Below are 72,089 nucleotides of genomic sequence, written 5' to 3'. Positions count from 1 at the left end.
AGATGATGAGATTCAAGCCAATGATGAGAATGTAAATGATGAAGTGAGGATCAATATTAATGATAACATGGAGGAGACTCAAAATAATGTGAACCCGTCTAGGGAACACGTGATAGACATACCGAAAATGGTAGTGCCTAAAGCCAAGGCCCCTTTGTCAAGGCCTCCTCCACCGTATCATCAAAGGCTTGCAAAGTAAAATAATGAAAATCAATTCAAGAAGCTTATTGAGATGATGAAAAGTTTGTCAATCAATGTGCCCTTGGTGGAAGCTCTCGAACAAATGTCGGGATATGCCAAGTTCATGAAGGACTTGGTAACTAAGAAGAGATCTATGAATTGTGAGACCATCAAAATGACTCATCAAGTGAGTGCCATTGTGCACTTGATGACTCCAAAGCTTGAAGATCTCGGTGCCTTTACAATTCCATGCACTATTGGTAGCGCGATTTTTGCTAAAGCCTTGTGTGATTTGGGAGCAAGTATTAATTTGATGCCATATTCCGTGTTCAAGACACTAGGTATTGGGCAACCAAGAGCTACTTCCATGATATTACAAATGGCGGATCGGACAATGAAAATGCCGCTTGGTATTATTGATGATGTTCTAGTCCGGGTCGACAAGTTTATTTTGCCTGCTGATTTTGTGATTCTCGACTGCGAAGTCGACTATAAGGTGCCTATAATATTGGGGAGACCTTTCCTAGCAATAGGGAAGGCATTGGTTGATGTGAAAGCAGGGGAGATCACCTTCCGAGTGGGCGATGAAATAGTTGTATTCCACGTGTGCAAATCAATGAGGCAACCAAATAGCAATGAAGTTTGCTCTTTTATGGATCTTGTGACGGAGGTGATAGTTGATGACACGAGTGCCATGATCAATGTGGAAGACCCTTTGGAAGTTGTGTTGTTAAACCATGAGGATGATGAAAAATAAGGCTTGGTTGAATGTGCAAATGCGTTGCAAGGAATGGGATCCTACTCATATGGGCCCCATAAACTTTCCTTGGACTTGGAAAACCGGAAGACTCCACCAACAAATCCCTTAATCGAGGAGCCACCAACATTGGAGTTGAAGTCTTTACCTTCACACCTCAGGTATGAATTCTTAGGCCCTTCTTCCACATTACCTGTTATTCTTTCTGCTTGCCTAACTAACGTGCAAATTGAATCCACCCTTGCGGTGCTTCAAAGAAGGAAAAAGGCAATTGTATGGACTTTGGCTGACATTCGGGGTATAAGCCCCGCCTTTTGGATGCATAAAATTATACTAGAGGATGATGCCAAACCCTCCGTGGAACATCAAAGGAGGTTGAACGAGGCTATGCAAGAGGTCGTCAAGAAGGAAATTATCAAGTGGCTTGATACAGGGGTTGTGTACCCTATTTCAGATATTTCATAGACTTCACCGGTACAATGTGTGCCGAAGAAGGGGGTATGACTGTGGTCACAAATGAGAAAAATGAGTTGATCCCCACTCGTACTGTCACCTGATGGAGGGTATGTATGGACTACAGAAAGCTGAACAAAGTGACCCGCAAAGACCATTTTCCATTGCCCTTTCTTGATCAAATGTTGGAATGACTTGCCGGTCGTGCCTACTATTGCTTTTTGGATGGGTACTCAGGGTACAACCAGATTCTTATTGCACCGGAAGACCAAGAGAAAACCACCTTCACATGTCCGTATGGCACATTTGCATTCTCACAGATGCCGTTTGATTTGTGTAATGCACCGGCTACCTTTCAACGGTGTATGATGGCAATATTTACGGATATGGTGGAGGACTTCCTCGAAGTGTTCATGAATGTTTTTAGTGTTGTGGGGGACTCATTTGAAGAATGCTTGGATAATCTTGACAAAGTGTTGGCCCGATGTGAAGAGACCAACCTAGTGCTTAATTGGGAAAAATGCCACTTTATGGTCAAGGAGGGCATTGTCCTCAGCCATAAGATCTCAAAGAATGGTATTGAAGTGGACAAAGCGAAGATTGAAGTTATTTCAAAACTCCCTCCTCCTACTTCTGTCAAGGGAGTTAGGAGCGCACGCGGGGTTCTACCGAAGGTTCATCAAGGATTTCTCAAAAGTGGTGAACCCCTTGTGCAAGCTGCTAGAAAAGGATGCAAAGTTTGTGTTCAATGAAGATTACATGAAAGCGTTTGAGCTTATCAAGTATAAATTGACAACCACTCCCATCATTACCGCACCCAATTAGAGCTTACCAATTGAGCTCATGTGCGATGCTAGTGACGTTGTTGTAGGAGCGATTTTGGGGCAAAGGTTCAACAAGATATTTCATCTGGTCTATTATGCAAGCAAAACAATGAATGACGCCCAAGTCAATTATACGGTGACCGAGAAAGAGTTATTAGCCATTGTCTTCGCCATGGAAAAGTTTAGGCCATATCGCATAGGTGCCAAAGTGATTGTGCACACCGATCATGCGGCACTCCGTTACTTGATGACCAAAAAGGACTCGAAGTCTAGGTTGATGAGATGGGTTCTTATGCTTCAAGAGTTTGACCTTGAAATCATTGATAGAAAAGGAAGTTATAATCAAGTGGCGGACCACATGTCCCGCTTAGAAGAGGAGGGGAGACCCCACAATGGCCTCGAAATTAATGATTCGTTCCCGGATGAACAACTTCTCTCCGTGTCTTTGAATGGTATGCCTTGGTTTGCTGATGTGGCTAACTTTCTTGTGACCGGCATTGTCCCGAGTGGGCCTTTTCTAACCAAATGAAGAAACTCAAACGGGACAACTTGGATTATTATTGGGACGAGCCCTATCTTTTCAAGATTTGCAATGATGGTGTAATCCGGAGATGTTTCCTGAAGAGGAACAAATGAATATTCTTGATGCTTGCCATTCCTTGCTCTACGGTGGTCATCATGGTAGGGCGAGAACTGCTTCAAAGGTTCTTAGTTGGGGATTTTATTGGCCTACCCTGTATAAATATGCAAGCGAGCTTGTTAAGAGGTGTGATGAATGCCAAAGAGCTGGTGGAATTTCCAAGAAATATGAAATGCCTCTCACTACTATTCTTGAGATCGATATTTTTGACGTGTGGGGCATAGACTTCATGGGGCCTTTTGTGAGTTCGTGTGGTAACACTTATATTTTGGTGGCTGTTGATTATGTTTCCAAGTGGGTTGAAGCCGTGGCTTTGCCCAACAACGAGGCACGAAGTGTGGTGGCATTCTTAAAGAAAAATATCTTTACATGGTTTGGCACTCCTCGGGCAATCATTAGTGATGGGGCTTCTCATTTCTGCAACAAGGCCTTCGACACTTTACTTTCCAAGTATGGTGTCAATCATAAGGTGTCAACCCCTTATCATCCCCAGGCTAGTGGACAAGTTGAGGTCTCCAACAGGGAGATAAAGAGCGTATTATCAAAAACTGACAATGCAAACTGGACGAATTGGTCAAGGAAACTTGACGATGCTTTGTGGACTTATAGAACTGCGTACAAGACTCCAATTGGTATGTCTTCGTACCGGTTGGTATTTGGGAAAGCATGGCATATTTCAGTTGAGTTAGGGCACAAGGCCATGTGGGCGCTCAAGAAGTTAAACCTTGAATGGGATGTAGCAGCCAATCTTCGGGTAGAGCAACTCAATGAACTTGATGAATTCCGGTTTCATTCCTATTCCGGCTCGTCCTTGTATAATAACAAGATGAAGTACTTGCATGACAAATATGCCCAGAATAAAGAATTCAAGGAGGGTGACTTGGTTCTTCTATTCAACTCTCGGTTACGACTGTTTTCGGGAAAGTTCAAGTCAAAATGGAGTGGCCCTTTTGAGGTAGTGCACGTGACTCTGTTTGGTGCTCTTGACTTGAAAAACAAAAATGGTGAAATCTTCAGAGTTAATGGGCACCGAGTGAAGCATTACCTCGGCAAGTTTGATGACAACCATGTGGTGGCCTTGATCAATTTCCAATAATGTTGGTAACATGCGTCGTGCCGTGACGTAAAATCAGGCGCTTCTTGGGAGGCAACCCATGTGTTTTTTTTTTTGATTTTCTTCTTAGATCATGCTTTATTTTGAACTAACTGGTTGTGAGCTTTGTGTAAGAATTGTTTGTGCAGTACATGACTGTTGCTGGAAAAAATTGCCTAAGTGTGGGGAATTACGCGGACCGCGCTCAAAATTTTGCGGTCAGCGAGAGCTTTTCATAGGGGCGCAAATTGTCAGCGGACGCGGACTTGAAAAGTCCAAAATATCAACTCTCTGAAGTTGTATTCACGTCCGCGTTCATAATTTCGTAGTCCGCATTGATCTTACGTGGCCACACCTTTTTAATCCACTCTCAGCGGACCTGTTTCTGAAAAGGCTCTTCGAAAGGTAAAAAGTGCGGACCGCGGTGGAATTCCGTGGACTGCGCTCAGGTAAGTCGGTGGGACCTCTAGTGTTGGTATAAATAGGAAGTCCTTAGCACTTTTATACTTTTCGAGCCTCACACTCTCACCGAAATAGACCACTGTTCATCTTCCCATTCTTACACTTTCAATTTCATATCTCATTAATCAAGAAGCAATTTCCTACTACAAATCCACATCTGGTATGCTCAAATCTTTACATTAATCTCATCTTTTGATTTTCTTTTCTTCTAGTTGTACTTTTTCTTTTTTAGGATTTAACACATGTCATGATTTTAAAATGATGCTTGATTGATGCTAAAATTGTATGTGGGTAATGTTAATGCTTAATGGGGATTGAGTTGATCACTATGCCTGTTAATTGCCTAAATATTTGCGTTAAGTGAAACCTTAAGTCTTAAATAATTCATCAGTGCTAGTACGATTTGAATTTTGTGGACCGCGGTCCAAATTACGCGGTCCATGTTCATGCTTTTGTGTGAATTGGGTAGGCTTATATATTGGCAGACGCGGTGATTTTTTTGCGGTCAGCGATTGACTTTACGCGGCCGCGTCCATAATTTCACGGACCGCATTCATGAGCTTCAGAGAATTAACAAATTGATTCCGCGGCTGCATTCATTTTTACACGGTCCGCGTCTGTTGTTTCACGGCCGCACCCATTATTTCGCGGTCAGCAAAAACCAATATTCAGAGAGTTGGTAGTCTGGTCCCAACTCTTTCCCGGCCACGCTCCTTTTTACGCGGACAGCGGACCCCTGCTTTGAGAAACTCCGTGATCATTTCATCTGCTTGCCTTTGCTAATTCATTGAACCACAATACTAATGAGCTTTCACTGATTGTGTATGCAGATAATGGTGCAATCTCGTAGTAGTCCTGAGAAATCACAAGGGAGGGGAGAATCCTCCCGAGGCCGGGACAAAGGGAAATAGACTGCACCCTTAGCACCTAAATGGGTCATTAGCAAGAAGCAAACCCTCTGAAGACCCATTCCCGACTCTTCTGAGACTAGTGAATATGTCCCCTCCCGGGAGATTTCTGAAGGGGAAGCTGCACAACCCTAACAAGAGGATCAATCACAGCCCTACCACCTCGTCAATGAATCTACCTCCTTGTCTGGGTTGTTTGATGGCTTAGGAGGAGGTAGTGAGACGTCGACACCACCTGCCCCACCTGCTGCAACTCCGGCCTCAACATCGGCTCCAATTAATATTGATGATGAAGAGGATGTCCCGGATGACGGGAGAGGTGGTGATACCCGGGTTGGAGGTTTGGTGAGATCAAGAAAGCCCGTAGTATGGCAAGATAGATTTGTCAGTGAGAAAGCCCACCATAAGTTCCGGGAATGATGGCCACAAAGGTCGCTCACCCTCGAGAGGGATCTCATAGAAAGAGATCTTCTACCCCACAACCCCAATTTGAAGAAGAAATTTGATGAAAGAGTGGGGTGGAAATTCTTCACTAGAAAGCTACCGGAGGCCAATGAGTACTTAGTCAAAGAATTCTACGCCAATGTCACCCACATCAAAAAGGGCACCTATGTGACTAAGGTACGGAACCGGAAGATCAGATTTGACGGCAAGACACTGAACACATATGCCGGGTTCAATGATGTGGACGAATACATGTACTTGGAGAAGGTGGCATTAGATGAAGCAGCCCGTCCATGGTTAGCAGAGGTGATAGCCATACCAGGGACAACACCGGCTTGGCTTACACCGGGAGTCTCAATTGCCAGAAACACCCTTAGCTTTGAAGCCAAAGGGTGGTGAACCTTCGTCTGCAGGCGCCTTGATCCGTGCCAGCATGACAGTGACATTCCACTCTCCCGGGAAATCCTCATAGCGTCTATCATGGTGGGGTACCCGATAAATATGGGAAACATCATGGCCAGAAACATCACCAAAGCTATCGGGAAGGAAGAAACATCATACCCGTTCCCCAACTTCCTCACCGTGTATCTAGAGGACCAAGATGTAGAAGGTAGGGATTTTGACATCAAGGTGAAGCCAAACAGGCCCTTCTCTTGGTACAGCCTTCAGGGAGCAGACACTCCCAAGTCCAAAGGCAAAGCCACTACCTCCGCTGGCCAGTCTGAAGAGCCAAGGGTAGTGGCTACTGGGTCCGAGCCTTCCACAACCAAAGGTTCATCTGCTGCTATGCCACCTCCTTCCTCTGGGCCATCTGTCTCTGCCCCACTATTTGTGCCTTCCTCCTCAGCTTACCCTCAGACTGCACTGCGGGTTAGTTAGACTTTATCCAGCATCAACAACTGGATGCAGGTAGCTACATCAAAGCTATCTGCCTTATCCAGTGCAGTCGCAACACAGGTAGCTCCAACACAGCTTCAGATGCCTCCGTCAATGGAGGATTTATTGAAGAAGATCCTTGACAACCAAAAGAAAATTTTGGAGACTCTGAGCACTCATGAGAAGGTAATCAAGGAGATGGGAAAATAGGTCAAGAAGGTGAAGAAGAATCAAGAGCTGTTAAAGAAGGAGGTAGAGAAGTTCACTTCTACCAGAGATATTCCACTGGACCTGCTTATGGAGGAGACTGCCCCTGCAGCACAGGCATCAGAGCAGGAGGCTGACAGAGAGCCGGTGAGAGGATTTGTGGTGCCCCAGTCAGAAGACCTGGAGATACAGTTGGAGGACCCGTAGGGAGTTGATGACCCCAGGCAGACAGAGGCCACATAGGGAGTTTTCTTTACTCTTTATCCCTTCCCTAATCTTATTTTTGCTTTTAGTATTGAGGACAATGCTATCTTTTATTTGGGGGGGGGGGGGGAGGGGGTCTTATTTTGATTTGATGACTGGCATGTAATAATTATGATACTAATTTCCTTTATTTTTACTTATCGTTATTTCACTTTCGTTATTTTTCACTTTTGGTATGTATAAAACATTACCATTCCATGTATATATTCATCCCCATTTTGTGTATATTTGTTTCATTCCCCTATTGTACATATTCATTTTACTTTTCGTATTTTACTTTATAACTTCTTTTGTAATTTTCCTTAATAGCTTAGCTTCTTATTTCCTTTAGTAGCTTTTTTTGAGTTTGTAGCCTCTTTTTACATTTCTGCGTGATCAATAAGCCTTTGATTTTCTAAATGTCACGGTTCTTTCCAAAGGTGGAGGTTGTATGAACTGGGTAGCTCCTCCCAACGATGGATGGCGTGACAACCTTCTTAAGGGATTGAGTCTGGTTTTCTTTCTATTTTGATATATAGTAGTAATGAATAAAAGTGTCTCAAGTAGGCTTCACTTGGCACTAACATATTTACCTTCGACCTCATGGTTAGAAATAAGTTGATTGACAAAGAATAGCTCTAGTTGTGACCTTTAGACTCTTGATTTGACTAAAACTATCATCAAGTGGTTTCTTTGAGCCATCTGTTATCTTCAATCTTAGCTAGGGTTGTTGTGGTCCCTCGACTATGTTCTCTTTAACAATCCATTAGCTTGAGAGAGAGGTGAGGTATTGAATTGCAAGTCCAAGCCTCATGCCAATAAGTCTAGAACTTGCCCTGAATGTTTGTCTAGGAGAATTCTAAGTGTAGCTTGACTTGAGAAGTGATTGTAGGCTCTCCTTGATCCCATTTGAACTGTGAAGGCTTCTGTAGCCTACCAATATGATATCCCTAGTCAACCCCTTTGAGCCTAAGCCTTTTTCATTCAATAGCCATATTACAAGCCTTCATCCGGTTTATAATGACCCCCTCTTGGCACCCAATCTTTCCTTAGCATTCATGATGAGCAATTAGCAAAAACATAAGTTTGGGGGAGAGACGAGGAATTTCAAAGTGATGAAAGGTACAAAGAACAAAAAGAATTGATGAAAAGGAAAGGCAAAGAAAAGGATGAAGAGTTAAAAAGAAATATGTCAAAAAGAAAGAAAAGGTTGAAGGAATTCAAAGAAAACAATGTTGAAAGGCATGGAATGATGAGAAAAGGAGAAAAATGATTGTCATGAACAAGAAAGAGTGACAATGTGTCTGTCTAGTTCCCCTGAGGAAGAAGAAAATGACTCAAAGAGTCAAGAAAGTATGAACCGAAATGAGAAAATGGAGTGCTTAAGGAAAGATGAAACCATCATAGTTCATTATGTCCTACCTTGATACAAAAAGCCTCCATTACATCCCACTAAAACCTTATATGATTTCAAGTTGAGTGAGCTTACATTAGTGGTGATTTACATAAGGGGCAAGCTTATGGTACTTAGAGCCGGACTTGTGGCATTCTTTTGAGAGTGATGGGCGCACTTCTTTACAATCCTTGTTTTGAGTGTCACATTCTATAAAGTGAGATTTGCTCATAGATAGTAGAGGAGGAGGAGGAGTTTGGGATTCACAATGACCTACGTGAGAGAGCGAGCTTCCTTGATGAATTGAGTCAACTCTTGATGCTTTTGTGTCACATTAGAACTATAGAACTCAAAAAGTCATAGCATGATGTTGTTGATAATGCATTTGTGTTGAAGGTAATTGTTAGTCCCAATTGATGCTTGATGAAGTCACCTTAGGAAAGCTAAAATTTTCCTTTTTTTTTTTCTTGTGGAGGTGGGAATTACCTTGTTTGCTTGAGGAGAAGCAGAAGCTTAAGTTTGTGGGAGTTGATAACTAGGGGTTTTAGCCTATTATGTGCTCTCTTTTGCTTAGGTTTTGGGTCAAAAATACGTAAAGGTATTCCCGAAAACTAACTTAATGTACTTGCTTGCAGAGTTTGGTCAAAATGAGGCAAAGAAGCCATAATCAACTCATGAAGGAGTCAAATCTGCACGAATCCAAGGCTGAGACTCGAGCGCTGAGAGCGGCAGAAAAGCGCGGCCACGTAAGGACCACCGCTGAGGCGGCCACTATTACACGGTCCGCAAAAGTAGATTCAGAGAAGCTGCTTTGAGTACTAAAATCACTGTTGACCGCGTTGGAAAGGCGCGGCCGCGAAGGGAATTCCACTAGGAGCGCATCTTGAGGTTCAGAGACCCTGCAAGTCAGGCTTAACTGAAGAACGCAGTCTGCGACCAAATTACGCAGCCATGATGGAAGCACATGCGGACGCGGTTGAAATTATGTGGTTCGCAAAACTAAGCCCAATCCAAGCCCAGTATTGAAGAAACGCAAACCGCGCACAGTATTAGGCGGCCGCGAAAGCTCAAGCGCGTACGCGGTCAAAATTACGCATCCGCGAATCCTCTGCAGGGGCATTTTTGTTCGGAAATTTCAGCCTAGTATAAATAGATCCTTTTATTAATTTTAGGAAAAGTTTTTGTTTAGGAGAGCACGTGAACGGCTGCTTTTTTCCTTTTTGGGCAATTTTAGAGTAGATTTACCTTCAAACTTTAGATTTTCATCTTGTACTTTAATATTATGGCTTATATTTCATTTTTATCCTTGATTTCTATTGTTATTATGAGCAGCTAGACCCCATAGCTAGGGTTGTGATCCAACCCTAGTGTGGGGTATTTAATGGGTCTTGAATTTTAGGGTTTAATTGTTTATGGGTTAGTGATATTTAGCCTAATTCATGCTAAAATTGTAGAATTAATGGTTGTAAACACTGACTCATGCCTTTATGACTTAGGCTCTTCTTGAGAAAGAGGGACTAAGTCTAGGAAAATTAGGCTAACAAGGAATTGGGGTGAACTCAAGAGATTGATAGCCCCAATTAAAGGGTTAAACCTAGAGATAGTAATACCCGACTTGAGCCAATTTCACTTGTATTGTATAAACATCCATTTGGGCTTGAGAAAGCCAAATCGGGCAAAGTCACTCAAACTACCGAGAGGTATGGAGTGAGCACTTATGTGTGATGGTTATATCACGACCCCAATCATAACAAGCTTGTTCTAGATTCTTGATACCCATTAGATACTCACCTAGGCGGAAGTCACTTCCCTAATGCCTTTTAACACTTGAAAACTTTCACAAAAAATATTGTACTTAGCTTACACTTAGCATACAATAGTATAGAATTAGAATAGAATCAATCGCAACAATGTTTGGAAGTGCAATTAGGAACAACACGCACATCTAGATTAGTTAGATATCCAACTCCAAACCACATTAACTCCCTGTGGAAATCGATCCCGACCTCATTGGGTAAAACTGTATCGACCATCCTCGGTACTCTATAGTGGTGTAGGTTTGGCCTCGATCAATCACCTATTGAATTGGTGAGAATCGATATAACCTCAAGTGTGAAATATTACAGTATCATATTCAGAATAGCAATCTTGCACCTATCATGTCAAAAACCTTATTTCTCATATTGATAAGAAACCAACTTTGCTAATCTCTAGTTCTTTTCTGTCAATTGTCAATTGCTTTACTTTAGTAGTTAATCGTAGTTCATAATCATGCCAATCAAATTTTGATTATCCTGAATATTAGTTAAACCATGAATTACTAGAGCATTCTTTAAATCCAATCCATGTGGAGACGGTAATCATACTATACTATCTTTGGCTAGCGAGCATCCATTTGTATTGTGTTTTGTGCTCGTCATGATGTTATGCAACACGAATTTAAGGCTATGTCCATTTTTTGTGTGGGCCCATAAAGAATGACCTAATGAACCATAGTCATTGATTCGCCATGACTGTTCCTCATTTTTAGACATTTTAGGGCCATACAACAGGAATTCAGTACGATTTTTAATTTTTTGTGTGCTAATATCCACGCAATATTCATGAATTTGGGCGACCGACCCCGAATAGCCCAAAATTTTATGGGCCCTTAATGAATTACCTAGTGAATCTTAGTCATTGCCTCGCCATGCCCGTTCCTCATATTTTGACGTTTTAGGGCAATAAAATAGGAATTTGACACGATTTTCGATTTTTCATGTGCTAATATCCACACCATTTTTATAAATTCGGACGACCGATCCTGAAATGCCTAGAATTTTGTGGGCCCATTAGAAACGACCTAATGAACCATAGTAATTGCTTCGCCATGAGCGTTCCTCATTTTTTGTGTGTTTTAGGGCCATAAAATAACAATTCAACATGATTTCTGATTTTTTTTTTTTGCTTGGTAATATCCATGCCATCTTCATGAATTCGGGTGACAGACCCCAAAATGCAAAATTTCTTTTCAGGCTCATCAGAAATGACCTAATGAACCATAGTTATTGCCTTGCCATGAACATTCCTTGTTTTTTGGTGTTTTAGGGTCATAAAACAGGAATTCAACACGATTTCTGATTTTTTATATGCTAATATCCATGCCATCTTCATGTATTTGGGCGACCTGTCCCGAATCGCCTAAAATTTTGTGGGCCTATCGAAAAAGACCTAATATACCATAGTCATTGCCTCGCCATAATTGTTCCTCATTTTTTTGGCTTTTTAGAGCCATAAAACAGGAATTCAGCACAGTTTCGGATTTTACGTGTGCTAATGTCCACGCCAACTTCATGAATTCAGGTGACCGGCCTCATGCCACGACCCCAAAATCCCTCCGTAGGATGTCGTGATGGCACCTAGTCTCTAAGACTAGGTAAGCCGATTACTGTAACAATTGAGCTAGTTATTAACAATGATAATTTGAAACTGAGTTTAATATGAATACCGATACAAGAGCGAAATGAGCCTACGCGGTAATAATCATAACAACCTCCCAAGACTGGTAATACAGAGTCACGAACTCTAGTTAAGTACATGGGAAGATCTCAAAGATCGAAATAAAATACTATTCAAGTGACAAACTGACAGTACAATATAAGGAAAGGACTCCAGGGGACTGCGATGACCAAGCAACTCTACCTTGAATCCTGTGATCAACAAACTAACTCTGCCTGAGTCTGATATCTCCAATACCTGGTTCTGCACAAAAATATGCAGAAGTGTAGTATGAGTATACCATGGTCGGTACCCAATAAGTATCAAGACTAATCTCAGTAGAATAGTAACGAGGTACAAGTCAAGGCACTCACTAGACAAAATAACATGTGCAGTATAGAAGTATAAAGCTAATAATAGAAAGCAAAAATCAGTAAATGACAACTAAATCAACATGTGATATAAATAGTAAGGCAATAAGAATACTGTGAAGTATCATTGAAACCAATTAAGGAACGCAAAGGACAACCAGTTAAATCAAGTCGTTCTAACATAAGTTTCACAACGAAATCACTCCATGATACGTCATCTACTAGTCACAAGTCACAGGTCTCAACCCACCATCATACACTCACAACACCTCGTGCCCACATCTCGAATTACAACCGCACAAACAACTCACATGTCAATATGTCAATATCTCAATCCGCTCGGCATGATCACATGCTCACAATCACAATCCGTCTGGCATGGTCACAGGCTCACAATCACAATCCGCCCGACATGGTCACAGGCTCAATGGAAATATGAAACGGATGGGCATGATCAATAAATAAGAACACATGGGCATGATCAATAAATGTCAAGTTTCATACTCCTGAGCTAGTATAAGTGGCATGCTATGGCGTATACTTGTACGAGTGTACTACTGTAGCCCAAATCAACAAGTAATATCAAAGACACCGAGTAGCTCATCAAAGCAACCAAACAAGTCACGTAAGGTGTATGACATACACAAGGAAAAGCACACCATCACACGAAAATCACCAACACAATGTCCCCAAGCCATCACACATCATCCCTGACATTGCCACCCTTATCTCTCTGATAGCCACCTGTATCACTCTGTATAATAGCCACTCTTATCACTCTGCCAGGACAATAACATTTTCCACCTTTATATCTCTGATAGCCACCCTTATCACTCTGCCTAGAAAATAACATTTGCCACCCTTATCTCTCCAATAGCCACCCGTATCACTCCGCCCTGACAATATCACTAGCCACCTGTATCACTCTGACAACCACCCGTATCACTCTGTACATTCAACAACAGTGAGATTCCACCCTTATCTCCTTCATAACAACGATGAAATGCCACCATTATACTCTACATAACAACAACCAAACCACACAACAATTCACAAATGCTAACATCACAACAACACGATGTATTAACTCGTAACACAAGTTCCCATAGGTCACAACCTTTCCAAAGATCCAACAATATTAATATTTCCACAACAAATAGCCCACGACTCCAAACACAATGTGTATAAAGTCTCAATAACAACAAAACGAATGGTAAAGTAACTCACAAGGAACAACACCCCCTTTAAATACAACTTCAATTAAATAGGTTAATGACTTTCGATAACCTCAATTCTAATTAATTGTTTAAAGATAATCTCACTAGTAAAAGTATTTCCATGAAAAGGCAAACTTCGTATTTTAGTGTATGAATTAGGCTAACAATAAAAAAGATGGAACGAACTAGTACTATGTATAAATGTATGAGAATAACCCGGCAACAAGGGAAATCATGTAACAATAACTCAATAATAAAAGAAATCACATAATGGTAAGAGTGGTAACGACTTCAAATAAAGTATATAAGAGCAAACTCAACAAGTAAAGGATGTTACATATAACAACTTAAAATAAAGCATGCGATAGTAAACATGACGAATAAAAGATATAACAGGTGCTAACAATTCCAAATAAAGTCAAATCCTGATCAAACCTCTTAACCTTCCAAACCTTCAACTTTTTAATTTTCACCAAAATGCATCAAATCAACCTATGGACTTCCAAATTCAAATCTGGACACACGCCTAAGTCAAAAATTACCATACAGAGCTATTGAAATCATCAAAACACTATTTCAAAGCCGTCTACACAAAAGTCAAACTCCAGTCAACTATTTTCACTTAATCTTCTAAAATAAGAATTGTTCTTCCAAATCAATCCCGAATCATCTTAAAATCGAACTCGACCACACACGCAAGTCATAATATATGATACGAAACTGCTCGAGACCTTAAGAGACCGAACGAAATGCTAATATTCAAAACGATCGGTCAGGTCGTTACACCCCAATCGCCTAAAATTTTGTAGGCCCATCAAAAACGGTCTAATGAAGGATAGTCATTTTCTCGCCATGATCGTTCCTCATGTTTTGACGTTTTAGAGCTATAAAATAGGAATTCAACACGAGATTCGATTTTTCGTGTGCTAATGTCCACGCCATATTCATGAATTCGGGCAATCGATATCAAATCGACTAAAATTTAGTAGGCCTATCAGAAAAGACATAATAAAATATAGTCATTTGCTCGCCATGATCGTTCTTCGTTTTTAGTATTTTAGGGCCATAAAATAGGAATTCAGCACGATTTTTGATTTTTGTGTGCTAATATCCACGTCATCTTCATGAATTCGGGCGACCGGCCCTGAATCGCTAAAAATTTTTGGGCCCATCATAAACGGCCTAATGAACCATAGTAATTTTTTCGTCATGACCATTCCTATTTTGGTGGCGTTTTGGATCCATAAAATAGAAATTCAATACGATTTTAATTTTTTTGTGATCTAATATCCACGCCATCTTCATGAATTCAGGCGACCGGTCATGAATTGCTTATAATTTTGTGGGCCAATCATAAACAACCTAATGAACCATAGTCATCGCCATGACCTTTTCTCATTTATTTGGCATTTTAGGGCCATACAACGAGAATTAAACATGATTTCTAATTTTTTTGTGTGCTAATGTCCACGCCATCTTCATGAACTCGGGCGACCTGCCTCAAACACCTAAAATAGTTGTGGGCCTATTAGAAATAATTTAATGAATCATAGTCATTGTCTCGCCATGATCACTCCTCAGTTTTTGACATTTTAAGGCTATAAAATAGGAATTCAACACCATTTTTGTTTTTTCGTGTGCTAATGTCTGTGCCATCTTCATGAATTCGGACGACCTATCCCGAATAGCCTAAAATTTTATTTGCCCATTAAAAATGATCTAATGTACCACAATCATTTCTCGCCATGACCGTTTTTCATTTTTGGCGTCTTAGAGCCATAAAATAGGAATTCGGCACCATTTTCGATTTTTCGTGTGCTAATGTTCACGCCATCTTCATGAATTCGGACGACCAACCCTAAATTGCCTAAAAATTTGTGGGCCCATCAGAAACAACCTAATGAACCATAGTCATAGCCTCGCCATGACCGTTCCTCGTGTTTTTCCATTTTTTTGTGTGCTAATGTTCACACAATCTTCATGAATTCAGACGACCTGTCCTGAATTACCTAATATTTTATGGGCCCATCAGAAACTGCCTAATTAACCATACTCAGTATCTCGCCATGATGGTTTTTATTTTTTTGGTATTTTTGGGCCATAAAATAGGAATTCAGCTTAATTTCCGATTTTTCGTGTGCTAATGACCACGACATTTTCATGAAATCGGGCAACTGGCTCCGAATCAACTAAAATTTTACGGGCCCATAAATAATAACCTAATAAATCATAGTCAGTGCCTCGCTATGACTGTTCCTCATTTTTTCCCCTTTTAGGTCCATAAAAAAAGAATTCAACACGATTTTTAATTTTTCGTATTCCAAAAGTTCACGCCATCTTCATGAATTCAGATGGCCTCTCCCGAATCGCTTAAATTTTTGAGCGCCCATCAAAAATGACCTAATTAACCATAGCCATTACCTCGCCATGACTGTTCCTCATTTTTTGGCGTTTTGAGCGGTAAAACAGGAATTCAGCATGATTTCTGATTTTTCGTGTGCTAGTGACCCCGCCATTTTCATAAAATCGAGCAACTGGCCTCGAATAGCCTAAAATTTTATGGGCCCATCAGAAATGACCTAATAAATTATAATCATTGCCTCTCCATGACCGTTCCTCATTTTTTGGCGTCTTAGGGCCATAAAACAAGAATTGAGCACAATTTTTGATTTTTTGTATGCTAATAACAACGCCATCTTCATGAATTCGGGAGACCGGCCCCGACTCGCCTAGCAATTTTGTGGGCCATCAGAAAAGACTTTATGAACCATAGTCATTGCCTCGGCATGACCGTTCCTTATTTTTTTGCATTTTAGGGCTATAAAACAGGAATTCGACACGAATTCTGATTTTTCGTGTGCTAATGTCTTCGCCATCTTCATGAATTCAGTCGACTGACCCTGAATCTTCTAAACTTTTGTGAGCATATCAAAAATAATCTAATGAACCAAAGTCATTATCTCGTCATGACTGTTTCTCGTTTTTTGGCATTTTAGTGTCATAAAACAGGAATTCAGCATGATTTTCGATTTTTCATGTGCTAATGCCCATGCTATCTTCATGAATTCGTGCAACCGACTCCGAATCGTCTACAAATTTATGAGCCCATCAAAAACGACCTAATGAACCATAGTTATTGGCTCGCCATGACCGATCCTTATTTTTTTGCATTTTAGGGCTATAAAACATGAATTCAGCACGATTTCCGATTTTTAGGGCGACCAAGCTATGGTTTTGGGTCGCCACTAAAAGGTCCAGGAAAATTTTCTTAATTTTTTCCCCCACTTATTTGTGGCAAGTTTTTTACTACCAAATGTTCATTTTTCTGGCGAATACCCCGAGTCATCATAAATAACATTCAATTATGAAAGTATTCAATTAGTTATTTTATGCAATTGAAGAAGTGAGCTTTTTTATTATTATTAAATCTTTTTAAAATAACAAGACATTAATTATATTAGATAATTAAACTAATAACTCATGCAAATGTCTTAGATTGAAATTTAGGATTAATAAATTTTTATTAATTCATTCATTTTAGTAGCAGTAGATTATAGGTCGGTAAAATATATAAGGTAAAAATTTCTCCTCAACAAATCTTTATACTCTCTCTATATTTTAAGATTTATTGACAAACAATAATTTATAGTTGCGAGTCAAATTAAGCATCATATTTGATAAATATAAACGAAAAGACCATCTTAAAATTGATTGTTCTACATGCAGGAAATATTCTACTAAAAGATGAATACCTTAAACGAATATAATTATTTTCTCATGCCATGTAGAATTTCATCCCGTCATATATATCTTTCTAAATGATGCCATATTTTCTTAAATCCTTTCCTTCTTAATGTCAAGTTATCGAAATTAATTTTTGTTCCTTTTTTTAGCTTTCAATATTCCATTGTGCGAATTGTTTAAAATATTTTTATGATTCCTTTATTTCACGTGTAAATATCTTGAAATGTATTTTTGAATTGCATAGTCTATATTATGACCACAAAATCGAATAATTTTATTGAGAAATGTAGTTGGTATCCTCGTAGTGTATTAAAGGATTAGTATTATTTATATGAGCAACTAGTACTAAGAATTACCTAATTTTAATCCAAAATAGCTTTAGCGGTGACTCTAGTCGCCACCAAAGGCTATATTGGCAAATTGTATCTCGTTTGGTAGGGTGCATAAGATAATGCTGGATAGAATGTATTAATAATGTTGATATTAGTTTGCTTGCATTAGTTATGCTGGCATTAGTTATGCTGATATATTTCTTATCCATTGTTTGGTTTGATGTATTAAAATATTGCACAATTTCTAAAATAATTGTTTGTTTACAAAAATGCCCTCAAAACCAGTCCATCGCTCTATCTTTTTAAAAGAAACATATGTTGGGAAATATTTTTATATGAAAAAGTTTTAAAAATTATTTAATTTGTCTACCTATATTGTAGTATAGAACTAAATATTTATTTATAAAAAAGGAAATATGCTAAGTATTTATTTATTTACTAGGGATATAATTTTATTTCTCACTATTTGGATTATTTTAAACTTGCATTAATATAATAGCATATTTTAATCAAGCATAAATTGTGAAGGACAATTTTGTCTTTAACTAAGCTAATACATGCATTAAAACCCATTGTATTCCTAATACCATGATTTTCTATGCATTAGTTATGCATAGGATAATACCAAATAGAGTGTATAACTAATGCTTGCATAACTAATGCATATATTCAAAATGTGTACCAAACAAGGTATTATTAATACACAAAGTTAATGCATGCATTATTTTATCTAATTCATCATACCAAACGACCCCTTAATGTTCTAGGTCGCCTATCACATTGGCGACTAAGCTAAGGTTGTAATGGCGACACCTTTGCCAGTAAAGGTCTAAAGCGTCGCCGCTAAAAGGTCCCGGAAATTTTCCTAATTTCTTTTTGCTTTTTCACTTATTTTAGGCAAGTTTTTCGCTACCAACTATTCATTTTTCTTGCGAATGCCCCAATTCATCACAATAACATTCAGTTATGAAGGTATTCGATTGGCTATTTTATGCAATTGAAGAGGTGATATTTTTTTTTTATTAAATCTCTTTAAAACAAACAAGACATTAATTATATTAGATAATTAAACTTGTACCTCACAAGATGTCTTAGCTTGAAGGTGAGGATTAATAAATTTTTATGAATTAATTCATCTTGATAGTGGTAAATTATAGGTCAGTAAAATATATAAGGTAAAAACTTCTCCTCAACGAATATTTATACTCTCTCTATATTTTAAGATTTATTGACAAACGGTATAATTTATATTTGCGATTCAACTTAATGTGTCATGTGTAATAAAATATGAATAAAGTGTATTTGGTATTTTCACAGTGTTTTAAATGGATTAGTATTAATTATATGATCTATTAGTACTAAGATTTTCTTAATTTTAATCCAAAATATCTTTAGCGGCGACCTTAGTGGCCAACTAAAGGTTATTTGAGGTAGCCTGTTACATTGTCGACCAAAATGTTTGCGTGGCGACCTTTGCGCCACTACAGCTCCATATGATCGCCACTAAAAGGTCGAGGAAATTTTTTTTTTTTTTTTTTCCACTTATTTGCGGCAAGTTTTTCTCGAAAATGCTCTGATTCATCACAAATAACATTTAGTTACGAATGAATCCGATTAGTTATTTTATGTAATTGAAGAACTAAGCTTTTTTTTATTTATTAAATCTCTTTAAAATAACAAGACATTAATTATATTAGATAATTAAACTAGTACCTCATGTAGATGTCTTAGCTTGAAAGCGAGGATTAATAAATTTTTATTAATTAATTAATCTTGTTAGCTGTAGATTATAGGTAGGTAAAAATTTATCCTCAATGAATATTTATATTCTCTCTATATTTTAAAATTTATTGACGAACGATATAATTTATAGTTGTTGTTCAAATTAATGCGTCGTATGTGAGAAATATAAACGAATTGTAGTTGGTATTCTCATAGTTTTTAAATGGATAAGTATTATTTATATGAGCAATTAGTACTAAAATTTACCTAATTTTACTTATATTTGACTGATAATGTTGTAGGTCCGCCTATCACATTAGCGGCCAAGCTAAGGTTTTACTGGCGACGTATCGCCACTAAAGCAGTTTTGGAGTAAAATTAGGTAAATCTTAGTACTAATTGCTCATATAAATAATACTAATCCGTTTAAAACACTATGAGAATACCAACTAAAAGGTCCAAGAAATTTACTTAATTTTTTTTTCTTTTTCACTTGTTTGCGACAAGGTTTTGGCTGCCAAATGTTCATTTTTCTCGCGAATACCCCGAGTCATTGCAAATAACACTCAGTTACGAATGTATTCGGTGAGTTAGTTTATTCAAATGAAAAAGTGAGCTTTTTAATGTTATTATTAAATCACTTTAAAATAACAAAACATTAATTATATTAGATAATTAAACTAGAAATTCATGTAAATGTCTTAGCTTGAAGGTGAGGATTAATGAATCATTATTTAATTACTTCGTCTTGGTAGCGGTAGATTATCAGTAGGTAAAATATCACAACTCAAAATCCATTACAGGTCGTGATGACGCCTAACACCGCTGTCAGGCAAGCCAACCATAATTAATTAACTTAATTACTCATTTTAGTATTTTTTAAAATCAAAATTTCTTCAATTAAGTAGTAAAGATAGAACTCATAGAGTGAGTGATAAATATTTTACCAACTAAATTTCTAAACAATCCATAACCACTCCCAAAATCCGGTGTCACAAGTGCATGAGCATTTACTAGGGAGTTAAAATAAAATAAAGCATCTGTCTGGAATACAAATTAGACAGGAAAAATGTGAATAACTCTGAAGGAGACTCTGTTAGCTTCGGATCGTAATATAGAATACAGCTCATCTAAGTCCCCGCATTTTAACCACACCTCTGCGCCCACAAGGCCGCTAGACATATTTGTACCTGCACAATAAAAATATGCAGCAAATGTAGCATGAGTACGAAAAACAACGTGTACCCAGTAAGTATCAAGCCTAATCTCGAAGAAGTAGTGACGAGAGGTCGACTTTGACACTCACTAAGGGTCAATAATATTATAATAGAATATTATTTAATCGACATGATTTATAGGAATAACAATAATTTTCTTAACAAGCAGAGATAATTAATTCTTTCAATTCCAATAATTTTCGATTTATCAATTAGCTTCACAAGCTGCAATAAAATATCAAAGTATAGTGTAATTATTATTATTATGCATGATTTCTGTCGAGGTCGTACGGCCCGATCCAGAGTGTCGTGTACATTGCCGAGGGACGTGCGGCGCGATCTATAGATTCATCTATACTGCCGAGGCATTCGGCCCGCTCCACAAGAAAGGAGGACATTTTCTTATGAACCTCCGGAATGAGAATATATAAATATACATTTTTGAGATTAACGCAGGAGGATATATAAATTTCTACAACAGTTAAATATTCTGAACAAAATTTCAATTATGTGAGATTTCAATCTTTTACCATTTCCTCTAACAATTTGCAACATAATTCTATTGCTTTAATTAAAAATAAGGATACAATTATCACAAGTAATTCATGATTTGAGTCCTAAACTACCCGGATTTTAGCAATATTAGTAGCTACGCACGGACCCTCATCACTTCGTGCGTACGTAGCCCCCACAATTAGCAATAATTATTAATTTAAATCACCTATGGGGTAATTTCCCCATTACAAGGTTAGGCAAGAGACTTACCTCGACTTGCTCCAATTTAATCCATTAGTAGGCCTTTTACTCGATTATCCAACTCTGAATGGCTCGAATCTAGCCAAAATAATTTGATTCAGTCACCAAAAATTATAGGAATCAATTTGATAAGAAAATACTACATTTTTCAATAAAAATTCGAAATTAACTCAAAAATCGCCCGTGGGGCCCACGTCTCAGAATCCGACAAAAGTTACAAAATATGAACGTCCATTCAACCACGAGTCTACCCATACTAAAATTACTAAATTCCGATAACAATTCGACCCTTAAATCATAAAATTTATCCAAGAGAGTTTTCAAACTTTTCCAATTTAATTCACCAATTAAATGATAAAACAGTGATGGATTCGGGTAATTTAACCAATATTGAGTTAGGAATACTTACCCCGTTATTTTCTCTGAAAATATCCCAAAAATTACCTCAATCCGAGCTCTAAATAGATAAAAATGGAAAACTTAAACTCTTTGCCCAGCCATTTGCTATACGCGATCGCGGACTTGTCCACGCGATCGCGATGAAAAAATTCTCCCACTGCATAAATTAACCCTACGCGATCACGGACTTGTCCACGTGATCGCGAAGCTCAAACTCACAGGCATACGCAATCGCGAACTCATCCACGCTATCGCGAAGCACAAACGCGTGACCTCCACTTTTGCTCCACTTACTCTACGCGATCGCGACCTTCTTCACACGTTCGCGAATAGCAAACCCCCATATCTGCGCGATCGCGGCTCTCTTCCCGTGATCGCGAAGAATAAAAATATCACTGCCCCAAACAAGCCTATGCGATCGCAAACCATTTCACGCGACCGGGTAGAAGAAAATCAGACCCGAGCACCAGAAAATTTCAGCAGAACACCAAGTCCAAAAATTGATCAGTTAGCCGTCCGAAACTCAACCGAGTCCCTCAGGGCCTCAATCAAATACATCAACAAGTCCTAAAACACCATACGAACTTAGTCGAAACCTCAAATCACATCAAACAATGCTAAAACTACGAATCATACTCCAATTCAAGCTTAATGAAACTTAAAATTTCCAACTTCTACATTCGATGCCGAAACCTATCAAATCAAGTCCGATTGACCTCAAATTTTGCATAAAAGTCATAAATGACATAACGGATCTACAAAAATTTTCGGAATCGGGTTCCGATTCTGATATCAAAAAGTCAACTCTCTGGTCAAACTTCCAAACTTTATCCAAATTTCCAACTTTCGCCAAATGGCTCCAAAATGACCTACGGACCTCCAAATCCACTTTCGAAAGTGCTCCCAATACCAAAATTACCACACGGAGCTATTCCCAGACTCGGAATCCTAAACGGACACCGATAACATTGAAATACACCTCAACCCGAATTTATAAAATTCTTCCAAAATACCAAATTCCACAATAGGCGCCGAAACGCTCCCGGTTCATCCAAAAATCGATCCGGACATACGCCCAAGTCCAAAATCATCATACGAACCTGTTGGATCTCGATTCCAAGCTCGTTTACTCAAAAGTCAAATTTTGGTCAACTCTTCCAACTTAAAGCTTCCAAACTTAGAATTTTCTTTCCAAATCAACTCCGAACTTCCCGAAATTTAATTCCGACCACAGGTACAAGTCATAACACCTGAAATAAAATTATTCAATGCATCGAACCATTGAATGACGTGCTAGGGCTCAAAACGACCGGTCGGGTCATTACATTCTCTCCCACTTAATCATGCTACATTCTCTCCCACTTAATTATGCGTTCGTCCTCGAACGTGCTAAGAACTGTTCCGGAGTTGTCCAAAATTATTGTTTAACACCTAGTGCACCTACCCGTTCTACCACAACTCAATTGAGCACATTAGCTCGAGCCACACTGAAAACTCTTCCTATAACCTTAGTTAACAAGTTTTTAGAAAAACCAAGTTCCCACTTCTGAATTCCTTTACAAGACCTAACTCTAACATACGAACACCGTACCAATCACCACGCACTGTACCAAAACATGATTGTGCACCTGTGCTGAAATCACCCCATGCACTACATAAGTCGATTGCCTATAATAACATCCTCCGAGCCCAATAGCTTTAAATTTTCACGAATCTGTAGTCGATAATACACCTTATAACACATATAAGCCCTGCCCCAATACTCGAAATACTGCCATGACGAAAGAAATGCATAGAAACTCATAACCACTTGCCGAATTAACAAATCATGGAATTTTTCCTCCTGACAAGGACCATTACCTCATTATGAACTGAATATCAATATTTATTCATTAATATACCTTATATAAATTTGATTGCACTGATTTTAGGTCTAATTATCTCGTCTCACCCAGTATAAGCTACACATGCAATAATCCACCTCAAACCCTGGCCCAGATCTCGTATAACGCCAACAATGCGCCAATAGGCTACAAACTTGAATGCGATACATAGGGAAAATCGAACTCTGGATTGAAACTTCCCAATCCGCGTAACAAATAAAAAGGTCGACCAAATGCTATAAACTCTCCTCAGTGAATGAAAAATAAAATACACAGAAATAAATATATGGAACCGTACCTAGCATCTCACTGTTGCGGCGTTCAACCCGATTCATCACGATACTGTTACGGCGTACAATCCGATCCAAACATTATATACACGTGGCAACGTGCCACCCGATCCTCACATAACAATCAAGAAGAAAACACATATCAAGACGCAACGCTCGCACTTACGAAATACCTGAATATTGATTACAAGCACGCCAGTGCATAATACAAATCCTGAGAAGGAGAATAGCGTCACGCGTTATGAAACTCAAGCACAACTAAGGTGCAACAAATGACCTGCATCTCGAGAGCTATCCTGCTCATATAACACCGCAAGCTACACGGGCCTCAACACACATGCGAATAATCAAGCCATCTCACAACCCACGTGGCACAGTATAGGCTACACGGAATAACTGACGGCAGAAATAACATCCAATTCCCGACGACACCTTAATAAGGAATGTTATGATAAATGGATATATCCGACCTTACGCAGAGCACACATTAATATTAGTCCCACCAACAGACCTCAGATTGATTCTGATAATACCATACTGGGCTAATAACCTTTCAAGGATTCACAATGGCCTTATTCACTAGGGGTGGGCATAATACCGACCGAACCGAAATAAGGTCTCACTATTTATTAGTTTTCGATTTTTCGATTTATTCGGTCGGTTTTGGTTTATATTTTTAAAAAGTTCGGTGTTCGGTTCGGCGATCGGTTTTAACGGTTCGGTTTTCGGTTAAACCGAAAAAGCCGAATTTCTTTACCTGTTTTTTTTACTCTTAGTCCCTTACCGTTAATATACGTTAACTATTATTAAATGCAATATGTTTATAAAAGGAAACATAGAGTATAGACTGTTTATAATAAAATAACCAAGCATAAGAATCATACTACAAATAAATTATATGAGATAAAAATAATCTATCATAGGTGTAGAGAGAACAAATTTAAAAACATATGAGGGACTCCTTTACGTCTTGTAATTCGGTTGGCGCTCCTACAAATTGGACTTTTTTTCTTTCATCTATATTAAGGTATAATTTTTTGATGCTGTCAGACCGTCATTTCATAAGTCATTATACAACAACATGAGCAGTACAATAGCAAAGAATAGCACAAGTGCTTGTTTGAACTTAATGACTCATTAGAAGAAGTAGCGATCGAGAGAGGGTGAGAAAAAAGTAAAGTTAAATCAAGATAAATCCCATGAAGAGAGAAAGCTAAATATACAATGATTCAAATATGTTTAATTGTTCATTGAATTCATAAAAGAATTTTCAAACTGTCAAATGTGTTTTTAGTATTCTTTTTTAGTGTATCCATAACTCTTGCACAAAGATTCTTATCTTTTTAGTGTATTTGATGAGATTTCTTATTTCTTTTGTCTTTTTCTGTCAACAAGTAATCTATTTTCGTTGTTTTGTTCTATTTTTGCCATGGCTTTAAACCGAAAAACTGAACCGATTAAACCAAACCGAACATGAATAAACTGAACCGAAGTTATTATCGTTCGGTTTTGGTTATTAAAATCACAAACCGAAAACCGAATAAACTGAACCGAAATTCTACAAAATCGAACTGAACCGACCGATGCCCACCCCTACTATTCACGGCACACACGAGCAGTTGTCCCAATCCGGAACAAACTCTCACATCAATGATTGTACCCAAAAAAAATCTTCATACTTGGTTTTTAAATCTTTAGTACTCAAGTGACCAACATATCACGCTTATACAAATTTCCCCGTAGAATACACTACCACAACCTTCCGCAGCAGGCACCCAATTCTGAACATCAATGGCCATCAACCATGCTATTTCTACATAACTAGCCAGGCATCCATATTTCAATACCCCAATACTACTAACACAACATATACCATCCTCTGACTGCCCGACAATAGTCCCACCATACACTATACATCAAAAATCCTCCCCTGCTCCTCCGAGCTTGTGACATTCTTATCAAAACTAAATCGCAACCTTGATCTTCAACTTCTAATTTCCATACCACTCACCGCACTTATCATGCCGCAATGCGATAATACACATATTCACCATAACCTTTGAATTACTAGTAGAATTAAACACTTCACTGGCTAGAAACCTTCCAATTAGCATCATTCTAGAGGGACCAAGGCAACACGGAACCGAATTCCCAAATCGTAGAAAAACACAATCTCAAACCGCGATCTAAACCATAACTCTTCCAGATCCATTTACCCAACAAAGCCATTTGAATCAACTACCTACCAAATCAATCAGTTATTGGTAGCTGTCAAGCCTGTACGTATAACCACAAATCACATGTTATAAATTCACACACCGGATGAACCGACCATTGCCACAATCACGCTGATTCAGCCATTACAACCGACCCAATTTCTTAAATTTACCTTTGATATGCCTTAGAAATAACGTTAGCTCCATTCATAACATATCGAACTCAATACGCACTCATCCCGAGTGACCTGAATCGCGAGACTACATCATCTCAATACCCATGAATCACCTCATACCTTTCTCCAGCGCATGTGTAATGACCCAACCGGTCATTTTTACTTTTAGAACCCAGTTTCCTAAAATAAAACTCTCCGTATGTGCTTTTATTAATTTATGACTTTCATGGATGGTTGGTTCGGAATTTGAAAGTGTTCGGGTTGAAATCGGAATACTTGGTTCCTTAAGTTAGCCTTAAAATGCTAATTTTGACTTTGGTCAACATTTTTAGAAAACGACCCCGGAATCGAGATTTTATGGTTCCAATAGCTTCGTATGGTGATTTTGAACTTAGGTGTGTGTTCGAAATTTTATTTGGAAGTCCGCAGTTAAATTAGGCTTGAAATGGCTAAAACAAGAATTTAAGTTTGGAAGTTTAACCGGGGAGTTGACTTTTTGATATCGGAGTCGGAATCTAGTTCCAAAACTTTTTATAGTTCCGTTATATCATTTAAGACTTGCATGCAAAATTTGGTGTCATTCTGAGTAGTATAATATGATTCGGCGCGTTCGGAGGAAGTTAAAAACTTGAAGTTCATAGTTTGATCCAATTTGGTTTTGGGGTGTGATTCTTGGATTTGTTATTGTTTTACGCGTTTCGAGAGTTTGAGTAGGTCTGTATTATGATTTCAGACTTGTTGGTGCCTTTGGACGTGGTCCCGAGGGGCTCGGGTATGTTTTGAACCATCCGGAGCTAAGTCGGAAAAATTAGAAAATTCCAGTTCTGGTTTCCTTCTTCGCGAACGCGTGAGTTCCCTCGCGTTCGCGTTGAAGGAAAATGGGACTAGGAAATTGCCCTTCGTGTTCGCGTGAAAGGCAACGTGTTCGCGAGGCAGGTGACACATTCGCGAAAGAGGACTGGGACTAGATGAAATTTCCTTATACGTTCACGAAGGAGCTCACGCGTTCGCGAAGAAGGCAAGCGAGGAGCCTACGCGTTCGCGAGGCCCCTTTCGCGTTCGCGAAGGGTAATTTTGAGGTTGAGGAAATTGGCCTTCGTGAACGTGAGGCCCTGACCGCGTTCGCGAAGGAACCTACTGTTCCGGACAGAATGTCTTAAAAACGGAATTCCACTATTTTTAACCTCATTTCTTCCATCCTTGGGCGATTTTAGAGCTTTTTGAGAGGGGATTTTAACTAGCAACTTAAAGGTAAGTTAATTCTATACACTTTGAGTTAAATATATAGATTATGGATAGATTATAACTTATAAATCTTGAAAATCAAGGGGTTAGAGGAAAAACCTATATTTGTATAAAAATGAGATTTTAACAACGAAAATGGTTATGGAATTGGATAGAAATTATATATATGAGTTCTTGAGATTATGGGTAATGTTACATCTGAAAATTTCCAGAATACAGGCACGTGGGCCTGGGGTGAATTTTAGGAATTTTACCATTTGGGTTGGGTAATTTATTCAATAGCCTAAATTCGAATTTATTGAACACGTATTAATTATTTTGTATAACATTTGGATAGTTTCGGATTTTTTGGCATCGAATTGAGAATTTAACGCGACGTGGTAATCGGAAAGTGGACTTTCAGATAAGGTAAGTCTTTTGTCTAATCTTGTGAGGGGAAATTTACCCCATAGGTGATTAAATTAATAATTGTTGCTAATTGTGGGAGCTACGTACACACGAGGTAACGAGAGTCCATACGTAGCTACAATTATGCTAGAAGTACGGGTAGTTTAGGACTCAAATCATGAATTACTTGTATAAATTGTATTCTTTATTTAATTAAAATTAATTGATATATATATTGTGAATTCTTAGGGAAAAATATCAAAAAATATTAAAAGATGAAAATCTCATATGCTTAATTTTCTGTTTAAATTAATTAATTGTTAAAAGAAATTGTTCATCCTCTCGAATTGATCTTATAATAAATATACTCTCCTTCCGTAGGTACATAAAAAATGTCCTCCCTTCTTGTGGAGCGGGCCGAACGCCTCGGCAGGATAGATGCATCTATGGATCGCGCCGCACATCCCTCTGCATTGTATACGACACTCTGGAACGGGTCGTATGACCTCGGCAGAAATCGTGCCTAATAATAATAATAATTACACGATACCTTGCTATTTTAATTGCAGCTTGTAAAATTAATTAATAGATTGAAAATTATTGCATTTGAAGGATTTTTATTATTTCCGCTAATTGAATAAAATTATTGTTAACTCTGTGAATCCTCCTGATTTAAATAATTCTATTTTATTCTATTTATTATTGTTGACCCTTAGTGAGTGTCAAAGTCGACCATCTCGTCTCTGCCACTTCGAGATTAGGCTTGATACTTACTGGGTACATGTTGTTTACGTACTCATATTACACTTACTGCACTTTTTGTGCAGGACCTGAGGCAGGTACTAGTGGAGGACCTATCATCTTACACCCACGTTATCTATAGGCGTAGTGGTGAGCCGCCTTTCTGATCCGTTCTACAGCTACCAGTGTCTTTTTTTGTATTTACATTCTGTCTATTTTATTTCAGACAATATTTGGAGTTTTGTATAATCTACTAGATGCTCATACACTTGTGACACCGGGTTTTGGCACACTCCCTAGTAGAATTTTTGGACTTGATTATTTTTAATTTGCTAGAATCTTTTCATATAGTTTTAAATTCCTGCAATTAAGAAGAGTTCAATTACTTAGTTAATTTTAAAAGAACTGAATATGGGGTTAAATTACTAGTTGGATTGCCTAACTGTAGTGTTGGGCGCCATCACGACCTATAGGTAAAATTGGGTCGTGACAACATGGTATCAAAGCACTAGGTTCACGTAGATCTCACAAGATATGAGCAGGCCTAATAGAGTCTTGCGGATCGGTATAGAGACGATGTACTTATCTTCGAGAGGCTATAGGGTGTTAGGAAACTACCTTTCTTCATCTTCCATCGTGCAATTGATGTAGTATTAAATATCTTTCTCTTATTCTTTCATAGATGGTGAGTACGTGCTCTAATGAGGTTCCGGACCAGGGAAGAGCTACTCCCTCAGTTGCTAGAGGCTGAGGCTGAGGCCGAGGGAGGGCTCCAGCCCGTTGTAGGGGGCGAGGACGTCCCAAGACTGTTCCAGTTATGCCACCAGTGGGTCCAGAAGAGAATCCCATTATTGAGGAACATGGTGAGATGCCTATGGCAGAGCCAGCTCTGGTGGATTTTACATCTACACCGGGATTCCAGGATGTCATGGGTCGTATGCTGCAATTCATGGACACTATGACTCAAGCCGATTTATTTCTGGCAGACCCAGCCACATCTCAGGCGGGCGGGGGAGCACAGACTCCGACCGCACAGGCTCATGGGCAAGCAACTGCTGTATATCAGACCTAGGGTGCATTACCCGTATGTGGAGCCCAACCAATGGCAGCCGCTACATCTGAGCCCAGGCCAGCTGCAGTCGCTGATTCGCAGAAACTATTGGATAGATGGACTAGACTACATCCTCCTGTCTTTGGGGGTGAGCTACATGAGGATCCCCATGACTTCATTGATCGGTGCAGGGACAGACTGCACAATATGAGGATATTGGAGTCTCACGGGGTTGACTTTGCTACTTTTCAACTAGAGGGCAGGGCCCGTAGATGGTGGAAGTCTTATGTTCTTGGCAGACCAATAGATTCTCCTCCCATGACTTGGGACAGGTTCACCCGTATCTTCCTGGACATGAATATTCCACCCTCCTATAGGGAAGAGTTGCGGTTTTAATTTGAGCAGCTCCAGCAGGGTCAGATGTCAGTGATCGATTATGAGGCGAGGTTCTCTGAGTTATCTCACCATGTACTTACGATACTCCCTACTGAGGCGGAGAGATTGCAGAGGTTTGTTGTGGGTTTACATACTAGCATTCAGGCCACTATGGCTCGAGAGGTTAAGATGGGTACTTCTTATGAGCTAGTCGTGGAGATAACCCGGAGGATTGAGGGTGTGCGTCAGCGTAGCCGAGAGCAGGTTACTAAAGATAAGCGGTTTAGGTATTCTAGAGAGTTTAGAGGTGCTCCATCTGGGGGCAGAGGTCAGTTCGTGAGAGGGCAGTCCAGCAGGCCCCCATATCCAGCACCACCGCCTCCTCGGGGTCCTCCAGTGCGACCTTATTTCAGTGCTATACCAGAGATTTCTTATCGCCCACTAGCTATTCAGGATTCTTCCAGTGGGTATTCAGGTCACCAGGGCTAGACTTCTAGTTAGCAGCTTATCGCACCGAAAAGTTGTTACGAATGCGGGGATCCCAGTCACATGCGAAGATTCTGCCCTAGACTGTAGGGTAGACCAGTGTCGTAGGGTCAGCAGCCTATGATTACCGCACCAGTTGCTCCACCAGCAGTCCGACCACCAAGAGGTAGAGGACAGGTGGGTAGGGGCTGTCCTAGAGGTGGAGGTCAGTCAGGCAGAGGCCAGCCAGTTGGCGCTCCAGCTCGGTTCTATGCTTTTTCGGCCAGACCGGATGCAGAGACCTCAGATGCCGTGATTACAAGTATTATTTCTATTTGCAAGATGTCTCCGTATTATTTGATCCAGGGTCTACATATTCATATGTGTCCTCTCTATTTGATCAATTTTTGAGTGTTTCTTGTGAGTCCTTGAGTACTCTCGTTTATGTGTCCACTCCTGTGGGCGATTCTGTTATTGTGAATCGGATCTACCGGTCCTGTATTATTACAATCTATGGTTATGAAACTAGAGCAGATCTCCTATTGCTTGAGATGATCGATTTTGAAATTATTCTGGGCATGGACTGGTTATCTCCATATCATGCTATTCTAGATTGTCATGCCAAGACTGTTACCTTAGCTATTCCAGCATTGCCTAGGCTGGAGCGGAAGGGTTCGTCTGTTAGCGCATTTAATCGAGTTATTTCTTTTATGAAGGCTCAACACATGGTTGAGAAGGGTTGTTTAGCTTATCTAGCCTATGTGCGTGATACTACTGCAGAGACTCTGACTATTGATTTAATGCCTATAGTTCGGGAGTTCTCCGATGTATTTCCTTCAGATCTTCCAGGTATGCCACCTGATCGTGATATTGATTTTTGTATTGATTTGGCTCTAGATACCCAGACTATCTCTATCCCACTGTATCGCATGGCTCCGAAAGAATTAAAAGAACAACTTGAGGAGTTACTAGCCAAAGGGTTCGTCAGACCGAGTATATCGCCTTGGGGTGCACCGGTATTATTTGTGAAGAAGAAGGATGGTATTATGCGGATGTGTATCGATTATTGATAATTGAACAAAGTCACTATTAAGAACAAGTACTCGTTGCCACGTATTGATGATCTATTTGACCAGTTGCAGGGTGCTAGGGTGTTCTCTAAGATCGACTTGAGGTCGGGGTACCATCAGTTGAAGATTCGGGATTCGGATGTTCCGAAGACTGCTTTCCGGACTAGATATGGTCATTATGAATTTCTGGTGATGTCCTACGGTTTAACTAACGCCCCGACAACGTTTATGGATTTGATGAACAGGGTATTCGGGCCATATATTGATTCGTTTGTCATTGTCTTCATTGATGACATCTTGATTTACTCGCACAGTAAGGAGGATCATGAGCAGCATATGAGAGTGGTGCTTCAGACATTGCGGGAACAAAAGTTATATGCTAAGTTCTCCAAATGTGAGTTCTGGCTAGAGTCTGTAGTATTTTTAGGGCATATTGTATCGGGCGAGGGCATTAAGGTTGATCCCAAAAAGATTGAGGCAGTTCAGAATTGGCATTGTCCCACTTCGGCGACTGAGATCAGGAGTTTCCTAGGTTTAGCAGGTTATTATCGTCGGTTCGTGGAAGGTTTTTCATCTATTGCAACACCTTTGACCAAATTAACCCAGAAGGGTGCTCCGTTTCGATGGTCTGATGATTGTGAGGTGAGCTTTCAGAAGCTCAAGACATCATTGACTACAACACCAGTGTTAGTGTTGCCTTTCGGTTCGGGAATGTATACAGTGTATTGTGACGCTTCACGCGTTGGCTTGGGTTGTGCATTGATGTAGGAAAGGCGAGTTATTGCATATGCTTCACGTCAGCTGAAGCCCCATGAAAAAAATTATCCAGTGCATGATTTGGAGCTAGTTGCTATTGTTCACGCTCTTAAAATTTGGAGACATTATCTTTATGGGGTTTCTTGTGAAGTTTACACTGATCATCATAGTTTGCAACATTTGTTCAAGCAGAGGGATCTAAATTTGAGGTAGCACAGATGGCCGGAGTTACTTAAAGATTATGATATTACTATCCTATATCATCCAGGCAAAGCAAATGTGGTTGCAGAAGCCTTGAGTAGAAAGGCAGAGAGTATGGGTAGTTTGGCTTTCATTTTAGCAGAGGAGAGGCCATTAGCTTGGGATATTCAGTCCTTGGCTAACTGACTTATGAGGCTAGATATTTCAGAGCCCAGCCGAGTTCTTGCATGTGTTCTAGCTCAGTCTTTACTATTTGAACATATCAAGGCTCACTAGTATGATGATCCACACTTATTGGTTCTTCGAGAAATGGTACTACGGGGTGGTTCCAAGGAAGTTACTATTGGCGCGGATGGTGTTATATGACTCCAGGGTCATCTATGTGCTCCTAATATGGATGGACTGAGGAAAAAGATCCTAGAGGAAGCACACAGTTTTCGGTATTCTATTCATCCAGGTGCTACGAAGATGTATCGTGACTTGAGGCAGCATTATTGGTGGCGACGAATGAAAAAGGACATAGTTGAGTATGTAAATAGTTGTCTAAATTGCCAGCAAGTTAAATATGAACACCAGCGGCCAGGTGGCCTACTTCAGCAGATGACTATACTAGAGTGGAAATTGGAACGCATTACTATGGACTTTGTAGTTGGGTTGTCGCGGACCTTGCGGAAGTTTGATGCAGTTTGGGTCATTGTGGACAGGTTGACCAAGTCGGCACACTTCATTCCGGTTGTGACTATGTATACTTCAGAGAGGTTGGCCCAAATATATATTCAGGAGATAGTTCGGTTGCATGGTGTGCCAATTTCCATCATATCAGATAGAGGCCCTCAGTTTACTTTACATTTCTGGAGAGCAGTACAGAGTGAATTAGGGACCCGTGTAGAGCTCAGCACAGCCTTTCATCTGCAAACCGACGGGCAGTCAGAGCGGACAATTCAGATTTCGGAGGATATGCTCAAAGCATGTGTGATTGAATTTGGAGGTCAGTGGGATCGTTTCTTGCCTTTGACCAAGTTTGCTTATAACAACAGTTACCAATCTAGCATTGAGATGGCTCCATTTGAGGCTTTATATGGTTGGCAATGTCGTTCGCCCATCGGGTGGTTTGAGCCCGGTGAGGCTAAATTATATGGTACTGATTTGGTGAAAGATGCCTTGGAAAAAGTAAAGTTGATTCAGGAGCGACTTCGTACAGCGCAGTCCAGACAGAAGAGTTACGCAGATTAGAAATCGCGTGATTTATCCTTTATAATGGGTGAAAAAGTTCTCTTGAAGGTTTCGCCGATAAAGGGAATCATGAGATTCGGGAAAAAGTGCAAGTTGAGCCCAAGGTTTATAGGCCCATTTGAGGTGTTAAGACAAGTTGGGGAGGTTGCTTACGAGCTTGCCTTGCCTCCCAGCCTATCAGGAGTTCATCCGGTTTTTCATGTATCTATGCTCCGGAAGTATCATGCCGACCTATCATATGTGTTAGACTTCAGCACGGTTCAACTAGATAATAGTTTGGGCTATGAAGAAGAACTAGTTGCCATTGTTGATAAACAGGTTCGCCAGTTGAGGTCCAAGAGGATTTTTGCAGTAAAAGTCTAGTGGAGGGGCCAACCAGTCGATGAAGCAACTTGGGAGGCCAAGGAAAACATGAGGAGCAGATATCCGCACTTATTCAACACTCCAGGTATTATTCTAAACCCGTTCGAGGACGAACGTTTGTTTAAGAGCTGGAGAATGTAATGACCCAATCGGTCATTTTTATCTTTAAAACCTCGTTCCCTAAAATAAAACTCCCAGTATATGCTTTTATTAATTTATGACTTGCGGGGACGGTTGGTTCGGGATTTAGAAGTGTTCGGGTTGAAATCGGAACACTTGGTTCCTTAAGTTGGCCTTAAAATGCTAAGTTTGACTTTGGTCAACATTTTTAGAAAACGACCCCGGAATCGTGATTTGATGGTTCCAATAGCTCTGTATGATGATTTTGGATTTAGGAGCGTGTTCGGAATTTTATTTGGAAGTCCGTAGTTAAATTAGGCTTGAAATGGCAAAAATAAGAATTTAAGTTTGGAAGTTTGACCGGGGAGTTGACTTTTTAATATCGGGGTCGGAATCCAGTTCCAAAAATTTTGATAGTTCCGTTATGTCATTTAAGACTTGCACGCAAAATTTGGTGTCATTTCGAGTAGTATAATATGATTCGGAGCGTTTGGAGGAAGTTAGAAACTTGAAGTTCATAGTTTGATCCAACTTGGTTTTGGGGTGTGATTCTTGGATTTGTTGTTATTTTACGTGTTTCGAGAGTTCGAGTAGGTCCATATTATGATTTCAAACTTGTTGATACCTTTGGACGGGGTCCCGAGGGGCGCGGGTGTGTTTTGAACCATCCGGAGCTAAGTCGGAAAAACTAGAAAATTCCAGTTATGGTTTCCTTCTTCGCGAACGCGTGAGTTCCCTCGTGTTTGCGTTAAAGGAAAATGGGACTGGGCAATTGCCCTTCGCATTCGCATGAAAGGCGACGCGTTCGCGAAGCCTTGGGTTTTTTCCCTTCGCGTTCGCGAGGCAGGCGACGCGTTTGCGAAAGAGGACTAGGACTAGATGAAATTTCCTTACGCGTTCGCGAAGGAGCTCACGCGTTCGCGAAGAAGGCAAGCCAGGAGCCTTCGCGTTCGCGAAGGGTAATTTTGGGGTTGAGGAAATTTGCCTTCGTGAAGGCGAAGCCCTGACCGCGTTCACGAAGAAGGAGCCTACCGTTTGTGACAGAATGTCTTAAAAACGGGATTCCACCATTTTAAACCTCATTTCTTCCATCCTTGGGCGATTTTGGAGCTTTTGAGAGGGGATTTCAATTAGCAACTTGAAGGTAAGTTAATTCTACACACTTTGAGTTAAATACATAGATTATGGGTAGATTATATCTTATAAATCTTGAAAATCAAGGGGTTAGACGAAAAACCTATATTTGTATAAAAATAAAATTTTAACCACGAAAATAGTTATGAAATTGGATAGAAATTATATATATGAGTTCTTGAGATTATGGGTAGCATTTTCATCCAAATATTTTAGGAATCCGGGCACGTGGGTCCGGGGTAAATTTTAGGAATTTTACCATTTGGGTTGGGTAATTTATTCAATAGCCTAAATTCGAATTTATTGAACATGTATTAATTATTTTGTATAACATTTGGATAGTTTCGGATTTTTCGGCATCGAATTGAGAATTTAACGCGGCGTGGTAATCGGAAAGTGGACTTTGAGACAAGTTAAGTCTCTTGTCTAATCTTGTGAGGGGGAATTTACCCCATAGGTGATTAAATTAAATAATTGTGTTAGTTGCGGGGACTACGTACACACGAGGTGACGAGAGTCCGTGCGTAGCTACTATTTATGCTAAAAGTCCGGGTAGTTTAGAACTCAAATCATGAATTACTTGTGTAAATTATATTCTTTGTTTAATTAAAATTATTTGATATATATATATATATATATATATATATATATATATATATATATATATATATATATATATATATGTGAATTGTTAGGAAAAAATATTAAAAGATGAAAATCTCATATGCTTAATTTTGTGTTTAAATTAATTAATTGTTAAAAGAAATTGTTCATCCTCTCGAATTGATCTTATAATAAACATACTCTCCTTCTGGAGGTACATAAGAAAATGTTCTCCTTTCTTGTGGAGCGGGCCGAACGCCTCGGCAGGATAGATGCATCTATGGATTGCGCCGCACGTCCCTCAGCAGTGTACACGATACTCTGAAATGGGCCGTACGATCTCCGTAGAAATCGTGCCTAATAATAATAATAATTACACGATACCTTGCTATTTTAATTGAAGCTTTTGAAATTAATTAATAGATTTGAAATTATTGCATTTGAAGGATTTTTATTATTTCCGCTAATTGAATAAAATTATTGTTAACTCTGTGAATCCTACTGATTTAAAAAATTCTATTTTATTCTATTTATTATTGTTGACCCTTAGTGAGTGTTAAAGTCGACCATCTCATCTCCACCACTTTGAGATTAGGCTTGATACTTACTGGGTACACATTGTTTACGTACTAATACTACACTTGCTGCACTTTTTGTGCAGGACCTGAGGCATGTACTAGTGGAGGACCTATCATCTTACACCCATGTTATCCATAGGCGTAGTGGTGAGCTGCTTTTCTGAGCCGTTCTACAGCTACCATTATCTCTTCTTGTATTTACATTCTGTCTATTTTAGTTCAGACAATATTTGGAGTTTTGTATAATCTACTAGATGCTCATACACTTGTGACACCAGGTCTTGGCACACTCACTAGTAGAAATTTTGGACTTGATTATTTTTAATTTGCTAGAATCTTTTCATATAGTTTTAAATTCCTGCAATTAAGAAGAGTTCAATTACTCGGTTAATTTTAAAAGAATTGAATATGGGTTTAAATTATTAGTTGGCTTACCTAGCTGTAGTGTTGGGCGCCATCACGACCTATAGGTGAAATTGGGTCGTGACAGCACGATAGCATCTCTGACTGGTATACACATTATGCAAAACCTCCGGCAAATCCGAAGCCATTTCTTCTTTTCCTCCAATACTGCACCGCTTACCCAATAATAACATAGAACACTCCAAGTCCCGTTCGCAATCCACTGCAAAACTTGATCCTTAACCATACCACGGACCCGAAATCTTTAAGTACCGGACTTAAATTCTTGAACTCACTGAACCATTGTTAAGAGTCACCCACTCTGACCTGGTCTCGAATATAACCAAACTCCATTGCCCTGGTAGTGCATGAATACCCTCATAAAGAAGCAACCGGCTAAATCCTTGCACATTACCTCCACAAGAAGTATAATTCTGAGTCTTTCCAAAACCTGCACCTGAATCGATAAGACGAAATATAGCACACATTTATCAATTTCTCTGCTCGAATTAGTCACAAATAATTCACCAATGCGCCGATAACCGGAAGTTGCACAAGCCGACAACCACACGATCCAATCGTAGACGTTGGGGCTCTCCCACTTAGCTTTAAGATACCATCACATAATATAGAGCCCACAACTATTCCTCCTCCTCATTTACCACAATTTCGCGACGTTAACCGCCAATTAAATTTTGTTTGTTAAGATTTCCCCGAACATTCTGAACCTTAGCTACAATCACCTATTCGACCTCTTACCGGGTAGCAGGTAAAATTCTTCATATAAGCTTCATCTTCATCACACAACCATTATCCTGCTCACAGAAGGTAACCCACATGTGAACTTCCATGCCGACATCTTCCAATGACGTTGCACTGGGTGCAACTACCACGCATTCAGTAAACCTCCTGAGCCTATGCTCGTTCACCAGTTGTACAAGTCTGTTCATTCCCTATTGACATAAACTGAGAGTTCAACAATATCATCCAACTCAAGTCATATTGCATCTGAAATGATAATCAGATCTTCACACCACTCTTCCTTTCAAGCAAACTCCTTTCTTCCATATTCAATCTTTCTTCGTACATTGACCACCACTCTACATAAAAATCCGTAGGCCAAATCACCTTTCATCACGATTCCCAAACCATTCTAAACTTTCCCAAGGAACGTGGTTATCCTACCACAGAATCCATATGCTAATTTGCCACTCTTATTTCGGTTAAACCATCTCTTCTAAGCAACTTCTCAATCTCTGCTTTTCATACTTGACCCGCTAGTACTTCAACTACCACGAAACACTTCCCGCCATGTCCTGCCTCATACTTCGTTTCCCAAACGCTGCATCAAATCAAAATCTACCTCTGTAGCACCCGCACCAATAAATTGCTACCAACTTTAAGCCTCCTGGAAGGTCATCTTACTCGAGTTGTCATATTAGAAATACCAATTCGATTTCGGACCGCTGCACACAGCTATCTCTGGCAACCACCTCTCAGGCACCATTTTACAACACCCTGCCCCGAAGGCTAAATCCAAGAAGACCATAACACCGGCGAACCTTAATACATTCAAACAAGAACAACGATACCACATCACAGATAAAACTTCCACCACACTCGAAAATACCAAATCTAGTTACTCCAACAACCCAAACCTGAACATTCATAGTTTGATCGTTTTTCCTTTATTGGTATTAAATACTGAACCTCTAAATCATGCACTAAGAAATCCTCTTTCCGAGCCATTCACTGTCTTGACACGTAGACAGATACTATACCATAACACCATCATCGTGCATAGCCTCAAAACCATAGAAATTACCGATACTGAGCTGAAATGACAGAATGGCCTTCCGCAAGGCAACGACAATAGCCTGATCAAATACGCATGGAGAAATATCATGCACAACATATGTAGTACCATTATAATTCCTCAATGCCCAATAGACAGGAGCGCTCAACATCGTGTAAGAATGCGTAGGAAGGAGATAAAGGCATAAGTCTTAATGGAATCAAACCGCACGATAAAGGAATCAAGAAGGGAAATGCTCCTAACAGCCTTGTAACCTCTCGAAGGTAAGTACAGACGTCTCTGTACCGATCCGCAAGATTCTACTAGACTTGCTCATGACTCGCGAGACCTACATGAACCTAGTGCTCTGATACCATGTTGTCACGACCCAAAATCCATTACAGGTCGTGATAATGCCTAACACCGCTGTCAGGCAAGCCAACCATAATTAATTAACTTAATTACACATTTTAGTATTTTTAAAATCAAAATTTCTTCAATTAAGTAGTAAAGATAGAACTCATAGAGTGAGTGATAAATATTTTAGCAACTAAATTTCTAAACAATCCATAACCACTCCCAAAACCCGATGTTACAAGTGCATGAGCATTTACTAGGGAGTTAAAATAAAATACAGCATCTGTCTGGAATACAAATTAGACAGAAAAAATGTGAATAACTCTGAAGGAGACTCTGTTGGTTTCGGATCGTATTATAGAATGCAACTCACCTAAGTCCCCGCATTCTAACCACACCTCTGCGCCCACAAGGCCGCTAGACATATTTGTACCTGCACAATAAAAATGTACAGCAAGTATAGTATGAGTACGAAAAACAACGTGTACCCAGTAAGTATCAAGCTTAATCTCGAAGAAGTAGTGACGAGAGGTCGACTTTGACACTCACTAAGGGTCAATAATATTATAATAGAATATTTTTTAATCGACATGATTTATAGGAATAACAATAATTTCCTTAACAAGCAGAGATAACTAATTCTTTCAATTCCAAAAATTTTTAATTTATCAATTAGCTTCACAAGCTGCAATAAAATATCAAAGTATCGTGTAATTATTATTATCAGACACGATTTTCTGCTGAGATCGTACGGCCCGATCCAGAGTGTCGTGTACACTGCCGAGGGACGTGCGGCGCGATTCATAGATGCATCTATACTGCCGAGGCATTCCGCCCGCTCCACAAGAAAGGAGGACATTTTCTTATGAACCTCCAGAATGAGAATATATATATATATATATATATATATATATATATATATATATATATATATATATATATATTTCAATACTGGTTAAATATTCTGAATAAAATTTCAAGTATGTGAGATTTCAATCTTTTGCCATTTCCTCTAACAATTTGCAACATAATTCTATTGCTTTAATTAAAAATAAGGATACAATTATCACAAGTAATTCATGATTTGAGTCCTAAACTACCCGGACTTTAGCAATATTAGTAGCTACGCACGGACTCTCCTCACTTCGTGCGTACGTAGCCCCCACAATTAGCAACAATTATTAATTTAAATCACCTATGGTGTAATTTCCCCTTACAAGGTTAGGCAAGAGACTTACCTCGACTTACTCTAATTTAATCTACTAATAGGCCTTTTTCTCGATTATCCAACTCTGAATGGCTCGAATCTAGCCAAAATAATTCGATACAGTCACCAAAAATTATAGGAATCAATTTCATAAGAAAATACAATATTTTTAATAAAAATCCGAAATTAACTCAAAAATCGCTTGTGGGGCCTACATCTCAGAATCCGACAAAAGTTACAAAATATGAACGCTCATTCAACCACGAGTCTACCCATACCAAAATTACTAAATTTCGATAACAATTCGGCCCTCAAATCATCAAATTTATCCAAGAGGGTTTTCAAACTTTTCCAACTTAATTCACTAATTAAATGATAAAAGCAGTGATGGATTCGGGTAATTTAACAAATATTGAGTTAGGAACACTTACCCCGTTGTTTTCTTTTAAAATCTCCCAAATATTACCTCAATCTGAGCTCCAAATCGGTAAAAATGAAAATTGGGACGAAGTCCCATTTTCAGAATTTAAACTATCTGCCCAGCCATTTGCTATACGCGATCGTGGACTTGTCCACGCGATCGCGATGAAAAAAATTCTCCCACTGCCTAAATTAACTCTATGCGATCACGGACTTGTTCATGCAATCGCGAAGCTCAAACTCACAGGCCTACGCGATCGCGATCTCATCCACGCGATCGCGAAGCACAAATGCGTGACCTCCACTTTTGCTTCACTTACTCTACACGATCGCGACCTTCTTCACGCGTTCGCAAATAACAAATTCCCATATCTACGAGATCGCGGCTCTTTTCATGCGATCGCCAAGAACAAAATATCACTGCCCCAAACAAGCCTACACGATCGCAAAGCTTTTCACGCTATCGCGTAGAAGAAAACCAGACCTGAGCACCAGAAAATTTCAGCAGAACACCAAGTCCAAACATTGATCCGTTAGCCGTCCGAAACGCAATTAATTCCCTCTGGGCCTCAACCAAATACACCAACAAGTCTTAAAACACCATACGAACTTAGTCGAAACCTCAAATCACATCAAACAACGCTAAAATCATAAATCATACTCCAATTCAAGCTTAATGAAACTTAAAATTTCTAACTTTTACATTTGATGCCGAAACCTATCAAATCAAGCCCGATTGACCTCAAATTTTGCACACAAGTCATAAATGATATAACGAAGCTACAAAAATTTTCGAAACTGGGTTCCGATTCCGATATCAAAAAGTCAACTCCCCTGTCAAACTTCCAAACTTTATCCAAATTTCCAACTTTCGCCAAATGGCTCCAAAATGACCTACGGACCTCCAAATTCACTTCCGGAAGCGTTCCCAATACCAAAAATTACCACACTGAGCTATTCCCAGACTCGGAATCCCAAACGGACATCGATAACATTGAAATACACCTCAACCCGAATTTCTAAAATTCTTCCAAAATTCCAACTTCCACAATAGGCGCCGAAACGCTACCGGTTCATCCAAAACTCGATCCGGATATACGCCCAAGTCCAAAATCATCATACGAACCTGTTGGAATCTTCAAATCTCGATTCCGAGCTCGTTCACTCAAAAGCCAAAGTTTGGTCAACTCTTCCAACTTAAAGCTTCCAAACTTAGAATTTTCTTTCCAAATCAAGTTGCGGACGTGTCCACGCGATTGCGAAGATCAAACTCACAGGCCTACACGATCGAAAACTTATCCACGCGATCGCGAACTTATCCACGCGATCGCGAAGCACAAACGCGTGACCTCCACTTTTGCTCCACTTACTCTATGTGATCGCGACCTTCTTCACACGTTTGCGAATAACAAACCCCCATATCTACGCGATCGCGGCTCTCTTCATGTGACCGCGAAGAACAAAAATATCACTGCCCCAAACAAGCCTACGTGATCGCAAACCATTTCACGTGATCACGTAGAAGAAAAACAGACCTGAGCATCAGAAAATTTTAGCAGAACCCCAAGTCCAAAAATTGATCTGTTAGCCGTCCGAAACTCACCCGAGTCCTTCGGGGCCTCAACCAAATACACCAACAAGTCCTAAAACACCATACGAACTTAGTCGAAACCTTAAATCACATCAAACAACGCTAAAACCACGAATCATACTCTAATTCAAGCTTAATAAAACTTAAAATTTCCAACTTCTGCATTCGATGCCGAAACCTATCAAATCAAGTCCGATTGACCTCAAATTTTGCACACAAGTCATAAATGATATAACGAAGCTATGAAAATTTTCGGAACTGTTCCGATTCTTATATCAAAAAGTCAACTCCCCGATCAAACTTCCAAACTTTATCCAAATTTCCAACTTTCGCCAAATGGCTCTAAAATGACCTACGGACCTCCAAATCCACTTCCGGAAGCGCTCCCAATACCAAAATCACCACAAGGAGCTATTCCCAGACTCGGAATCCCAAACGGACATCGATAACATTGAAATACACCTCAACCCGAATTTATAAAATTCTTCCAAAATGCCAACTTCCATAATAGGCGCCGAAACGCTCTCGGGTCATCCAAAACTCGATCCGTACATACGCCCAAGTCAAAAATCATCATATGAACCTGTTGAAATCTTCAAATCTCGATTCCAAGCTCGTTTACTCAAAAGTCAAAGTTTGGTCAACTCTTCCAACTTAAAGCTTCCAAACTTAGAATTTTCTTTCCAAATCAACTCCGAACTTCCCGAAATTTAATTTCGACCACACGTACAAGTCATAACACCTGAAATAAAATTATTGAATGCCTCGAACCGCTGAATGATGTGCTAGGACTCAAAACGACTGGTCGGGTCGTTAAATAAAATATATAAGGTAAAAATTTATCCTCAATGAATATTTATACTCTCTCTGAAATAAAACAATAAAAGAAAAGAAGAATATTGCAAAGAAAAGAGAGAATTCTATTGATTTTTAGGATGATTTACAATGGAATAGAACTCCTCTATTTATAGGCAAAAAGTGACTTAGCCACAAAGTAACAAACCCTAAAATATATCTAAAATATAGACATTCACCTTAAATATAATTTTATTTGTAACACTTCCCCGTGAATGTCTAGTCAACAGATAATGTGTCTCATTAAAACCTTAACTTAAATAACATCCATTGGGAAAAAAATTATAGAGAAGGAAAAAGAGCACACATGTTTAGAAATACGTCGTTTGGTTGCCTCATTAAAAAACTTGCAAGGAAAACCCAGTGGGACAAAACCTTGTAATGAAAAAAGAGTACAGCGCGTATTAACTCCCCGTGATGAGAGCATCAATTCACATCTTTAAGCCTTCACATCCCGATCTTGTACACTAGCTTCTTGAAGGTTGACATCGGTAGAGTAAACAAATCAGCCATATTATCACTTGAACGAATCTGTTGCACATTGATATCATAATTCTTTTGAAGATTATGTGTGAAAAATAACTTTGGTGAAATGTGTTTTGTCCTATCTCCTTTTATGAATCATCTCTTCAATTGGGATATGCATGGTGCATTGTCTTCATACAAAATTATGGGTAGTTTATCACACTTCAAATCACACTTTTCTCAAAAGATGTATTATAGACCTCAACCATACACATTCTCGACTTGCTTCATGAATAACAATTATCTCAGCATGATTAGATGAAGTAGCTACGATTGATTGCTTAGTCGATCGCCAAGATATGGCAGTGTCTCCACATGTAAACACATAGCATGTTTGACATCGAGCATTGTGTGAGTCGGATAAATACCCAGCATCGACATAAACAACAAGATCTACACTGCAATCATTGCCGTAAAATAAACCCATATCAATAGTCCCTTTTAGATACCGCAATATGTGTTTGATTTCATTCCAGTGTCTCCTTGTAGGAGCAGAGCTATATCTTGCTAAGACATTAACTGAAAAAGTTATGTCAGGCCTTCTTGTATTAGCAAGATACATTAATGCACTAATTACATTAAGATATAGTACTTCAGGACCAAGAAGCTATTTATTCTTTTCTTGAGGTCGGAACGGATCCTTATTCACATCAAGTGATCGAACAGCCATCATAGTACTTAATAGACGTGTTCCATCCATGTAAAACTGTTTCAATACCTTTTCTGTGTAGGCAGATTGATGAGCAAAAATCTCGTTTGCAAAATGTTCAATTTGTAAACCGAGATATAATTTTGTATTTTTGAGATCTTTCATCTTAAATTCCTTCTTTAAATTTATCAATTGCCTTTTGGAGTTCTATAGGAGTTCCAATAAGGTTTATGTCATCAACTAATACTACATGTTATTTTCTTTATAAAAACACATGGACAACTGGCATTATTTATATAACCTTCCTTTAATAAATACTCACTAAGACCGTTATACCACATTCTTCCTGATTGCTTTAGACCATATAAAGATCTTTGAAATTCTATTGAAAATATTTTTTGGGACTTTGAATTATGTGCTTCGGCCATTTTAAATCCTTCGGGAATTTTCATATATATATTTCATTATCAAGTAATCCATAAAGATAGGTTGTAACCACATCCATTAAATGCATGACAAGCTTTTCATGGACAACAAAACTAATGAGATAACGAAATGTTATTGCATCCATAACAAGAGATTACGTCTCTTCATAATCGACACCAGGCCTTTGTGAAATCCTTGTGCAACAAGGCGTGCCTTATATCTTTGTACCTCATTTTTCTTATTCCTTTTACATACAAAGACCCATTTATAGCCAATAGGCGAAACACCATTAGGTGTTTGAACTACATGCCCAAAAACTTCATATTTCGCAAGTGAATCCAACTCGGAATGGATTGCTTCGTGCCATTTTGGCCAATCACGTCTTTGCCAACATTCTCCAACAGATTAAGGTTCAAGATCCTCATTATCTTGCATAATGCTAGATGCAACATTGTATGCAAATACATAATCCACCATTATATCCAATCGATTCAAATTTGTCTCAATATCGATTGAATTTTTTGATAGTTCCTTATTTTCTTGAGTCTCGGGCTTAGTGATTTCCTCATGAATCTCAGGATTGGTTAAATTGTGGATTTCTTTGTGAGACTCTTTCGTAGTGTCATTTTGATCGTTTGTTATTCTTTTTCTAGGATTTCGATCCTTAGAACTCAATGGTCTACCGCGCTTTAGGCGTGCTTTTGACTCATTATCTATGACACTATAAGATACAACATGGACACCAATACGAATTGGAACATTCTTTGCAGAGATATGTGATTTTGTTATCTTTTTCAGATCTGTAAATGTGTTTGGCATTTGATTTGCTATTTTCTGCAAATGAATAATCTTTTGTACCTCTTTTTCACAAATAGAGGCACGTGGATCAAGATGAAACAATGATGGATTTTTTCACAAAATTTATCGTTTGGTTTCACCATTTTCTTCCCCTAATTTTGGGGAAAATACCTCATCGAATCGACAATCTACAAATCGAGCAATGAATAAATTTTCCTTTAATGTTTCGAGATAGCGAATAATGGAGGGTGATTCAAACCCAACATATATTCATAACCTTCTTTGGGGACCCATCTTGGTGCGATATGACTGTGATACATGCACCTATACTGTGCACCCAAAAATTCTTAAATGGGATATATTAGGTTCACGACCCAAAACTAATTGCAACATGGAATATTTATGATAAGACAAACTAGCATTGCTTGCATGCAAAATGGCATGACCCCAAACAGAAATGGATAACCTCATTTTCATGAGTAGCGGTCTTGCTATCAATTGTAGACGTTTAATCGGAGACTCTACAAGGCCATTTTGAGTGTGAATATGAGCTACATAATGTTCCACTTTTATCTCAATTGATAAGCAATAATCATTAAATGTTTGGGATAAAAACTCAACAGCATTATCAAGTCTAATAGACTTAATAGGATTATCGGAGAATTGTGCCCATGATTGAATTTTTTGTGCTATTAATTTTGCAAATGCCAGGTTGCAAGGTGACAATAGGCACACATGAGACCATCTAGAGGATGCATCTATTAAGGCCATAAAATATATAAACTACTCAGTAGGTGGGTGAATAGGTCCACAAATATCCCCTTGTATACGTTTCAAAAACGCAAGGGACTCAATCCCAACCTTTGTTGGTGATGGTCTAATAATTAACTTGACTTGATAACAAGAAGTACAAAGAAAATTCATTATTTAAAAGAATTTTTAAATTCTTTAATGGATGACCATTTGAGTTTTGTATAATTCGTCTCATCATAATTGATCCAGGATGTCTAAATCGATCGTGCCAAAATACAAAAGTATTGGAATCAATAACCTTTTAGTTTACGATAGAGTGTGCCTCATTTGCACTCATTCTTGTGTAATACAGGCCACAAGACAAAGATGAAAACTTTTCAATAACCTTTTTATGGCCAGAGACATTCTTCGTAACGATGAGATATTCAAGGTTATTCTCATCTATTATCTCAATATGATATCCATTTCGGCGGATATCTTTAAAACTCAACACGTTCCTACTAGACTTGGAGGAGAATATTGCATTATTTATGATAAGTATTGTTCCCCTAGGCAGAGTTATAGTAGCTCTTCCAGAACTTTCAATTAAATTACTACTACCAAAAATTATAGTTACATATGCCTTACACATACTTAAATGAGAGAAGTATTTCTTCTTTTTAAATATTGTATGTGTCGTACATGAATCAATTAAATAAATATTTTTACAATTGAACTTTGATCCAAGTTTGCTTTGAGAGATATCCATATTTACTTAGTCTTCTTAAAGAACTTCTTGAGATGGTAGAGTCTCGTGCTGATAACGTGAAACAATAAAAAAAAAAGAAGAATATTGCAAAGAAAAGAGAGAGAATTCTATTGATTTTTTAGGATGATTTACAATGGAAAAGAATCCCTTCTTTTATAGAGAAAAAGTGTCTTAGCCACAAAGTAACAAACGCTAAAATCTCTCTAAAATATAAAAATTCACCTTAAATATAATTCTATTTATAACACTCTTTATATTTTAAGATTTATTGACAAACAGTAATTCATAGAAAACGACCTAGTGACTAATACTCATTGCTTTGATATGACTTTTGGGTTTCTTTTTTGGTGTTTCAGGGTCATGCAACACGATTTTATGACTATATCTATTTTTTTTTGTATATTAATACATGTTGATTTTGTAGAATTTTTTTGGCGGAATCTGATTAGACTGAAGTTCCGTAGGTCCATTGGAAATGGCCTAGTGACCAATACTTATTGCTTTGTGATGACTTTCGAGTTCATTTTCTGGCGTTTCTAGGTCATACAATACAAATTTATGATTATATATTCGCTTTTTCGTGTGTATTAGTATATGCTGATTTTGAAAACAAAAAAAATTGACGGACTCTGATTGGCCTGAAATTTGGTAGGTCCATAGGAAATGTCCCAGTGACCAATACTCATTGCTTCTCCATGACTAACGTTGTTTTTTGGCGATTCGGGTTCATTTTTTGGTATTTCAGGGTCATGGAACAGGAATTTATGACTATATCCATTTTTTTTGTGTATATTTGTACATACTAATTTTGTAAAATTTTATTGACGGACTCTGATTGGCTTGAAATTTCGTAGGTCTACAGGAAACAACCTAGTGACCAATACTCATTGCTTCGCCATGACTTTTGGGTTTATTTTCTGGCGTTTCGAGGTCATGCAACATGAATTTATGACTATATCCACTTTTTCGTATGTATTAGTATATGTTAATTTTGTAAAAAAAAATTATGGACTCTGATTGGCCTAAAACTTTTTAGGTCCAATAAAAATGACCTAGTGACCAATACTCATTGCTTCCCCATAAATTTCGAGTTCAGTTTCTGGCGCTCGAGGTCATGCAATACGAATTTGTGATTATATCTACTTTTTGTATGTATTTTTTTAAACCCCTCCCAAATTAGGAGGATCTATAGTGTTTTCACACTTCCCCTCCAGCGTGACTCGAACCCAGGACCTAACGGTCGTAGGTGGATACATACTTATAGGACTTTTTTTACGGACTCTGATAGGTTTGAAATTTCATAGGTACATATGACGAGCGCAAAAAACAACATGAAAATTAATGCTCGCTAGCCAAGGATAGTATGGTAAAATTACCGTCTCCACAAATTGGATTTAAATAATGTTCAATTAACTTATGATTTTCTGCTATTCAGGATGATCAATACTTGATTTGGGATAATTACTGACTATAATTAAATACTAAATTAAGATTACAACTAATTAGACTTGATTACAGAGAATGATAGTTGAACTAAAATGGTTTGTAAACAATATGAGAAATAAGGGTCGCGACATGATAGATGCAGGAAAGCTATCCGGGATCTAACTCTGTTTAAATTCACATCTAATGTTCTGATGATTCTCACGAATTCACTCGATAATTAGCTTAAACGTAAAGTCAAGATTCCTCTCTATATTAAATCTGAACTCTACAAAATAAAGTAATATGGATCACTGTGAAGATATGCAAAACACGTTAATGGACTAGTCTTTAGGAAAACGTCTCTCGAATATTCTCCTAACTTGGTTTAATCAATAACTCAAGAAGCTCTCTCGATTACTTAGAAGAATCACTAAATTAAACTAAATAAAATAATGCAAAGATAATCACCAAAATATTCCTCTTTCGATATAAACCGATGAATAAATTTGCAATCAATTCAAAGCTCCATAAACGAATTCATGCAATTAAACTAGAGTTAAATCTACAAACAACACTCAAAATACCATATCCGTCAAAACCCTAAGGAAGAACTACTCTATAGATATGAAGAAAGTTATCATAAATAAGTTTAAGAACATAGAAAACATCAAACACAACTTTAAAATTCAAACTCTTATTTTGCATCGATTGTTGGCAAGAGAATTGATGAAATCTTGTGTTTTCAAGCCGTGGTTGCTTTCTTAGGTCTCATTTATTTTTTTTAAGATTAAGACATCTGAATCTGAATACATGTCTGAATATCAAGATGTGTGTTAAGATTAAGGGATCTGAATTTGAATACACATCTAAATGTTAAGATGTGTATTAAGATCTGAATACTAAATGATTAAGACCGTTTGATTTTTAACATCGGAAGGTATAAAATTTACGTTTATTTAAAAATTAATAACATAAAATTCAAATAAAATACTAATTAATCTAATATTCCATCACTAAAATATATAGTTTTTTTTAAAATATGATAGTTGTTGGTGGTGATGGCTAACGGTAGTGCTTGTGAATGTCGACTAAAAGCGGTGGTTAGTGGTAGATTTGGTTGATGGTGGTAGTTTAGGGTAGTATCTAGTGGTGATTGGTAGTGGTAGCTATTATGATTGAGGATGGTAGTAGTGGGTGGTGATAGTTAATAATGGCGGGTAGTGGTAGTGGTAGTTGTGATTGAGGAAGATGGTGGTGGGTGGTGGTAATTTGTAATGATGGGCAGTGCCAGCTATTGTTATTGATGGTGATGGGGTGGTTAGTTGTGGTAGTTGAGGCGGATGAGTGTTGGTTGTCATTGAGAATGATAGTGGTGAGAATGGTAGGGATGGTGGGTGGTGGTAGTTGACAATGGTGGCGGCTATAATTGAGGATGGTGGTGGTGGTGGTTGAGTATGGTGGTGGTGGGTGGCATGGTGATAGTTGATAATGGTAAGCGGTGACGGCAGTTAATAATGAATATGGATGGTAGCATCTTAATGAAATTAAGTCTCTGTTATAGATCTTAATGATACAGACCTATTCAGACCCATTAAGTGATTGTGAAGTAAAAAAAACAAACATACTTAACAATTAAGATCTGTATAATTAAGATTCAGACTTTAAAAACAAACGCATTTAATGTCTGAGATCTGAATAATTAAGATTCAGACCTCCATTAAGTAAAAAAAAAAAAAAAAAAAAAAAACCTTAGACTCTCCTAGGTTGAATCCTCTCAAAAATTATGTTAGACCATATATTTATACTGTGTAGGAATAGTCTTAGGACCGAAATAACCTAGAAATAGGATTAAAGTGAGCCAAAATCACATTGCCACGCCGTATAGCAAGCCGCAACGCACGGCGTGCCTTTGAAATTTCCCTGTAGCCTTCGACTTTTGGCTGCCTAGTGCAGAATTGGTTCAACCCTTTGTTACGTGACAATGGAAAACATCATAATGTTGCCTCTATTCCCAATTGCAAAGCGACAACGTGGCAGCCCCCTTTGCATTTATTTTGCATTTTTTTCAACTCTTTTTTTAATGTATATTTGGTCCTCGACCTCCGAATTCGATCTAGCTTAACCCTTGAACTTCTATTCAAACTTCAAAGTCCTATTATAATTATTTTAACTCCAAAAATACGCCTTAACTTGGAATCGCAGCCTACACAATAGAAAATACGTAGTGAGTATAAATTGTTCATATTTTAGCTTAAATAAAATTAAAGTGTAACAAATAATAGGTGTAAAGTATCCAAAATTTCGTATTTTTAGCCTTCCGTAACCATAGAAAACGGTCTATCGACCAATACTCATTATTTCGCCATGACTTTCGGATTTATTTTTTCGTATTTCGTGGTCATGCAATACGAATTTATAACTATATCTACTTTTTCGTGTGTGTTTGGTATGAAGGAAAATATTTTTCGAAAAATATTTTTCAATTTTCCCATGTTTGGTTGGCTTAAATGTTTTGAAAAATATTTTCCTTATGAACTCATTTTCCTCCAATGTTTTCCTTATCAAGAGAAAGGAAAACATTTTCCAAAATTCCTTTCCAACCTTCCCCACCCACCCCACACCCTCACACCCACCCACCTAACCCCACACTCTCTTTCCAAAAAGGCTTTTTTTTTCTTTTAAATTTCAGTTTTTTTTTTCTGCACCACCCACCCACTCACCCTCCCCACACTCTCTTTCCAAAAAGGCTTTTTTCTCCTCCTCCCCAGCCCCCAGCCCCCTCTCCCCTGGGGAATTTTTTTTTTTTTAATATTTTCAGTTTTAGTTTTTTCATCTTTCGATTTACAGGTTCGAAATTTTACAAGTTCCAAAGTTATGAGTTTGGAGATTTATGTATTTGGAAGTTTACGAGTTTAGAAATTATAAAGTTTACGGGTTCGAAATTTCGCAGTTTCGAAAGTTTAGCGGTTCGGAAGTTTATGAAATTTGTGGGTTCGCGAAAGTTTATGACTTCATATTTATTGTATCTAAATTATTTATGAATACTCTTGAGAAGTTATTTTTCTTAATTTGCGTACCAAACACCGGAAAATAAATAAGATTACTACTTATTTTCCAAGAAATTATTTTCCACGGAAAATATTTTCCGTTATACCAAACACACCCTTAGTACATGTTGATTTTGTAGAATCTTTTTGACGGACTCTGATTGAGATGGAATTTTGTAGGTCTATTGGAAACGGTCTAGTGACCAATACTCATTACGTCGCGATGTCTTTCTAGTTCATTTTATGCTATTTTGAGGTCATGCAACACGAATTTATGATTATATCCATTTTTTCGTGTGAAATTTTTCTGAATTGTTTATATCCACTTATATACACTTTGTAGATTTTTTTTTTGACACACTCTCATTGGCTTAAATTTTGTAGGTCCATAAGAAATAGTCTAGTGACCTATACTCATTGCTTCGTCATGACTAATATTTTTCTTTGGCGGATCGTTTTGGTATTTCGGGGTCATGCAATATGAATTTATGACTATATCCACTTTTTCGTGTATACTAGTATATGTTGATTTTGATTTTTTTTTCTTGACTGATTCTGATTGGCCTGAAATTTCATAGGTCCGTAGAAAACTGCCTAGTGACCAATACTCATAGCCTCACTATGACTTTTGGGTTCATATTTGGGCGTTTCGGGGTCATGCAACACGAATTTATGACTATATTCACTTTTTCGTGCGTATTAGTACATGTTGATTTTGTAAAAAAAATAAAAATTGACGGACTCTGATTGGTTTGAAATTGTAGGTCCATGGGAAACGGCCTTGTGACCAATATCCATTGCTTTGTCATGACTTTCGAGTTTATTTTCTCGCGTTCCGAGGTCATGCAACACGAATTTATGACTATATCCACTTTTTTGTGTGTATTAGTACGTGTTGGTTTTGTAAAAAAAAATTTAACGGACTCTGATTTGCCTGAAATTTTGCAGGTCCATTGGAAACGGCCTAGTGACTAATATTCATTAATTCGCCATGACTTTCGAGTTTATTTTATGGCGTTTCGAGGTCTTGCAATACGAATCAATGATTATATCCACTTTTTCGTGTGTATTAGTACTTGTTGATGTTGTAGAATATTTTTGAAGTCCAAAATCACAATACGAATCTATTAAAAACATCAAATCTTAATTAAGAAGTCGTTTACTCAAAAGTCAAATCTTGGTCAACTCTTCCAACTTAAAGTTTCCAACTTGAGAATCACTCTTCCAAATCAATCCCGAACTTCTCGAAAATCAAAACCAATCTTACACACAAGTTGTAAAGTGTTATATGCAGCTAATTAAAGTCTTGAACTACCGAACAAAATGCCAAAACTCAAAACGACGGATCATATCATTATATTTTCTCCCACTTAAACATATGTTACTCCAACGTGCCAAGAAAACCTATACGAGAGAAAACAGTACACAATAGTTTCAGTACCAAATTAAGCATATGCACAAATACTTCCCAAGTATAACGTGTTATAAAAGCAAATAAAAAATGAAAAACAAAAAAACTGAACCGAATAAAAAAAAATGCACATACATACAATCATATCATTATCATACAATAAAAAGAATTATATTTACATAAAGGAGTCGGTGGTTCAATGGGTCACAAGAGCTGACAATTATTTCCCTTTTCACGGGGAAAAAAAAACGAATCCCTAATTTCAAAGACAATTCAAAGGCTTTTTCAACGTGACGGAGCTTATCAATCATCACAATCGCTGGTAATTTTACGATTTTTCCATTCATTTTTCGTTTATTTTTAGACTAATTTACTTTTTTTGAATGGATTAATCGGTTAATTTGAGGATAATTCGGCGAATTTGTGCTTTTACGTTGAATTTTGAGCTGAATTTTGCTTCGTGTAGTTATATTAGGGCTTAGGATATTTCCGTAATAGAGTTGTTAAATGTGCCCCAATAGAGTTAAATGGATATATAGTTTTGAAGCTGCTGTTTTTCCATTTCATTTTGTTGGATAAATGTCACAATTAATCAGAGTTTATGTTCTATATGCACTGATGGAGTAAAAAATAATTTACACAATCATGTTATTTATTAGGTAATTACAAGCAAATCTTTGAATAAATATTACTCCTTCTGTCCCAGTATATGTCATACATTTTTCTTTTTAGTCTGTCTCCCCCCCCCCCCCAAAATAAATAAATAAATAAATAAAATGATACCTTTTGTATTTAGAAGCAATTTAACTTTGAATTTCCATTTTACCCTCCATGAGATGATTTATAGGGATACAAATATCTATGACTTGTTTTAGACCACAAGGTTCAAAAGTTTTTATTTCTTTCTTAAACTCCGTGCTAGTCAAATAATATCACACAAAATGGGGCAGAGAGAATAGTTTGTAACCTAGTAAAAATGGTAACTAACCTGTTATCACATGTTAAATTTCACGAATATTGTAAAAAGTTCTTTATACCGTCACTGTATATAACTTAAGTACAACACTAATGATCTGAGTTTGATTCTTAGTTATGATAGCCAATATGTGTAGCATGATATCATCCTGATCTCAAATCAGTTGGGGTCGATCGGTTATATGTATCCTCTATATCCATTCTGCTCTATTCAGGTTCGTATCACTCCAATAGAATTAATTTCTGCTTTCAAGGCAAATTAGGAGTCCTCGAAATTTCACAATTAGCCCATTGGGATAAACATTATGCGAGTCATATTTTTTCTTTGTGCTATGTTCTTAGCTAATTTTGAATTAATTTCATTACTGCTACTGTTATTCACCACAAAAATAAAGATGTGGCGGTGTTATCCTAGGCTTTACGTGCAACTTGAATCAAGGGGTTGCTTTATGTGCTCGTTCATGCTCCTTTCCTTGGAGAAAATCCTTTACTTAAGGTTTAACAATGGGCTAGCTTGTAGCTTTAATAAGTCATTTAGATAAAAGGAGAGGTTAAGTTTGAAGTTTCAATGCCTATGCGCCTCATGCAATTTCTTGTCCTTACATTAAAGGGTGTGAAGTGATCATGGTTTGATCAGAATTTAGGATTGAGGAGCTCGATGGGTTGCTGGTAGTTGTAGTCTGTGAAGTTTATGATGGTCAGTACTCATATAGATGCAGTATCATTTACATTAAGCATAGATTTGTATAAGTCATGTGAATGTTGTTTCAGAAGAATTCTTGCTCGGGATTTCAGCGTCGTGTGTTTATGTGAGACGCATATATGTGAGTCCATGTGTCTGGAAAAGTTCCAAGTGTGAGATATGAGAGGAGATTGGGCGAATGTATAAAGTATTATCTCATACATCTGGGAACTCTATTAGATACTATATTACAATCTTATCACGATGTCGGACACCATTACAAATATATAATCTATCCGCACATGTGAATGAACTTAACACTCTCCTGAAGTTGATACATATATGATGGTTATAGCGAGCTTGTTACATGTGAAACTAGTTTGAGGACTGACAAGCGTCGTGAATATGTATGCTAGTTGATAATGATGTCACATATTTAGTGACAATGAATTTGAAAAGTATCTTTTTTGTGAGGAAATATGAATTGATTTCTATGTTCTTGGTCCTTTCATGAAAAATAGGATCTGACAATACAATGTGCAACTCAGTTATCATAAATGAGAATAATCTGATTTAATTTTCCAGTTTCAAATCTTGGAATAGTTGTTTGATCCATTTGGGTTCAAGTCTCGCCCAACCTGTATCTGTAGAGCAAATAATCTATGCTGGTATCCTTGTAAAATGGCCTTTGCTAATTAGATGATTTTATGTATCTAAGAATGCAAACTACTACATTTCAATAAGCATCACATGGATAATGCTCAGGAGAAGCCTCCGTTGTCCTGGTAGAAGCTTGACCTTCGAGTCCATTGGAGTGATTCATCCCCCGTAGCTCTGGTAATTCGTGAGAATTGAGATGTAGGAGAAGAATTTCTCGAAAAAGAGTAATTGGAAGTAGGAAGGCATATGTGTTACGTCTTACGCTTAGCAGTTATTATAGATACTCTATACATTCCAAATAGAACATTATTTTGATGAGGACACTATCACAAATGCATACATATTTTACACGTGTGACAATGTCGCACCAATAAAGTCTTTTATGAATTAAAAGGTACATGCTAATTTGTGGGTAACTATATGCTCTTCAGTATGGCTCTAAGCTCCTCCCACTTGGTATTTTTATGCATGTGTACAAGTTTTGTTGAACTTTTTTATCGTGTATTATAATTATACTAGTTTCTGAAGTGATCCTTCCTCAGTAGAGGACTAAATTTTTTTGTTTCTTACCCAGCAAATAATATTTCTTTCTTAAAATGAAATCATCAGGTAAGCATTGCTTGGAGCATAAGGGTGGTAGCTGAACCGGTATCGACATTGTCCTTGAGATTTATGGTTGAATGGCTGTTACCTCTGAAGAACTTACTCAGGAGAACCCAACCGACAGATTTCCTTTGCTCATGGAGCAAGCAGAAAGTCATGAGAGGAATGAACATGTTATTGATGTAGAACAAGGAGGTGGTCCCTCATCATCAGGTTCATCTGATAATGGTTCTCCTCGTGGCTTGGAAATGCCCAACCATGAAGATAGACCGCCTGGTCGACATTCTTCATCTTCATCCAATGATTCAATTTCTCAAAGCCCTTCAATCGCAAGGAGAGGTGAAGGTTCTGATCGTCGTTGGAGCCCATTTAATACCCTGTTGTGGCTTTCCATTGAGCTAGTATTCACCTTAGGACAGATTGTTGCAGCAATTGTTGTTTTATCCTTGTCAAGAGGGGAAAACCCAGAAACCCCATTATTTGCTTGGGTTGTAGGTTATGCAACTGGATGTGCAGCAAGCCTCCCTTTACTGTACTGGCGGTATCTTCACCGTTACCGAGCCACTGATCGGAGGTCAGCTCAACTGCGTCAAGGTTCCCCCCAAGTCAATTCCACTGCAGAGCCAAATTCTTATATTACTATCTCATTGACTCGGACCTCAGATGAGGAAGATGGTAGAAACACATCTACAGAAATTTTGACCAGGCAAAGCAATGCAAGGTAATTATATGCTTATTACTCTCTTTCATGTGTTTTCTTCTTTATTTTTGCTGTTGGGTACAACTAACCCTAAACACAACTAAGCATGTTCACTAATTCAGGATGCAGTCAGTTGTTGCCTTAAGAAACGCCATTAGTTAGATTGTACGAGTTTCGGCTAGATGATTTTTTAGGTACAATTGCTTCATGCTTCATAAGAGTAACTTAGAAATTTTATTGTTTTTTGATAACCTTCTCTCCAATTTCTTTAATATGATATAATAAAAGGTGTTTCCAAGCATTCTTCAGTTTTTCTGTATTCCGAGTCTTTGCATAGCCATATAGAGATTCTCACAGAAATGTAGTCTGTGTTTGAAAATGATATCTACATTTTGCGAACCAGTGTATCGTGAGTACTATGATCTTGGATTCTGTCTTATATCATGAATAGTCTTATTGACCGTGCATTGATGTTTCTTTTTCCAGACTTAGTTCACTGGTAGATCATTTCAAGATGGCCTTGGATTGCTTCTTTGCAGTGTGGTTTGTTGTTGGCAACGTTTGGATCTTTGGGGGGCACTCATCTTCTTCTGACGCTCCCAATTTGTACAGGTCCAGTTGTTTCCTTTTTATTTGTTCTTCCTTTCCCACACTGGTATCACCGAAACTAACATTAGATCCATACTTTGCAGATTATGTATAGCTTTTCTTACCATTAGTTGCATTGGATACGCTATGCCTTTCATCTTGTGTGCAATGATATGTTGCTGCCTGCCTTGTATAATTTCAATCCTTGGTGTCCGTGAGAATATGCATGGAGTGAGAGGAGCCACAGAAGAGTCCATTAATGCTCTTCCGACACATAAGTATAGGGTCAAGACCAATGGAACGGGGAGCAATGGAAACAAAAATTCAGAAGGGGAGGAAGGTGGTTTTATAGCCACCGGCACAGAGAAGGAACGTGCTATCTCGGGAGAAGATGCAGTAAGTTTATCCTTCCATTTATAGCCTTTGGGAGTCAGAAATTGAATTTGTGGATAAGTCTCACAGAAAGTAGTTTTTGCTTCTTGATTTGATGTTGTTTGCATCTGAATGATCTAAAGTATTTATATGGGTACTACATCAACCAAATGGTTATACGCAAAGAGACAACATTTCTATTTTTCCATGACTGCTATTCATACGCTCAATGAGGCAATAATAAATGACTATTTTAATAAATAACTGTGTTTGATGTTGAAACTCAACATGTAAAGCATTTCTTGTAGTCTATTTTTGTGATTAAATTTTCCTTTATACCCCACTACATTTGTATTTTCAATATAGTTTTGTAGCCCCCCCCCCCCCGAAGTGTAAGGCAGAGTAATTAGAACACCATACAGGACGGTTTCCTCTATGTCTTTACCATTTCCTGTTTGGTTTTGTCTTGTAGTTTTGATTGATCTGGTTTTGTATAATTTCCATTTACATTCCAAAGAACAAGGGTAACGTAGAAAACAACATCGTTAGGGAGGTGAAAAAAGCTATCCATACACATATAAATTGTGCTTAGTAAAACTGTCCAAAGTGCAAAGGAGAAGAAGAAGGAAAATGAATTATCTGATTTGTCTATCTTTAGCAGTCAGGCATTCAGTAGACCAGGAAAAATGTTATGCATGTGAAGGTTTTGAGTACTAGAAGAAGAGATAATGTATCTTTCTGATGTTATCCTCTAAAGCTGTAGAATAGTATGTGGCTTTAAACTTATCATTGAGAGAATATGAGATTTTTTATTACTTTTTGGCATTCATGCTTCTACACAGATGGCAACCTAATATTTTTCATAAAATTGAATTTTAAATACCGACCTATATGTAGATCATGTCAGTTATTCATATCAGTCGAAACAATCGAAAAGGATATTACTAATTATATTTGCTGGATCATCTTTGATTAACTCGATCGTCTTTTAGAGGTCCGCTATTAGCCTGTTACATAATACATGTGGTATTACATAAGAACTGTAACCTTGCTGAATTCACTAGTCGACTGGTTGAACATACATGAGCTTTTTATGTAATTGAGTTGTAAATCTCATATATTAACCAGTATTTATGCTTTAAACGCATACAGGTATGTTGTATTTGCTTAACAAAGTACGAGGACAATGACGAGCTAAGGGAGTTGCCTTGCTCGCATTTCTTCCATACTCAGTGTGTAGATAAATGGCTGAAGATTAATGCGTCTTGCCCCCTCTGCAAATCTGAAATTGGCATCAAGGACACAAATGAGGAACCCCTTCAACAGTCCTAAAGTAGTACAGTTTCTTATGGTCCAAACCGATTGGGGCTAGCATATCGCATGGGTGCCGGGAGAGTGTTTCACAGCTGTCTGCCCCCCCACCCCCCCACCCCCCTCTTCTTCCTGCAGTGATATTTTAGCTTGTACATTTGTTTATATCAAGAATGTGTAACAGGCTTAAAAAAAAGGTGTTCCATTGTTCAAATCTGACATCAAGGTTGAGAGCTGTACAAAGATTCCAGAAATTCAACAACTCATCCTGCTACTTTTGGAAGAAATCCTTTCTCTTATAGGATGTTTCTTTATCAATTTGGTATATCATTCTTGGGTGTTTTCACATCTCTTTGCAGCCTCCCCACTTGCCTCTTTTTTTGTATAAACAAATTTAGGGTAATGATTGTTCAGTATCTGCATTATGAGGATGATTATTGTAAAATGATTGTATCTCGATTTGAAAGAGCGAGCTTCAATATAGTGGATAGTGGTCGAACAAATTTTCGAAATGGCTATTATTACATATTTTTAGTAACTGAGAAATTCTCGAGAGCTAGCGATGTATGGGTTTGAAACTCGATAATGGGCCACTTAAATACTAGATTTTGTTTGCTGCAAGGTTGATGTGTGTCTAATCCACACATTATATGATGCGCTCTTACCAAACTGCATATTATTTTGATAGCTAGGGATTGTATTCTATACTCAAGTCTGTGAGAGGAAAGGAACCAAACAATATTTCCTTTCAATTTCATACATGTGACATGTGAGCTCTGTCGTCATCGAAAGCTGAATTGTAACTTAGGTTCAGAAATAAGTGCTATGCCATATTTTATTATTGTTATTTGGAGCTCATGGGATTGAGATAAATTAACAAGAAACCAGTCCAATTAGAACTATTGAAATCTTGATTTTAATCTTCCATAAGTTAGCCTTTCATCACTGGTCAAATCATAAGTGAAAATCAATGCAATTAACACGAATGCGTGCTACTCCACTGGTGATGTAAAGCAATATTTGAACCCCTTATACCATCAATATCTGATCATAGCAAAATGTCCTCACTTTTGACTTTAACATCTTAGTTCTTCAATTTTTGAACCTTGAAATTCTTATTTAGTTGTGGAAAATAGAAGTTAATGATTGATTATTATTAAAATCGTTTGCATGTTGATAATTTATGCTTGAATTTTTAATTCAACACAAATTATGATGATTTACTGTACAAGTTTGAAAACTCCATGGTTGGACCTAAGAAATTTTTGAATAAGAGAAAGTGAGTCTTTTTGATTTGATGTTATTCCACTAAATTGGTGATTGAGGATTGTTTGTGTTGTTATTTGGAAGCTTTATTTCAAATTTGAGATCGTTTGGAGCATATTTGTGGTGGTTTGATCAAAATTAAAGTAGCAAATTCGAAGAACACTTGGTTAAAATAACCTAAAAAAATATGTCAATCGGGTAGACTTCAATAAATAACTTAATAGATAGGAAGAGTAAATATAGCATCAACTCTACCAACTCGATAGAAAAATCTCCGAAGAGCAAAAGTATGACAATTTGGCAGACTTCGATGAACAACTTATCAGACAATTAGGGGTCGTTTGGTTTGAATATAGGTTATGCTGGGATAAGTGATGTTGTGATAAGTTATGCTGGGATTATTTTTTATCCTGATATGTTGTATTAAAAATGACGTTTGCATAATTTCTAAGAAAATATAAGTTATCCCGGCACTAATTACTCCCCCTACAAGGTATAAGTTATCTCATTATTAATTTTAATCCCGGGATAACTTATCTCAGGTTTGCTAACCAAACAAAATATTAAGGTGGTATTAAATTTTTATCCCAGCACTATTTGTACTTATACCTCATACTAAACGATCCCTTAGAGTAATAATAGCATCAACTCTATCAATACGATAGAGAAATTCTGAAAAGCAAAAGTATGACAATCGGGTATACTTTGATGAACAATTTAATCTGGTGCGACAAACCCCAGAAGAGCTGTGTGCGGGTTCGGGAGCTATTTTTTAAATACCGCTAATTTTAGAGATATTCGGCTAATATCAGTCCAGTGCGGGGCCATTCCTGCCAATCTCCCTTATACCATTACATTTTAAAGTTTTTTTATGTCAAGAGAATTCAATAATTCATTAGTATATAGAAATGATTTTTATCCTATTTATTATACCAAACATAAAAATTAATTTTCATTAAAAGGAAACAATATCACTACTCTAGTGGAGGAAGAAGAATAGTACCCCTTTTTCAGTTAGTCTTAATAATTTAATAATAATTCAACTAGAGGTCTTCTTGCCTAACAAAAAGAAAAATAACAATTTTCTTCGCTTATGTTTTTCTAGTGTTGGATAATGAGACAAAATTTGAAAAATATTTTCCTTTGTACCAAAGACACCCTAACTAATTTTACCATTTTTTTTGTTTCTTGTCTTTAACTAATTTTTTTGTTTGTAATTATGGGAAAAAAATCTATGCATCCTTTCCCATTATTATAGGGCCATCTTCAATTGTTCCCTCGAATTTTTTTTTCCAAAAAAACATTAAAAAAACCAATATATCCTCCTTTTATTTTCGCCACAATTTATCCTTATAAAGTGTTAATCCTTACACTTATATCCATTTTTTAGCATCTAATCGTTATTCACTCATTACTTATTAGTGGTTAAACATAGATAAAGCTAAAATGATTGTCACTCCATATTTGTAGCCGTTTTTACCTTATTTCCAACCAGTAATTTCCTCTTTATATGTCGCAAATTTTCACTCAGAATCCATAGTCAAAGTAGCAATTAATTACTTCTTCTTCCTATTATCTTTTTTAATTAGTTGCTATATAAGGGTGTCCCAGCAATTGGGACATCTCTTCTATCCTTAGGTCTCAAATTTTATCCATGTTATCTTCTCTTTATTTTCATTTGATCTTCATGCTTGTAAGAAAGTGATTTATTCTCCAAACTATCCGGTGCGGGCCAGAATTTAAGGTGCTATAACTTGATCATAGACATTTTTTTGCACATTTATATCTTTTCCTAATCTAGGAAAAAAGACATTAAATAACTAATATAATTTGAAAGTTTCATATGGCCTGTTAGGATCTTATATAATACAAGAGTTTAAACATTTATATCTTTTCCTAATTTAGAAAAAATCATATTAAAGAATTATGCCTCTTTGAAAGTTTTCATATGGCATGTCTAGTATGAGATCTTATGTCATTAAGATTATAACCAAAAAAAGTATCAATTATATTCACCTAATTAAATTCAAACATATATTCCATTTAAGGAATGTTTACATTCACACCTAACTGAGTATAAAGATTCCATCACATATGATGTTACCATTCAAATATCTTTTCATTTTCTTTAGGTACTTTCTTTTAGGGTAAATGGAATAGCATCATGTAATTTGTATTTTAATAGATATTGAAATTTTACTTAGGTAATGGGAATGAATCTAGTCCAAAGATAAACACTACCAATAAGTTTCACATTTGCACAAATAGTTGGCCGGATTTACTGTTTACTTTTCCTAATCGGTATACGCTCATAGGTTATATATTGATTTTACAGAATTATACACATATTATACATAAATTGTACATATATTATACATTTGTCAATTATTTCTAATTTAAGTAGTTGGGTAAACAACCATTTAGATTAATTTTTCTTCTTCTTCTTTTACCGTACCACTTTGTCACTTACACGTTATTGTTTGTAATATAAAAACTATGTAGATTATCTATCGCAACAAATTAAAATAGCCAAAAATATTATTTCCCGCCTTGACATTCTTGCATCATTTTTTGCTATTTGTCATTCTACATGTCACCTAAAATATGACTAATCCATGTAATTACTCATAAAAAAATGGAATTCATAATCTGAAAAATAAGATAAATTATCTATTATAACATGTTAAAATACCAATAAAATTTTCTTTTCCATTTGATCATATAATTAAGTCATGCTTTTCTATATATACATGAATTAAACTTCTCCTTTCTATTTCTTTCTCCTTCTTTTGCAGAACTAGCCAGAAACAATGACTTCTCCTAAGAAATCATTGCATGGGGTTAACTATGCACCACCCCGTAGCTTTGGAACAGTTCTTAAAGCAAATTTAAAAGAAACACTTTTTCCAGATGATCCATTCCATGAATTCAAGAACGAGAAACTTTCAATCAGAATTCAAAAGGGAATTCAATATTTTGTTCCAATGTTTCAATGGTTGCCTAAATACAATTTAGGGCTATTCAAGTTTGATCTTCTTGCTGGAATAACCATTGCTAGTCTTGCAATCCCACAAGGAATAAGCTACGCGAAACTCGCCAACCTTCCTCCGATTATCGGACTCTGTAAGTTATATTGATTTATTTATATGCACTGACAGTATAATGATAAGTTTATTATATCCGTGCAATTTAATCTGCTATAGAATGTTGCTTGCATTGTTGTTCCGGATCAGGGGCGGATGCAGCTTGAAAGCATCGGGTTCATTAGTACTTTTCGATGCGTAATATAAATTTATGTGTAAAATATTGCAAGAAATAGTATATATGAACTCATAACTTAAAAAATATAATAGATTTAAACCTATAGAATATAAATTCTGGATTCGCCTCGGTTCAGAATGCTAATTTCACTTTTTATGAGTAGTTATATGCAATTATCTTTTGTTGTATTTCAACCTAAATACTAGTTTAGGAGACATACAGATTTCTCCTTGCGTAAACATTATCCGTTGGTAGAAATTATATATCACACATCGGAAGAATTCATTGGTTTCCAAAGCCTAGATATCCTATCCTATATAAGATGTAGAGAATTCTTTATATAAATATGTTATTGTAGATCAATCTAACCTGATAGTGTAAAAATTTTATCCCGCCTTCATGTTCTTGTAACCAATAGGTCACGGGTTTGAGTTGTGAAATCAGTCACTGATGTTTGCATCAGAGTAGGCTGCCTTCGGTCCGTGACCCCTGAATGCCGAAGGCGTCCTTGGGGTGATCTCGTATTTCCCACGGGGTGGAGTCCCCTGTCATCAGGTCACCAACTTCATTGACCTTCCGGCACTGGGCAAGCGTCAGCCCCCATACATGGTCTTACGACTTTACGGAGACCTGTGTTTTTGGTAATCAGTCGCTCGGGCCTGGTCACTGCGCCTAGAACATACTCCCTTGGCATGTGGTCCTTCCTCGAATTTTGTGTGAATATGAGATGATTCGTGCACCGGTTGCCTTTTTTCTTTTCAATGACATAACCTAAATTTTTGAATTAATTGGTTATTATTATGAATGTGTATGCAGATTCAAGCTTTGTTCCCCCTCTTATTTATGCTGTTTTTGGAAGTTCAAAGCATCTTGCTGTTGGAACAGTAGCAACTTGCTCATTGCTTATTGCTGAATCCATTCAAGAAAAAGTTAAACCTCAGGAAAATATGCAATTGTACCTCAGTTTGTTCTACACAGCCACCTTTGTCTCTGGTTTGGTGCAAACTGCTTTGGGTGTGCTAAGGTATAAACTTCGATATACTATTGATAGTGTAAAAGAATTTTGACATTTTCGTATTATTTAAACAATAATTATAAGTGATTACTCGTAATAAGTGAAATTAGTAATTTGAAAAAAAATGCAAGCAGCCTATTACAACAGGTTAAATTACGGGAGTAGTGTAAGAATTAAAGGGAGATTTGTGCTTTTAGTCCTTGAAATATCTAGAAATTATAATTCTGATCCTTGTGATATTTGGTTAAGCACATTTAATCAAGAATTAATGAATATGTGGACTTTTGATCCTTCTGCTTGTGAATCTTTGCAAATATAATGAATTATTAACCGTAAAAGAAATTAATACCCTTGTAGTATGTTAAATTTGTATTGTCACTCCATATTTAATGGAAATATAATTCTAACAATAATATAAATATAATTTATTTCCTGACCAAAAAGCATGTTCTAGTTTATCGGTTAAATATGCTTAGTGAAATATCACATGACCCTTAAGTAGAATTTACCAATAACCAAGAGATCACAAGTACAATTATTTCAGAATTATTTATAACGCTTGTATATATAATATAAGGTACATCGTTCAGGTCGCAAAGGATATTATGTCCAATAATTGACAATCGGTAAAAATTTACCCGCACTAGGTGTATACACCAACACGTTAACAGTCTATCATCTAATGAAAGTAATTATTATATTGTCATTTGCAGGCTTGGATTTTTGGTGGATTTTCTATCACATTCAACAATTACTGGATTTATGGGAGGGACAGCAGTAATTATCTGCCTACAGCAACTGAAGGGCATCCTTGGCTTGAAACATTTCACTAGCCATACTGATGTTGTTCATGTTTTACGTTCTGTCTTTGAAAACAGAAAAGAGGTAATTAGTCAATTATAATTATATATACACACACTGATATTGTAATTATTTTTTACACTACAAATCTCTCTATAGCAGCCGTCCTTTATAACATCATTTCACTAAAATGGCCAAGTTTATTTTGGAATCGATTTTCATGTTGTCTTATATTACATGTTCTCTATAATAGCATTTCGCTATAGCTGCCAAAAATATTAGAACAAACAGAAGCGGATCTAGGATTTTAGTTCTATGGGTTCAGCTGTTATAGCTTCAACTTCTTTCTAATAGCTGCTTGCTTGGCTTCAAAGCCTTACCATCCCTTCGCCGCCTACACAGAAAGATTGGTCACTTTCTTTTTTTTGGATTAGTCTCTTAACTCAAATTCTCTCTAAAACGGTATAACAGATGGCGCAACGCTGCCTATGCGCTAATTAGCTTCCGATGTATTCTCTGGCATTGATTTGATTAAAGGAAAGGTAAAGCCTTCACTTCAAGCTTTGAAGCTAAGTTCGCTGTTCGGTCAATGATAGGCTTTAGGCCTTACCTTACTCTTTAGGGGTTTAGCATTTAAAATTATGGGTTCATATCTACTATTTATTATAATTTTAGTGATTTTTTACATATAAATTTATGTTCCGCATTGAAAGTACTGGGTTCAGTTGAACCTGATAGTTATATGTTGCATCCGTCACCGAGAACAAATTACACTATTATAGAGAGGTTGACTATATATATCAGTATAATATAAAATGTGATAGAATAGATTAGTTAAATATTACTATTATTTTATTAGGTTACCAAATAATATTTATCATAAAGATTAACTTGTAATTTAAGTAGTATGATTATATAAATAATTTCATATCATCAGGGGCGGCTCAAGGATATGCGGGGCCTAAGGCCAAAGTTTAATATGGGGCCTAAATTTTTAAAAGATAGTTATAACATACGTTTTATTTTAAATATATTCTTCTAACTTTTTGAAATACAAAGTTGTTAATAATCTTTTTTATAATCAATTTTCTCTAATTATCTTTATTCAATTGATAATATAGCCAGCTCATTTAATTTTTCTCGAGATATTGTTGATATTAGATAGTAATATTTTATAGAGCAATAGAAGTATAGAATTATTGGAAGCTTAAAAGTATTGTTGAACAGTGGAGCTAATGAAATCTTGTAGAAAGAAAGTGAGTAATGAAATATTGGAGAAAGAAGGTGAGTAAGAATATTAAAGAGAAAGACAGAAAATATATAGGGGTTTCTGAAATATAAAGAGAGTGGAGAAAAGAAAGATTGACTTGGACATATTAAGAAAGGGAGAGCGAATTTTTGTATACATTATCTAATGAATGAGTAAAACTGAAACGTTGCGAAAACTATTCATCTATTCATTTTTAAATATGTCAAATTATTACTTTAGTTACATATCTAAACAGCTCTATTTCCTTTTATATTAAAAACTCTAATTTTGTATTAAAAAGTACTAAATATTATTTTTTAAATACCTATAAACCTATTTTTCTTTTAAAATGAGCCCCCTCAAATTTGGGGGCCTAAGGCACATGCCTTACCCCTCATCACGTTAGAGCCGGCCCTGCATATCGTTATTACATAAAACTTAAACTCGCAAAAAAAAAAAAATCAATATACAGCCAAAGGAAAAGCATAAAAAGAGTGTTAAAAGCAAAAAAGAATAAGAAGAATTGCATTTCATTGAGAAAAGCTATAAATGGTATTGGCCAAATTGCATAGACAGTACATTGAGAAATTCTAATTATTTATTACCTACATGAGTTATTTAATAATAGTAGTAAGAAATTCTAATTATTTACTACCTATATGAGTTATTTAATAGTAGTAGTAATTTTTTGCTTTGACACTAACTGATATCCTTTTTTTTCTATTTTTATTTGCATTAAAACAGTGGACATGGCAGTGTGCAGTTGTTGGTGTAATCTTCCTTGTCTTCCTACAATTATCTAGATATGTGGTGAGTTTTTAATATTGAAGTTGTTTTAATTTATATACACTGACAATATAGAAATATTGCGTATCATTAATTAAATCTGAGAAAAATAATTGTGGAATTTTGCAGAGAAAGAAGAAACCAAATCTTTTTTGGGTTTCAGCCATTGCTCCAATTATTGTTGTCATACTTGGCTGCCTTTTTGCTTATTTATTCCATGCTGAGAAACATGGCATTGCCATTGTGAGTTACACTCTCCTTTTTTTAGTCTTCTTTTCTTTCAAAATAATGAATAAATAAATGTGTTCGTTTCGTTTTATGTGAAGGTGTTTGACTAGAAGATCGTTGAAACTTGTGATCTCAAATATATATGCCATGTCATTTTATGCCTATAATCGTGTCATAAGAGTAAAATGAGAATTTTAAAGTTAAATTATCTTTAATATTATAAGAAGGTACCGTTCTTTTTGGAATAAATTAAAGATAAAATATGTCATATAAAACGAAACAGAGGGAGTACAAAGAATACGCAAAAAAAAATGCTCAAATATATACTAAATTATTTTCCCATTTGTTCTCTCATATTTGGAGATCTTTTTACACAATGCAGGTTGGTGAATTGAGTAAAGGAATAAATCCACCATCCATTCATCTTCTAACTTTTAACCCGGAGTATGTATATGCAGCTGTAAAAGCTGGGATTATCACAACAATTATTTCTCTAGCTGTAAGTATATTCTTTCCATATATATTTTCAGTCTTTTCGATTTTGGTATCGTAGACGCATGTCAGAGAGATTGATTAAATAGTTGTACTATCTGATTTAATTCGTTCTCAATAGCCACGAGATAATCATCTTGAACTTGAAAATTAAATAAAAATAATTTTTCAAAAATATGTAGCTTCAATTTTTCCAATGGAATATTTTATAGGAAGGAATAGCTATTGGAAGGAGTTTCTCCATTATGAATAATGAACAAATTGATGGCAACAAGGAGATGGTAGCAATTGGCCTTATGAATATTGCTGGCTCTTTCACTTCTTGCTACTTGACTACAGGTAATTTATTCACTACAGTGGTGTACGCATTATTTTACATAAGCAGTATCGATCTATAATCACAATTCAGTTTATTCACTTTGTATTATATTTTCAAATGGTGACACCCATTTCCAAAGGGTGTCTCCACCACCACTTCATTGAAAAATAAATAAAATCTTGTGTTATGACACGTTCTTTTATATACTGACAGTATAAAATAAACGTCTATCAATAATGCTCCATTTTTCAGGGCCATTTTCAAAAACTGCGGTGAACCACAACGCGGGATGCAAGACTCAAATGTCAAATGTAGTCATGTCACTCTGCATGCTGCTAACCCTACTATTTTTGGCTCCGCTCTTTGGCTACACACCACTTGTTGCGCTCTCTGCTATAATTATGTCTGCAATGCTTGGCCTAATTGATTATGAGAAGTTTTATCATCTTTACAAGACAGACAAATTTGATTTCTTGATTTGTATGGTTGCCTTTTTGGGCGTTGCCTTCATAAGCATGGACATGGGACTCATGATGTCGGTACGAGTCAAAAGTCTTTCTTTATTTCTTAAATTCTATAGTCAGTCAAACATTATCATATAAAATTAAACAGACCCGATGCAATATAATATAGATCAATGTTTGATTTTTTTTTTTTAAATTTCTTTTTGGGTAATTTAGGTTGGACTTGCCTTGGTCAGAGCACTTCTATATGTAGCAAGGCCACCAACTTGCAAGCTTGGAAACATAACAGAAACTGTGTTTAGAGACGTAGAACAATATCCTGGTGTAGATGGAATTCAAGGAATTCTGATTTTGAAGCTTGGTTCTCCAATATACTTCCCAAACAGTAATTATGTCAGAGAAAGGTAAGAAATTGGTCTTAATTTCTTTCTTTTACATGGTCAGCCCGGCTAGTGTACTAAGTTTCCATTATGCGAGGGGTTCGTGAAAAGACCAAACAATATCCGGTCTATGTACACAATCTTATTGTCAGGGGCGAAGCCACACTTTGGCTGGTCAATTGACCACATTTTGTCGGTTACACTACATATATAGGTAAAATATCAAGTTTTAAAGGTACATAATATATGTTGAACACCCTTTGTCGGAAATTTTCTTTACTTCTTCCAAGTTTGAACACTCTTGAGGAAATTCCTGGCTTCGCCACTGTTTATTGTGCCTTTCTACAAGAGATTATTTCCACGGTTTGATCCCGTGACGGTCCTTGGCACGTAGCGGCAACTTTTACTGCGGCACCAAGACTCCCTCTACATTTTTTATTTTTTATTTTTTAATAAAACAGAACCAAAATGATGCTTCTTTAATTTCCTTCTTTTTTGTTCTAATAATAAGATCTTACTTTGATGGATAAATTGAGCAGGATTCTAAGATGGGTCAGAGATGAGGAATCTCTTGAAAACTCTAAAAGAAATGAAGTTGAATTCTTGCTACTAGATTTTGGAGGTATGAATACTTATCATTACCTAACAAATTAAATGATATATATAGATGTTATTTTTGAATCTTTTTTTTATATGCTTTTAATGTACCTAAATCAATGAAATGTAGGTATTACATCAATTGACATAACGGGTGTTGAAACTTTATTTGAAATTCGTAGATGCCTAGATGCAAAAGGGATCAAGGTAAAACCCTACTTCCTTATTTAATTACACTTGCTTGGATTAATTTCACGGCTGGTCACTGAACTTATCGACTATACAATTTTACGACTTTAGTAGTCATACGTGAAATTAATCATATTTACACAATACAGGAATTTCACGGATTTTTATTCTTTTTTTTTTGCAATTTTTTTTATGTAGATGATATTGATTAATCCAAGGTTGGGAGTTATGGAAAAGTTGATAGTGACAAGATTCATAGATGTGATTGGAAAGGAATCAGTGTTCTTAACAATTGAAGATGCAATTGAAACATGCAGATTTTCACTAAAATGTTCAAGCCAGTCCAAAAGAGAAGACGTGGAAATTGCTTAGCATATATACACTTTTTGGTTGTGGTAGGCTAGAGTTTTGAAATAACACAACCAAGTTTTATTTTTATTTTTAATTGTAAATATGCACCAAGAAAACAAAAAGGGGGGGAAAAAAAGAAAAAATAAGTAGTAGTTAATTCTACCATAGGGAATTGTAGTCCTTTTTTCCCCTTCAGATTGTATCAACCTTCTATCCATTTGTTTTTAGAGTTGTTAGAAATTTTGGATACTTGAGTTTGAATAATTTCATTGTTATAATTACTTCAAGAATTTTGATGTGTGTTATAGAGAGTGCTAAATTTTGATGCAATCTATGTAGTTATCAGATGTTTATGCTTTATTGCTACTATCTAGTCTTATTTTTTTTTCCACTCGATATTCAATGCCCGTTTTCGAACCTGACTAATCAGAATTCGCATCGAAAAATTTCACTTCGGGGTAAGCGCTCTTTACCAAATGTGATTCCATTCTCAGGGTTTGAACCCGAGGCATCTAATTAACCCTTTTGAATTGTTGAGTTCTAAATTAATAACTTGTATATCTTAAATGAACTTTTAAGACAAATAAAAGGTTTAGGCCAAAATAATTAGATTTTTCCATACCCGTATCTTGAACTGTACATCCATCTCTTATGGAAAAAACTAGTAAGTATCTCAAAAGAAAGTGTTACTTATTAATTAGGAATTGTCTTTCTAGTGAACATATAAAGAGTTAAAAAATGAATTGGACTCGCGCACACACGAGACATTGGGCCTCAAGGCAAAATGGGTCGATGCTCCTTGCATGCTAACAAAACTAGTAGCCCACAAACTTATGTTACTATTACAATGTTATTAAAATGCTTGGTAACTAATTTTTTTGGGTAAAAACTTGCTTAATTATATGAACTCTTTAATCAAACTTGTTACGCGACACAATGGGTCGATTAACTTACTAAACGCGTGTGACTTGCATTAACTTCCTATAGTTAGAAAATTTTAATGTAATTGCAGATCGACTTCTTGACTTCAACGACTTTATTGAAGTGACGAAGAACACTAAACATAGAACGTATCCATACCTAGGTGTTTTTAATGATCCAATAATCAAGTTCAAAAATTTCCCCAATATAAGATGAATGCATGTGGTATGTTTCACATAGTTTAATACTTCCTTCCAACTTTGTTGGATTTCATTAAAAGAATATCATTTTTCTGTAGTCTTAGGAAGAAAAGGTAGTTGTATAGTTTCCTAACCAAACAATGCTTATCATATCATCATTTAATTTCCTTGATATTTTGATATCACTATCAACTATTTCCAAATTCTAAGTAATTTTTGGCTATGCTTGCAACAAATTCCAGTTGTTGCATAACAGTACTTGGATAGGTAAAATTTTAATTTGTGAATTTGGTATATTTCTTCAGTTGTAGAAAAAAATCCAATTCCCTCGATGACTGGCTTTTATTGCTCTGCAAGGAAAAAACAGAGATTTTGTCTAAAGAAATCCGCTGAGAAAAGGCAGATGTGTAGAACCTTTCAACGAGATACTGTTTGTTGCGTTTTTTCTTTAAAGGGTGTGAATGAGAAATGGAAGAGGCACATATTGGATTGCACCTCTCCATATCACCATTTCTTTGTTTATAAATTTAGAGGCTTGGTTTCATTTTTAAAATATGGAAAATCTGAAATCTTCTCCCTTCTTTCCTACATTGTTGCATTATTTTCTAAATAAACATAAGTGTCAAGTTTGATTTGCTCTGTTTATTGAGTTCGCTGAAATTTTGTGA

General features: G+C 37.0%; 2 protein-coding genes across 2 annotated transcripts; both read left to right on the top strand.

The window, feature by feature from the left end:
- Positions 1-53,192: 53,192 nt before the first annotated feature.
- Positions 53,193-59,405, top strand: LOC107758961 (E3 ubiquitin-protein ligase At1g63170). The gene is made up of 5 exons (XM_075242110.1): positions 53,193-53,333; positions 55,938-56,652; positions 57,118-57,243; positions 57,324-57,615; positions 58,744-59,405. Exons 2-5 carry the CDS (start codon positions 56,009-56,011, stop codon positions 58,921-58,923), a joined length of 1,242 nt encoding a protein of 413 aa, XP_075098211.1. The 5' UTR covers positions 53,193-53,333; positions 55,938-56,008; the 3' UTR covers positions 58,924-59,405.
- A 2,300-nt stretch (positions 59,406-61,705) lies between these two features.
- LOC107758960 (putative sulfate transporter 3.5) lies at positions 61,706-70,605 on the top strand. Its single transcript, XM_016576807.2, has 13 exons — positions 61,706-61,912; positions 62,964-63,291; positions 64,246-64,453; positions 65,158-65,329; positions 67,239-67,304; positions 67,410-67,523; positions 67,891-68,007; positions 68,213-68,339; positions 68,572-68,858; positions 69,000-69,187; positions 69,703-69,785; positions 69,891-69,967; positions 70,148-70,605. Exons 2-13 carry the CDS (start codon positions 62,979-62,981, stop codon positions 70,319-70,321), a joined length of 1,926 nt encoding a protein of 641 aa, XP_016432293.1. The 5' UTR covers positions 61,706-61,912; positions 62,964-62,978; the 3' UTR covers positions 70,322-70,605.
- The last annotated feature ends 1,484 nt before the right edge of the window (positions 70,606-72,089 follow it).

This window comes from Nicotiana tabacum, chromosome 21 (assembly GCF_000715075.1).
Source record: "Nicotiana tabacum cultivar K326 chromosome 21, ASM71507v2, whole genome shotgun sequence".
NCBI classification, from domain to species: Eukaryota; Viridiplantae; Streptophyta; class Magnoliopsida; order Solanales; family Solanaceae; genus Nicotiana; species Nicotiana tabacum.
This window is presented reverse-complemented; position numbering and strand designations above follow the sequence as displayed.

Excerpts from the sequence above, each read along its gene's own strand:
- LOC107758961 (XM_075242110.1), top strand. The coding sequence starts at position 56,009 with ATGGCTGTTACCTCTGAAGAACTTACTCAGGAGAACCCAACCGACAGA. Across the intron at positions 57,244-57,323 it reads GACGCTCCCAATTTGTACAG|ATTATGTATAGCTTTTCTTA; the intron begins GTCCAGTTGTTT and ends CATACTTTGCAG. Across the intron at positions 57,616-58,743 it reads CTATCTCGGGAGAAGATGCA|GTATGTTGTATTTGCTTAAC; the intron begins GTAAGTTTATCC and ends AAACGCATACAG.
- LOC107758960 (XM_016576807.2), top strand. The coding sequence starts at position 62,979 with ATGACTTCTCCTAAGAAATCATTGCATGGGGTTAACTATGCACCACCC. Across the intron at positions 67,524-67,890 it reads AGAAACATGGCATTGCCATT|GTTGGTGAATTGAGTAAAGG; the intron begins GTGAGTTACACT and ends TACACAATGCAG. Across the intron at positions 69,968-70,147 it reads TAGATGCAAAAGGGATCAAG|ATGATATTGATTAATCCAAG; the intron begins GTAAAACCCTAC and ends TTTTTTATGTAG.